The 60,948-nt window shown below is 45.7% G+C and overlaps 1 long non-coding RNA gene across 3 annotated transcripts; it reads left to right on the top strand.

Annotated features, from left to right (window-relative positions):
• Positions 1 to 21,075: 21,075 nt before the first annotated feature.
• On the top strand, positions 21,076 to 51,607 carry LOC129208148 (uncharacterized). Of its 3 annotated transcripts, XR_008577688.1 has the most exons (14): positions 21,076 to 21,985; positions 22,677 to 22,749; positions 26,180 to 26,359; positions 27,198 to 27,249; positions 27,367 to 27,461; positions 29,143 to 29,427; positions 30,292 to 30,543; positions 30,783 to 30,964; positions 31,191 to 31,296; positions 32,943 to 35,034; positions 35,217 to 35,302; positions 37,180 to 37,308; positions 43,642 to 43,822; positions 48,978 to 51,607. It is a non-coding gene; the product is annotated as an uncharacterized LOC129208148 (long non-coding RNA). The 3 variants fall into 3 exon arrangements; XR_008577687.1 differs by lacking the exons at positions 21,076 to 21,985; positions 22,677 to 22,749 and having other exon boundaries at positions 24,809 to 26,359; XR_008577689.1 differs by lacking the exons at positions 21,076 to 21,985; positions 22,677 to 22,749; positions 32,943 to 35,034 and having other exon boundaries at positions 24,819 to 26,359.
• The last annotated feature ends 9,341 nt before the right edge of the window (positions 51,608 to 60,948 follow it).

The following is a 60,948-nucleotide window of genomic DNA, read 5'->3' as shown; positions in this document are numbered from 1 at the left end:
TTTGGTCTTTGAGTTGGGCTCTTGGGACTTAGCTGACTTAAATCCTATGGAGCTGCTTATGTATTTGGTCTCCCAGGCTGGCATGTGCTAAACTTTGGCAGTATGGAAAACACTGGAGATTGACTTCTCTCCTGTTGCATGGAAGAGCACCTGCTTGTGACTAAACACAAAGTAGGATGTGCAGATGAGATAAAGTATAACAGTGTAAAAATACTGGGTGTGTTTTGGGGTGGGGCTTGCTATGAAATCTTTGTGGTTGGAAGTCCTGTACTGTGTTTTTATTACTAGGACATTACAATTACATCCTTCTCAAGACCAGAAGGGTGAGTGGTAGTAACAGAGGGAGGTTTTAGGTACCTTGTGTAGACCCAAAACCTGACTGGGGTGAGATGTAGAGAGAACTACATTGCAATGGTAGACACTGCCTAGAACAACTAGTGGGTGTTCAAGAGAAGACTCTTGGTTTTTCAGTGCTGCGTGGGACAGACGTTAGCTGGAGAGGGTGGTGAGGCACTGGCACAGGTTGCCCAGAGAAGCTGTGGATGCCCCATCCCTGGAAGTGTTCAAGGCCAGGTTGGATGGGGTTTTTCATTCCTTGAGGATATTGTATGTAATGAAGTGTACGCTTAAATTCTGTCAGATCTGAGAACTTCCTGTGTTTTCTAAGCAGAATGGAGGTTATTTTCTAAATTTTAGGCAAAAAGCATCATCTTGCTACATGTCCAAGCAGTCAACGGATGAAAAGCTTAGTTTAGAACATTCAGACCCAAAGGGCATGAATGTTCCCTGATTTGCGTGGCACATCTTAGCTCAGCACTTTGTCTCCCGTGAACCCCTCACAGGTTCATGGCCCTTTAACATTTGGTCAGTAAAGCTGAGGATTAGCAAATTCTTCCATGAGGTCCTGAAGAGCAAATTCTGCTTTCAAGGTTTGGAGTGTCACTGTTAAGTCCTAGCATTGGGGGAAACTCTGTGACCACAGGAAATTATTTAACCTTTTGGACGTACAGTTTTTGGGCTGTTTGACAGGGGTTATGGTTCCTCCCTTCTCTTGCTTTCTCCCACTCCTCTTTTTTTTTTAACAGTGTGTCCTGGGAATGGGCCATCTTATAATATGTGTGTACAGCACCTGGTGTCTAGCAAAACGTAGTTGACTCCTGGGCTGCTTAGGTTCCATTTAACACTTTGTCAAAAGTGAAGAAGCACATGAGTGTGGAATTGGGAATGGGAAGAATTGTCTGATATGCCAAAAATTTTTTTGATCTTTTCCCCTGCTGCTCAGTGACTCATCCAAACCATGTGCTGCATATCCAGTTGTTACTTGATTTTGCAATAGTTGATTTCCATGGGACAGCCTTAAATGCCAGTCATCTGAGGAAGGGTATCTAGACTCATTCTTTCATGCTTTTTGGCTGCCTGTCCAGGTCTCAGCTGGCTTAAGGATTTAACAGAGCACAGCTGAGCTGTTAATTGATTGGGGTGAGACTTCTTTGGATGCTGGAGGTGAGCACACCTCTGGGAATAGAAAAGAGAAGAGTTTTACTTTTTAATGTACAGATGCTAGCTTGGAGATTGCAGTAGGAATGGCCTGAGAGCTGGGTAGATGATGCATAATTTTGAAACTAGATTGTCAGCTAGTCAATGGTCTGAAGTTGCCTGAAGTAGGATTAAGTGAGGAGGTGATTGTGCTCTTTCAGAACTTTGAGGGGAAACTTGTTTCTCATTCAACAAGAATGGGATTTGCCTTACTGCCTTTAGGCATGTGCCAGAAAAGCTGCTAAGGCCACCAGCAGTACTAGAAGTGAAAAGTTTTGCTAGAGTTTCTAGGTTCACTAGAGTGAAAGTTTTAGGACTCTGATTTGGAGAATAAATCTTGGAGGGTTATTAACATGGATACTCTGTTTTTGATCTCTATTTCAGTTCACATACATCCTTGCTACCTGGAGAGGGAGAGATGTATTTGTCTTACGTGGTTACTGGATGGCTTAGTTTTCGCCAAAGTTTAGTCAGTGATGTTTGTCTACCTTACTACGGTGATGATACATGTGCCTTATCTCCTAACTAGCACCTTGGTGCCTGCTTGGAGTTTAAAAGACACTGAAATCAGCCAACCAGCAGGGAAGAGGAGGATGACAGTAAAGATAGCTTGTTACTATGAGCAGTTGAGCAGTTTGTAGGAAGTCTCACCTGGGAAGGGGAATGTGCTTTACAGATCTCTGGAAGGTGAGAAGCCTAGGCTGAAATTTGATTCGGTTGAAGGCAGCACCTGTAGTTTTTCCACAGCTTTGGTTATGAAGTGCAGAAAGATGATCTATGACTTCACTTTTTCTGTTAGCAGTATTGGTTCTCAGCCACAAAGGAAGAGAGGAGAGCTGTAGTTTATTGGCCAGTCAGATACCTTTGTACCAGAGAGTAATGTTTTTGCACTATACTTATTTCAGTATGGAGTGCTTTTGTACTAAATGCTAAGTAAACTTTCATCCTTTGAGAGCTTTTTTGTTACTAGAAATGGTGATTGGAAAAAAGCTTGAAAACCAAACACTGCCAAGTTTTGCTTGATTTGGGGGTTAAAATAATGCAAAACAGGTAGCTCTTAGCATCTTCCTGACCTGCCCAAGTGCCGTAATTCAGCCAAGGTTTTCAAAACTCAGCAAACTTCAGTTTGAATTTGTGAACCTGAAAGACGGGTGATCTTCAGTGCTTGTTGCAAAAAAACTGAAGAAGCTCAAGTTCTTCTTGGCTGAGAAATAAAACCTGATAGGGTTGCACTAAATGATACCTTTCAAATTGCCCTGTGGGTCAGTGTCTGTGACTGCAAAACCTGGGGAAAGGAAAAGAATCAGCATTCTTCTAGTAGCAAGTGAGCCTGTATGGTCTGCAAATAAATCCACTGGCCCCAGTGAAGTGCCAGGTGGTTTTACCAATAGCTTTGTGAGTACTTTCTTGAGGTTTTTACCCTTGCCCATTTTTTTGTTAAATGGTGAGAACATGCTATTTCCTCCTCACACAAGTGCTGGCTGTGGAGTGGTTAACCACCTGCCTTGATGGATCACTCCCAGATGGCCTTGGAGAGTCTGGCTGTGTGCATGAAGCAAATGGACGTTATGTGCCTTAACTGCTCTCTTGTGTCTTTCTGCAGCATGCTACCCCTTGCACAGAGGGAGTCCCCTTCCTTGATTTGTGGGAGGTTGCAGACATATGCCAGCTAAGAGCTATAAGTAACATCAGCTAGTCTGCTGCTCTTTCAAGGGAACTTCAGGCTTTCTCTTGAATCAACATTACCTTTAAGCAGCATTTCCTTGAATTTGCAGAGAACGTATGCAGACATCTCAGGGTGGCCATGGGTTATTTTTAAGCTATGATGAGGCAAGGCGTGTACAGTATGATGTGGCAGAGTGATGCAAACCATGGCTTGCAAAGTTTAGTGCCCCCCGCTTCCTTTTCAAAGGAGTGAGAGCTGAAGGGTGAGGAAAGGAGAGGTGGAATGAAGTTTAGGTTCTTTGTAGTTGTTGAACTGCAGATGCTCGTGATGGGACAGGAGGTCCTTCCCTCCTGAGTGTTAGAGATGCCGTTGTATGTTCTCAGTGGGAGGTGACAGAGTAAAGGATGAGGAACTTGGGCAACAGCACTATTTCTGTTGGAGGGCATCTGGTAATGTGAAGATGTGAGGTATCTGCAACCTCACTAAGTTTGGTCTAGTTAGTTGACTCAGAGTAAGTTGGCTTTTAAAACAAAAACCAAAGCTGTGAGTTTTGAGTATTTACCTGAGGATGAGATCAGTGAATGTGTCTGCTGGTGCAGAAAACGATATATGCCAGGGGGAGATAGGCTTTTGGCTCTGATTTGTTGGGATCTTGAGCTGTTTATACCTCCTCAGGATACAGCATAACTCTTTTTCTTACCTTTGAGATCTGAGTGAGCGTAGGTACTTGCATAATCAGAAACCACAGATGACTGACAAGTGCCATGGTATCACCTCTGTAAATGAGTATTGCTCCAATATCAAAAAAAGTATCTTTGGGTGATAATGTGGTCACACCACTGTATCACTAAAGCTGTTGTTCAGGTCATGCTCTAAATTTGGTTTCCTCAGGTACTGGTTTATACTGGATGTTTCTGAGTGTAGTCTTAGCAGATGTTTATCCATGTGCTTGTGGAAGTGAGAATGTACACTCACTACTCATTTTCCCCTTCCTGCAAAGTTGGGTTTTTTGATGGCTGCAGTCAGTAGTTTTATAGTTAAGGCTCCATTTTTTGCCACCAAGCCTAGTACCCATTCCTGCTTAATGTATGAGCAGGACATGGGAGAAGGTTCTGTGGTGGCTCTTTGTCACGCAAGCAGTGATTTTTTTTTTTTTTTTTTGTGGACTGGGAGGACTGCTATCAGCAGCCAAAATATATCTTCTCTAAGTATCTGTGAAGACAAGCTGTCAGGGAGTATTGTTCTCCCCTTTTGGACTCTTTCTTTCATTACAGAACATGCTGGGTGATCATGAGTGTATAAGCACTACAGCAGACCTTTTTCTAATCCTGGTAGTTCCTGGATCTGCAGACATGGATGGAAAGGATGTGCAGAAAAAGGTATGGGTGGGAGTTGCAAGCTGACAAGACTTTTTCTGGAGCTAAGTGTAAGAGCCAAGATAGCAAGATTAGAATAATAAAAAGGAATTTCATGGTGGTAGGGAGTTCATTGTTTCCATCTGGATACTGCTGAAGGAGAAAAGTCATGGTACAGCTGGTGAACCTGAAAAGGAAAAACATAAGACAGTCTATATACTTGTGGACAGGGAGAGAGTGAATTGAATCTATTGTCTTGTTCAAAATTCCGCTTGTTCCCTCAAGCAGCCCTTTTCAGAGTAGTTCTGTTCAGCTTTGTGGAGAACAGGTACCCAGATATTTGCCTAGGCAAGGAGTCAGGTCTGAACCCTTGGTTGGATGGTGGCGAGTTTACCGCAAGGACCTGACTTATCCTTTCCCCGTGAGAAATCTTAGTGGCAACCAGATCTGAGTCCTCATCCATCCTGCAGCCTGTGCATTCACGCTGCAAGAAGCGATGTTGATACACAAGAAAACCATGCCCAGCTTGAGGAAACAGAGGGAGATCTGGTCTTGAATGCGAAGCATTGAGTAGCAAAAGGCAGAACAGGAAATCAGTGGATTCTAGCATGGTTCTGGGAATGCAGTTAATTTATAGAAACAAGACCTAGCTTGGCTATGTTCAGAGCAACTAGTTCTAGGTAGGGATTTTTCTGCTATGTTAGCATAAGGAAATGTCACTTGCTGAGATTCTCCCTATTCCTCTGCAGATAAGAGGGCAGAGTCCTGTAAGAATTTATTAGCTGCTTTGAGAGTCAGATCAGTAGAGTTAATAGGCAATCCTTCCAGACTTCTTTGGTGAGCAGCTTCACATGCTTGCCTTGTTGAGAGTCAGTATGTTGGATGCTTGTTTTTCTTGAGATTTGTATTCAGATCTGCATGCTCATCTGGCTTTTACTTCCATTTTGAGATCCCTTAATATTTACTTGGAGGTTTTGTTGTCACCGTGTTGATGAAAACCCTCCAATTTTTGTTCTTGCAAGCTTAGAAGTCTTTCAGTTTTTCTGAAGTGAAGATAATTCCCCACAATGTAGTGCAAGTGCAGAGTGGCTGTTTGAGAGATTTGAAAGCCTTTTTGTGAATAACTGATTTGCATAGAGCATTAGGGATTTCATTCCCAGACATGCTGCAAAATACAAATTTTCATTTCTGTATTATTAGCTGAAGCTGAAAATACTCTGCAGTGATATCAAAAATGTCAACTGAGCTAATGTCTGGGGGAGGAATGGAAGTCTTTTCCTTTGCTGTCTTAGATCCATGTTTGTTTTAAATCTTTTGGCCTCAGCAAAAGGCTGAAAGAGAACAATGTGTTTCTGTAGTTTCCTAGGACTGTCTCGCCTTGGGGGCAAGAGGTCTCTTTAAAAACCATTTCCTGTTCAGTTTATCTCGTAGAGTTTCATCCAGTTCCCACTGTAGTCAGTTACAAGTTTTCTGACTTCAGTGCAAGTTGATTTGGATGAAGATAACGCGATTTTGGAAGAGTTTAGTAGAACTGACTAATTAACACTTCAAAACAAGGGCCATGCAGGCTTTGCTACTACAAGTAAAACATTTTTTTTTCTTCCAGCTGCTGCAAAGATGAGCAGTAATGTTGACTCTGAAACTTCAAGTTTCACTGTTGGCATTTCATTGTCATTAAAGTGACAGATGATCAGATTCTCAATACTTGGTTTAGTCCACTGGGAAACTAAAACTTCCCTGGGTTTTTTTCCCCATAGAAGGGTATAAATTCTTACCACAATGCTGTATTTTTTAATAAGCAACTTCACTGCTTTACTTTCTTTAGGAAAAAACATTTGAGGCTGAGTTGAACGATCCCACTGAGGCACTGCTCCAGAGCTGACGAGCTAGGAAGGATGTGGGACTCTAGTCAAGCTGAGAGAAGTATTTTCCCTTTTAGAAAATTCTTACTGTAACTTGTACTTATCCAATTTTTGGGTCTTTGGTATATGAAGAGCTTTTAATGAAGCCCTCACTGATTCTTCACTAGAATATGACTCTTTGCAGGATTTGCAGAAAATGTTCTTATAATCTCAAGAAAAAGCCATTTAGAAAGAATTTCCAGTTTATTTTATATTTATCTACCTTCCATAGTTAGTACTCAGAATACCAGACTGGAGGAAGTTCACTGCAGTAGCTGAGCTATCTGAAGAAGGTGGGAAAGCCTCAGGAAGTGTTGTAGGCTGTCTGGTGAGCAGAGAGGGTCTTGTAAGATGAGCTAAAATCTACGTATCTGAATGTCCCTGCTGCTTTGTATCCATCAGCACTGAAAAAAAAATCCTTTCTCATTTCCACCATTCTCCTATAAGCTTTAACTCGTATGCCACTAAGTGGTAAAGTATGCAAACCAGACAACTTATATTGCAGAGTGGCTGTGGATTCAGTAGGAGGTAGCTGGAGGGTATGTAGATCTCAAGCCAGTGTGCTCTGGGTAGATGGCTCCTGCATCTGGCTCTGTCCTGCTCTTCAGGTGTTCGACAGGTTGCTGTGCCTGTGTCTTGAGGCCAGAAAGACACAATTATGGTGGGAGTGCATTGCATCTAGCAAGGGGTTATGTTTAAAAGAGTTCAAAGAGGAAGGTCTGCTTGTAAGCTGTGACTCCCAGCGTGCCCTAGTGCCTGTCCTGGAAGGCACTGAGGTACCTTGGTTGCAATGCCTGTAGCAGATGGGTGGGCATCCCCATCTCCCTGTGACCCAAGGCTGCTTTGATTCCACAGTACCACCCTGGTAAAGACAAGGAGTGACAGTGGCACCAGTCCTAGCTGTGCAGCCTGTCCACAAGCAGAAGAGCGTGCTTATGTGCATGCTGAGGTCCTCAGAAAGTGAGGCAGAGCAGATGGGCATCTACAAAAGAGGGGGGGAAGTGCATTGAAGGGACTAGTCTGTTACCCAGTTTCTTCCAACATCTTTGCAAATATCGACAATGAGTCATTCTGAAGCCTTGTCATTTTTCCTGTGGTTAAGAGTTCCCAGACTTTTGTAAGATGTGTCCTGTTAGAAACATGGATCTTCTCCAGACTATTTTACAGTGATCTAGGCTACTATAAACAAAAGTCAAGAAACTTCAGCTCAAAGGTTTTTTAAAAAAAAGAAACAAAAGGCATCAACACAGTCAAGGTAAGTGTAAGGGGCAGTGTCCTGACTGATGTATGGATATAAACTAAATCCTATTTGTCCTAGACAGGAATTAAGAAATATGTATTTAACTGTTTGGATACCCAGTATCAATGCTTTAGAAAAACAATCCAATGTTTCCTTATGCTAGGATTGTAATAGATGTGCTTTATTGTGCCCGTCTTTTTGGGAAGAGAATAGGAATTGGGAGTTGTCCTCACCATTTATATTTTGAGACCCAAGCACATAGTAGGAACAATACATCTTCGAGAACATGTGAGACAAAAGATGGAGTCCTGTTAGCACTGAAGCCCATGGGAAATCTCCCACTGACTTCAGAGAGGACAAGGATCCCACCTCAAGTCTGGCACAACATCCAGAGAACACATCTGGCCAGATGACAAGAGGAGAACTGTGGTAAGGAACTTTGCAGGCTGTGCTTGGAAGCCACTGAGAACAAGAATGCCTAAAGCATAGAAAACAGCAGAGGGAAAGGGGGAAGGAAAAATAGATAACGGACATGTTTAACCTTTGATTCAAATATATTTCTCTATTTTTCCCTATCTTCCATGTGAGGGAGAAGACAGTGCTGCTTTCCCCTTTGCCTCTAAATTTTGTGCTGTCTTTAGGCACCTGCTAGAACTTAAGTTCTACTAAATGAGTAAATTTCCCTGATATAGGCACCAAGAATATTAAGTGGGGAAGGCTGAACTCCAGAAATATTGGCATATCCAGAGTCCGATCAGTTTAACAGCACACCACAAGATCACTTTCTTCCCTGCTGTATCATATCCAACACAGTGGCAAATGATGTTTTTCCTAGTAATAGCCTTCTTGGGCAGTAGTCATGCAGTGGGAGGGGTGACTTAAAAGCTCTTGACTACAAGGAAAGTCTTCCTACTCAGAGTTACTGAAGGACTCTCCTTGTATGTCACAGATGTAGTTGGCAAACAAAAACTCTTAGCTTCTTGTCCCTGTGGCATTTGTAATAAAATTTGACATGCTGCTCTGACATCCTTCAACGTGCATGTTTGAAACCTAATGGTTTTTAGCTATTTGTATTCTGTTTGGTGAAGCTGATATCATCCCTTGCCACTGCAACATTTGTGTTGGAATGCATGTGTTGGAGTAGTTAGATCTATAGCAGCAAAATCAGTCAGTAGGAGGAATAACTGGGGAAATTAGTCCTCATGACCTTTAAAGCATTATATGGTATTCTGGCCTGGCAAATCACTTTTTCAGGTAGCCCAAATTAATTAAAATTCATAAAAAGTAGTAGTTGCAGACAAAGGCAAAGAGATTGGGACTTTGAGGATGAGCTGTGACACTTAGTATTACATTCACAACTTAACTATGTCACTGGGGAAGGAAGAGGCAGAAGATGATGTTAAGAAATCCTGTATTTTAGAGCACTTCCCCCACATTCGCCTCCTCCCTGCTTTTTTAATGTGATATAGCATGTTTTTGTGTGCATAACTGCTCTGGACCCTGTGGAAGGAGGCACCTGGAGATGATAGGTGAGATGGATTTAGCCAAAAGATCCTGGGAAAGGAGCTCAGACTTTGAAAGAAGGTAAGACAGTATGGACCCAGAAATCTCTTGGCAAGGTTGTTAACTCAGCAAAGGCTTGCATTAAGTTTGAGGTTTGGATTAGAGCTGGTTCCTTTTTTTAACTAGGTCATGAGGATTGTTGCAGTTTTGCAACCCTCCCAGGTGTACACTGTGGACCAAATAGAAATTCCTCACAGTTTAGTAGCTCAGAGATGCTTTGCTGTGTTTGCAACACATAAAGAAACATGAACGGCAACCTGCTGTTTAAAACTCGATTGTGCTTGTGTTCAGGTAGAGAGAGAGAAGGCTGGCTGTAGCCTGCATGCTGAGTTTGATTACCCGTGGCATCCTTGTGTCTGTGTAGCCCAGTAGCATGTTGGGGAATGAATCAGTGGGGAGAAGAGCTGTAAAAGCTTATGGTGAACAATTTTTACCCAGTGCAGAACAGAATAGGTCTTTCAACTATTTTGGAGCTGTGCTGACTCATGCCAGGAGGAGACCTTTCTCTAGTTTCCCCTGACTGTCTCTTGGGCTCGCTTGTTTTTCTTAGTGGTGGTTTATGTTGCATGGACTGCAAGTAGAGAGCGTCTTCCTCTGACACATCTCTGCGTTGCACCCTTCCTGCTCCCGGAGACCGCTGCTGGCACAAACCCCTCCTTGAAGAGGTTAAAGAAATGGCTGTGTTGGATTCATTGCAGGATGGGGCTGGTAGGAAATTGAGTGGTGTGCAGTGCCAAACCCATGATGTGTGTGCTCTTTCCATTGGGAACACTGAGTCATAAAACGAAATAAAAAGCTGTTACATTTCTGCATGATGAAAAAAACGGGTCCCAGTCTAGCCTCTCTCATGCACTCACACAATCTCTGTCCAGTGAACGCTTTCTCTATTATAGGTTATGAAACCTGGCTCCCCTTGGTAGAAATTCAATTTATTTCAGCTGAAAAGAATTGGGTGTCACCTTGGATGGGCCTTTTCCCTCACCCCCAGTCAGGGCCAAGCACTAGTCTTGTGACTTTCTAAATACAATCCATGTTACTTATTTGCTGTTATTTTAATTCAGCTGAGAAGACCTTGGCAATGTCTCCACTTGGTTGTGTTGTCAGCTGGTTGTGCTGCTGATAAGTTGTCCAAGGTATGCTTGGTAGAAACTAGAGAAGAAGCACTTCTAATAGCCGTGGTTCCCACTTCTAATTCCTGTTTCAGGTGCAGAGCAAGAGTGTAATATATCAACAGGAGAAGTAGTACCAGATAATGAGAGGCAAGGAAGCTTAGGAGAGGACATGAGTATTCTCACTTTGTGTCCAGCATAAGATGCACTAGTTAAGGACCAGGTTTTATTGCGTGACCAGTGACAAAGTGATTGCAATGTGTCTGTGCAGTTTTCTACATAAGTAGGTAAAGCTCAGGAAAAAAAATTGTTTCTAATTATTGCAATTATGAACTGAGATACACAGTTAAATTACAGTTTATGTTGTTGTGACCATAGATGAGCCATGGTCTCAAACTATCTGAGATTTCTGCAAATGCTTCTACATTGTCTCAAATATGAACAACTGCCATTGGTAGAAGCAGCATAGTATGAGTAAAAGGTAAACAGAATCTGACAAGAACAAGTAAGGAATGTTTTGCTTTGTTAGGGCTTAGACAGCTGAAGGAATTGCTGCTGCTCGTGCACACCGTAGCAGCTGATAATTGTGGGTTGTCCTGTGCTGTAGCTGAAACCTGTTACTTGTGGTTTGTGCAGTCTGGGCATGGATGCTCAGCTACTGTGGTTTTGCTGGTGGGCAGGTAAGTTGTTGAGGCAGTGTAACTTGATTGTTTGGACACTGAATAGTAGGATGTCCTGAGTGATGCCATTTTGATGAGATGGAAGCGTGACCTAGTTAATACAGTAGCTAACTAGCTGGAATAGTCTGGCTACTGCCTGTCAGAAGGTTTCGTGTCAGGAATAACTTCATGGATGTAGACTTGCAAAGAAGGCCTTCAAGCTTCAGAGGATGCTAGTTTTGCTTGGGCTGATACTGATGAAGCTTTGAGCAGGAATGCCAGCTTGACAACCCTATCTCCTTGGCCCTTGCAGAAAGTCAGAAGAGCAGCCAGTTTGTAGCTGAGAAGATAGTCTGGAGAGCCTGAGCAGTAGTGCTGTACTCTGGCTACTGGCTCATAGATAGGTATTACCCTTGTGCATTTGCACTCTGCTTGTATTAGCCACGTGATGTGGACAGGCATGGTAAAGTCTGTCCTTGTCTGAATCCAAAGTATTGGTGGCAATCGGGTGCTTGCTTCATTTTGTGCTGTTGGTTCTCATCACCAGGAACAACTGCTTGCCTGCATTTTGGGTATATTATGAGCTAATGGGAATGAAATCTAGGTGGTGTAGAGATGGCATTGCTGTTTTCGCAAGGCTGATTCTTCCAAGCAATGCCTCCTGTGACGTGTATGCTTAGGGGGAGTTCTGCTGTTCTGCCCTCCAGTGGGATGTACGAGCAAGATTACAGTTACTTGGTGACTATTGGGTTCCTCTCCAAAGTCCTGCTTGGGCCACTAAATTCAATTCTAGCTAAAGCTGTGCTAGTGAAAAAATTCTGGTTGTTTTGATTGGACTTGACTCACTTTAACCAGTGTGTTTTTCATGTACTTTGGGAACGCATCCTTGCTTTTCAGTTCAGCGTTCTGGATAAAACACTGAAGTTATCAGTGCGTGTGAATTTCTGGAGGCAGGGTGGTTTCCTGCTCGCAATGGGAACAGAATTAAGAGCCAGGAACTCTGTTTAAATCCCTTTGTTATTAGCAGAGTGCACTGTGGACTTTGGCATTCCCTAATTCTGCTTCTCTATCTGCAAACCGAAGGTAATTATGGTACCTACTGTTTGTGGGAATGTGGAGGATTACTTGAGATGTACGCAGCCCCTTTAAAAATGTAAAGTGATACATCTGTTGAGTATTAATGGTTTGTTAAATTTATTGAGCGCTTTGGGATTGTTCAATGGAAGACCTTATATAAATGGCACTTAATTATTGTTATTACTAGAAAAGTACTAGCACAAAAGCAGCAGTTATCTGGGAATCCATGAAACAAAGGTCTGGAGCATGCTGCCAACATCTGCTATCACTTAGAACTTCAGCCACTTAAAACATGAGCCACTCTAACTTGGAGACACACACAGAGGAGTTGTTTTGTGATGGCTGAGTTGTGGCAACCTTTCGTCAAGCTGTTCACATGCTGAATATATTCTGTACACCTTGCCCCATGGGAAGTACTCTGCCCTGGTATGATTGTCACAGGGATTGCAGGATACTCTTATCCCAGGTCTTCTTTAAACATTGCTGTTTCCTTCCTCACAGAATATAACAAAAATGTGCACTGATGTTTTTCATTCGTGACCTCAAATGTCCTCACAAACATGGGCAGGACTGTACTGTAGAGCACAGAGCAAGGTTTTCCAAGGCAGGTAATACAGCTTTCTATTTCTAGAGGCCCTAACAGCTCCTCCGACTCTTGGGTTTCAGCATGTGGAAAGATCCATTAGTGTGTGGTGTTTGGCTCTGGGTGCTCGTGGAGCAGTGGGAAGCTCTACCCCTATAACCTTGCAACACCAGTGTACTGTGAGCCATCTACCCAGTGGCTTCAGAAGAGAGAGGGGATGAAATCTACCCCTAATGTTGATTGCCAATGACTGTGGCGGTCTTATTAGGCCCATTTCCTAGCAATTTCCCTGATATTACAATGAATTCACTGACAAGCTTGCTTTCTTCTAGCCCTCTCTGTGGGTTAAGAACAGGAGAGGAAACAGGGCAGGGCAAAGGGATTTTTTTAATGGTCCTATTTATGTTCATATTGGAGACCAATAAACCATCAACTGGCTTGTGACTGTGTGCAAAGCCATTGGTCGTGAGGAGCAGGTAGTGTAAATGACTGGAAAAGTTTTGTATGGTGACTGAACTAAAATAAATTTTTCCCATAGCAGCTAAAATGGATCACTTAGCCATTTTGAGAGCGTATTCAGCTAAAAACAAAGCCCATAATTCATGAAAGAAGGTGCCACTGCTCTTTTCAACCTCCTAGCTGAATATAAGCCTGGGGTATGGGAGTTTCCAAATCTTTATTTATGGATTTTTATATTGTGTAGGACCAGGAGCTGTAGAAGAGAGGCCCAGGCCAGAATATCAGATGTGTGAACAGCCCTTCTAGGACACATAAGGTTCCACCTGAAGTTTAGCTTTTTATCAGGTTGAGGAAGAGTTTGCATCTGAGGTCTCCCATGTCATGTGGACTTCCTAATCACAAGAGGAGGGGAAGGGAGGGCTGCACCTCCATCCCCTGTCTGGTCTCCCAACCAGCCTCAAATTCCCTAGGATGCTTCATTTAGATCCATCTGCTCTATTTTTTCCCCGTGATGGTCATAATGGCATTTAACTCTATTTTATACATAAATACTTTATTATTCAGCAAAATCTTGCATTAGTGGTTGGGAGGAAAGAGAAGGACAGATGCCAAAATCTATAGATTCTTTTCCTATGAGATCTTTCTTCTGGCTTTAGCAGCCTAACTATAAATGGAGGCCAAAAAAAAAGGCAGCAATGAATAATCTAAGTACTCTTTCTCCTGTTTGATCTTCCCTGCTCTTATTGACATTTTTGTTGCTTTTTCCACCCTGCATAGATGTAGACGAATGTTTCCTCCAGCATCTGCCCACCCATGAATCAATCCCAACAAAGGCTTGTGGTTGCTCAGCATGCTTGCATTAGTAATATTTTGGCGAAGAGTAGTGCCAGTCACAGGAGTGCCCTGTGCTCAGGACACATCTGTGATTGCTCTTGCACTTGCTTTGGCAGAATCCTAGGAAGGAAGATTGCCTCAGTGGCTCATAGCTTCATGGCTCAGGGAAGAGCGGTACTGTTCCCTCTTCTTAGACCTGTCTTTTGTGCAGCACAAGCTGCGCAGGCTCCCTTTGCTGTGTACAACAGAGATCCTTGCAGGAGTAAAGTATGCCAAAGATGAATTGGTTCCCAGATAATGGTGACAGGAGCTGCAATTTCTACAGATAAATCTTTGGGTTCTGGTTTTGACTGAATGCGTGGCTTTCCTGCTTATGTGCTAGACTGTAAGAGTGCACAGTAGGGGAAATGTGTAATTTGGGTATGGAAGGTTAGTGCTTTTGCCAGTGGCTCAGGAGAATGGAACTTAATATTTGTGCATGGATGTGAACTCTTGTTTTGCAGAAATCTTGTTTCTTTAGAGAGCAGTGGATATGTATTTCCTTCCAAAGGCAAGCAGGAGAACATTGCATTTACGACTTGTCAGTTCTCAAAGTCTAGTCAAATACAGACTACACTTCAACTAGTGCGAAGTAGTGCATATCATGTATCATTCCCAATTCAGACTGCTTGGTTTCACTGCTTCATGATCTACACAGTTACTGATGTTTAATGGGATAATTCCCTCAGTTAATAAGGAGCTATTTTTTTCTTCCTAGCCTTGAAGTTTCCCTTTAGGAACAATTAAAGCTGATTCCTGATACTTTAACTTTGACATTGCCTTTGATACTTTTGTAATCAGACAAGGTCTTGAGTATTGTTGGTCCCTAGTGGATTAGAAACCATAAGTCAGAACTTCAAGGACTGAAAAATTAAAACAAAATTCCTTTTTTCTACATCTTCTGTTTCTAAATCATTTAGGGCTTGTTAGTTCCCATTCCCAAGGCCTTCCTGAACTGTAACAGTTAGCTAACTGGGTTTTTTTTCTCACAAAGTAAGATGACTGCCAGAGCAGCATCTTGAGTAAAATATTAGGTATTGCAAAAGTTGACTATGTTGATTGTGCGGGATGCTGTTGGTTTATTGCTCCCTGTGCCAATTTCAGTGATGTTGAATGTTGCTCAGAGTCTGATTAAAATGTTGATGTGCTCATCCTCAAGTTGTCTGCACAAGAAGTAAGTACCTGGGCTGAAGTTCAGGCGGGTGGGATGGCTCTGTTATGAGCTCTCCACCATTTCAAATCTAGGCTCTGCATGGAGCACATTGAGCATCCCCCTTAGATATGCATTCCCTAGCAGGGATACTGTGGTCAGGATAAGCACCGGTGTGCTTGGGAGAGATTATTTCCAGTCTTATGCTGAGGGCATGTACGGCTATGATGGCCCACAATGTCCAGGAGAAATAAATCCTGTGCTGCTGCAGCTCAATTTGCACTGTAGTTTTCTAATGGTTTCAGGCCCAGCTGCTGCTGAATTTGTTCCTCAGGACCATTCAGCACTTCTATACTGGGAATTTTATTTGGAACTGAAAAGAAAGCATGATCCTCCTGCATTTTAGGCCCTCTTGGATCAAGGGCTGGATGAATTTTCTATCTTCCTCTGCAGTAGTTTCAGGAAATGTTGTTTTGTTCCTGGTGATGCTCCATCAGAGTTGCTGTGAGGAGACGCTCTGGCTGACACGCAGCTCAAGCCTTGGCGCTTGCTCCAGAAACGCTTCTGCCAAATGCCTCGCCACTGAGTTACTGCTCCCGAGTGCCAACTGTTTGCTTTTTGCAAGGTGGGGAACTGCTGGGGAAGGGAAGCATTTTGTGAATCACAACTCCCACGCCCTTGCATACCCGCTAATTCCCAGCCAAAATACTTTCACCCTTACTCAGACACCAGATACCACCTTTACTCCAGAATCTTTTCCATCCATGCTATAGGCTGTCATGCATAAAGGAGATGAGAGACTCTGGGGCTTCGCTGAAAAGACAGATGGTTGACCTGAAGCAATAAATACGTGTGTGCCCGCATCAGACATTTCAGTTACCTTAGTGACTTCTGTTCTCTTCTGTTTCTGCTGTCAGCTGCCATCGCCAACACAGAGGTGACAGCAGAAAGAGGATTGAGTTACCCATCAATTTGGCTGTAGAAATATCTTGCAGCTTGACAAGAAGCAGTATCAATTTAAGTGGGTGCTTTGAGAAGCTTTTTCAGCTCTGCTAGCTTTCAGTGGGACTGTGCTAGTCCTTCATTGGATGTATATTTGATAGTAAGCCGGAAAGATAAAGACCCAGGAGGAAGTATTCTCTGTAGTAACAGGGATTTGTTGCAGTATGGCTTATTTTAAGCACCTTAAAGCATGTGCTGACTGGCACTCTAAAATGGCTTAATTTTAAGATTCATGCATGTTGATGCCAGACAGGACCCATTCAATCATTTGTCTGAACTCTTAGATGGTACAAAAATTGTACTCAGTGTAACAGATCATATTGTGTTCGTGCTGCTGATGTGAGTGGTTAAAATCCAGGTTTCTTAAACATAGGACAAGTCTGAGAGGAAAGTGCTTCCTGGATCTGCACAGAGCTGACTGTTGGAGGTGAAACTGTATAGCGTGCAGCAAGCAAGTCAGATAATTTCTTCTGCATCCCCTTGGGAAGTGAAGGGGGTGAGGTGGGTGCTGTTTGTACCACTGAGATTTGAGGCAGCAGTACAAGATCCAGGGTAGAAGCAACACGTGTGGAGACCCACAATCTAGAAACACCAAGTCTGAAGCTACAAAGGTGGACTTGAACCCTTCTGCTGGGCTAGACATGAAGTATGTTCTGGCACAGGGTCAATGTCAGAACATGGCACCAGTCTGAATCCACAACATTTCATGGGCTGGAAGCTCAGCCTCAGAGAAAAGGGAGCATCAAGTCAGATATTCTCTTCTCTCCATAACTATTTATGGGCTCACTGTGTAGAGAAAAGTCAGGTAATGGTGTTATTACTGGCACAGAGCATTTGAAGAACCTGGGTGTAAGTGTCAGCCAACACCTGAAGCTCTCGTGATCTTATGACATTAGCAGAGCCTGGAAAGGAAAAGATTGCGTTTTTCTTGCTGGTGTGAAGTGGTGGAAACAAACAACGCTGTTGTTGCAATGTTAATCATGAAGGTATAGATATTGATAACCATTTCTCCCATATGTTGGGGTGGTAAGAGTGGTGTTGCCACTGCCTTTTTCTTTTCCATCTCTGTCACTTAAGGATGGTCTGCTTGTGTGTTAATCTTCCTAGATGTAATGGAAGGATATTTGTCCTGTACTTTGAGTTGGTGTTTGGATACACAGTGAAACGAATGGATGTTAACTGGCCAAATCCCACTAGGCACATCTTGTCCTCGGAGATTCCCAGGGCTGAATCTGCTAGCTAAAGTAAGTATTGCTCAAATATGAATAGGGCCACTTCAGTTGGTGGTTGATGTTGAAGGCTGGTAAGAGTGACTGCAGCTGCCTCATGCTTTGAGGAGGCAATGCCAGGCAGGAGTTTGTCACTAAATAAGTGACTGATACTATTACCTCCACCCTGTTCCCCTCCCTCAAGCTAAAGCTTTCCATGGAAATTTTAGCTGCGTGGGCTCTGGCTGAGGCTTCAGGCATAGAAACATCCTTGTGCTTCTGCTCGCATTCAGGTCTTTAATAAAACACAGCAGTGAGCCAACCACTGTGAGCTTGCTGGTTAGCGTGGCCTTCCAGTGACTGATGGATAAGAAGTTGGCCTTCGCCCCCAAGATGGTGGTTGTTATTTTCTTTATGGTCATGCCTAATAGTCTCCAGGGTGTTCAGGTTACAGAAAGGGGGTGACTCAGCTATATCAACATCTGAACTGCCTTACGATGTTGTCTGTCTCTTCATTAACCATGTAAAGAGCTTGAGTAAACTGGGAGTGGAGCTCAGTGCCTGCGGTTAGCTGGGTTGAATCTTGGCCATGGTGAGGCAGCTTCTCCTTAACTCGATGATAAACCATTGACAAGTTTGGCTGGCACTAAGCATTAGGAACCTTTGTTTTGGAAAGAAATTTGGCATTAGAAAACAGAGTTAAGATGCTTATTTTGTTCAGGACGGAGATACAGAGAATTTCAGGATGTGGTTCGGCCTCTTTCTCGACCACAGAGTAGCATTTTGTTTTGCTCACAGCTTTATTTAATGTGATGGGCTACTCGGGCTTTAAAGAGTTGGTTCAGCCAGAGTCAGGTCTTCAAGAATCTGCAGAAGTTCACACTGGGAATGTGTGACAGAGCCAGAAATAAACCCCATGTTTCCAGAGACTTGGTTGTCATCACTGTAAGGCAGTTCTCAAGGTGCTTTGTTTTCCTTGTCTTCTATGAAAAGAAGGCTAGACTGGACTGTCTGCCTTGACAGAGTTTTTCTTTTTGCAAGCAACAAGGGGAGATTGACTCCTTCCAGTGGCAATGAGAATTGCCTCTGTGTTCAAGTCCGTAAACTACGAGAGATTAAGCTGAACATTATGTACAAATTAGAAATGTAACTTTGCCCAAGAACTAAAGATGCAGGAAAAAGAGTCGTGGCCTTGGCAGCAGCCTGGAACGTACAGCAAGTACTTATGTTGGGTGTGGGATGTAACGCTATTACTTACTACCATTGCAGGAAAAGCTTTGAGTCTGTCTTGCAACGATTGCTGGAGGCTTCCTGGGAGCAGAGAACTCACCAAGGCCATGGGGGAGTGCTGTAAATGCTCTGAACCAAACCAGCCACTCATTAACCATTGCCTTAAATCTCTGAACCCACTCTGCTCCCTAAGCTGAACATGCTCCAGGCAAAGTCATGCAGCTTAGGCACTTGAGTTAAAGAAGGAGGCACTCGGGTTTTTTTATCTGGGAGACAGAGGTATAAACACACCTAGTACAAACTTTTTTTCTCTTCACTGTGTCTGGGAGGGGAAGAGGTGTTTAATAGGAATGAAGAAAGATGAGCTCTAATTCCTTTTTCCATTTGAAATCTGAGGGGGTAGAAATCACACCTATAACAAAAAAAAGTATGTTACTGGAACTGTTGAGGACATGAAAAATATAGTTCAGTTCAGCTTCAACAGCTGAGCTTGGAAAAAATCTGTAGAAGAAAGAAACATTGTTTGAAATTGAAGCCATTTCAGGCTCTAAACTTGGAACTTTTCCCTTGAAAAATGTTACAGCGAAACTTCTTGAGAAATTTGAAACTTAACACTCATCTGGAATAACTCTTTCCTATGAATGTTTTCATTTTTAATGAGGTCTCTATTTGCTCCAATGTTTTAGTGAAATATTCTTAAATAACTTACACCCCTAAAAAAGTGTCTCTTCCCTGCCTTCAAACCAACTGTGATTCAAAGAATGTTTTCGATGAAAGGAGAAGGTATGTCAAGGTATATTTGCATTAGTGAGCACTTAAAAGTTCAAAGCCCCACTCAGTCATTCTGATCTGCTGGGTGATACCATATACTCAAGACTGAAGAGACCAGGCTCAATGCTTGGTGGTTTTTTCCTTCTGTTTTTAAATTCCTGGCTATATAAACATCACAAGAAATTGCTGCCATGCTTTGAATACTCTTGGGTATCAGAACTTGATCAAACTTTCCCATCGGTCATCCTCGGGTAGCCAAGGTACTTCAGGCCAGTGTGGGGAAAGGTTCCTGGCTAGGGCAGTTTGGAGCATCTAGAGTAGGTTTCTGCTGTGCCTTGCCCTCTGGAGTGGTCTCTTTCTACATCAGATGATTGGGGAGAGATTCTGGCTGGTGGTGTTAGATCCCTAGACAAGCGTGATGTCATCATCTCCCTGTGAAATCCTGGCTTGCTGAAGTGATGAGAATGTCACCATTGATATCCGTGCACCCGGGGTTTCACCGACAGTGGCTAGGCATGACGTTTTTATTCCATCCAGTTCTTTTGGGGGTTCTGTGTGTTAAAAGCCACAAGGAAGACATCTGGCACTGTGCATCCTGGGTGACGTCATGGACTGTAATTCTTAAAAGGTCGCTACGTGCACAGGAAAGAATTTGATCTTGTACAGACAGGACAGCCACACGTGGTTATGGTCAACTTACGTGTTCTGCTTCCCAGTGAGTATATGCTGTTCAGCTGAGATGCATCCCTCTTGGTTTCACTTGCCAGCAGTCTTCAGCTGACGTCACGAAGGCAACACCAAGTAGGAACTGCATTAACCAGTTCCTTCATTCTTTTTCTCTGATCTTCTGATTTTACCCTCTTCCTCTGTTTAGTGTTTTATGTAAAACACTGAATAGGAGCATGCTGGAGTTTTGTTTTGACTTGCCATTAGTTGAAAACAGCATAACACTCTAAGTGTACAAGCAGAGAGGGCAGGACTCTGAAAGGTGGTGCTGGGGATGATAGATTATGATTCTTAAAGTCTTTAAACCAACAAGGCTGATGTCATCTAACTTTTTCTGGGTACCAGTGGTGAGATATCAATGGAAGGCCTGCAGATCACAGCTTGGCCAGGGCTAGATTAAAGTATTAGCTTGCAAAGGCTGTGTGTGAACTCCATTACTCAGACTCAAAAATGGCAAAGCAAAATTAATGTGAACCAATAATATGAGAAAGCAGAAGCTTTTCTACGTTTAAGAGTGTAAGAATGGCTCTACTGGGTCAGATCATAGCTCTGCCTGACTCGGCATCTCATTCCTAGCACGGACCCCAGGTAGAGGCCTGGAAAGAGCATAAAAATAAAGCACGTACGTAACAACGCTTCTCCCGGATACTCTCCAAATCTCCAGCAATTGTGGCTGGGAGGTTCCCTGAGCCAGAGATGATTTCTTTGTCTTCATTAATTCTCACTTTGATTTCAGAAAATATTTATGTTCTTTTCCAGCATAGGGAATTGCAGAGGGTCCTGGGTTGCGGAAGCAGCAGTGTGAACTAGCCTGCCTGAACACAGCACGACCTCCTGCGTGCAGGACAGTTAAGCGGTTGTTCTGCATGCAGGTCGGCTTGGTCTGGTGGTTCTTCCCCGCAAGGCTGTAGTTTGCCTGGCAGCCTGATTGTGAGGACAGCTTGTTATCATGGGGTGCAGGAGGTGCCAGGCTGCCTCCAGGTCCTGCCTGTGGTGCCAGTGCAGGCCTGAAGGGTAGGCGGGGTGGGTGAGGAGGAGATGCTTGAGGAATATCGGGCAGGGAGAGGGCAGCACGCTTGGCTCTTGAACTGGTAAGTAAGGAAACTTGGGCTGCGATATATCTATCACTTCTAATTGAAAAGACTGCTCTCTGCAGAGGCTGAATTAGCTCTTAAGTTAGGATATCCAGTTTACTGCTGTCACAAGCAGCCATGTGTGTGCTGTCTCTTTGTGAAGTTACCTTGGATGCCCTGCCTTTCCATGACCATAAGATGGAACATGACAAGGCTTTGGCTTTCCCCAGGGCAGTGAGATCCCCTGTACTTTTACAGGCACTTCAGTTCAGACCAAGCCTAATTACATTAGGCATCCCAGGCTGAAGTCAAACACATGTAGGGATGATGCCAAGCAATAACCCTTGCCATATCCCTGGACTGCACTAGAAGTCACTCTTGTTCTGTACTGAGGCTGTTCCAGTAACTTACTGGCAGTTAGTAAAGAAATATGTCACCATTAAAGATGCCACTAAGCCTAGCCCATTTGTCTGCTGATGGAGACATTCCTTGTCTGGTTTCCTCGTGAATCACAGGGAGAGTGAAAACTAACTTGCCAAGCCTCCTACTCAAACTTTTTTCCTGAGAATATTAATCTAGGGTCCTGATGCTGTTCTCCAGAAGCCTCCTAGGTAGCCATGCCAAGAGAACAGGAGGGACTTCAGGAGCTGGTCCAAAGTCCTACGGCTTCTAACCTTGTTTGTACCATGAAGTTTCCACTGTGGCTTTGCAAGACCAGAGAGAGAGTCTGAGGACCAAAGCAACGAGTGTTTAAGATGCAGTTCACTAGTTTCAGTGCATCACACTGAGGTCAGCGGGATCCAGGTAGAAAGGCACGCTTTTCTTCACTATCCAAACTGTGATGTGATATGCAAGGAGCTTCAGGTATGGTTCCCACTCTTTTTCCAGTGTAATCACTGTGAAATCAGCTCTAGCTATTGCTCTGTTTATCTGCCTCTAAGAGGTATGGCAGTATTTACTTCCCAGTATGAATTTAGAGCTGTTTTATTGCTTAGGAAGAATGGATAAAGATGCAAATCTGAATGGATAGAAAGGTCTTCGGGTCAGAATTTGAATCCAGTACTCACGTGCGTGATGTACATTTTCCAGGGTGGTTCCAGGAAGATTAGAGTAACTACTTTGCAAAATGGGTGACTCTAATCTTTTGGGATTTTTCTGTGTCTTGGTGAGCTACCATGCTAACAGGAATACTGTTACCTTAGCTTGCTGCCCTTAGTTCCTTTTTGTGCACTGAACTAAATGCTAGAGCCTCAACCACAAGCCTTGCTTTAATTAGGTCTGCTTCAAACAGCAGACGTACACACATGCTATGAAGAATTATGGGCTGTCGCTGCCAAGGATGCCATCAAATGACTGAGTGAAAGGGAACATTTACAAACAAATAAAACCCCTTATTAAGGAGATTATTAATGGAAGGCCTTCGAACAAAATAACCTCATTTTGAGGGGGAGGAGGGTATTTTTTTGAAAGCTCCTCTTTTTTTCTTTCGTTTTAGTAAGCTTCATGGGAAGATAAATATCGTGCAGTTCCTCAGAAGGAAGTGACTGAAGATGGTCGGCATCATATGGGTCAGTTCTTTGAAACCTGAAGGTTTCACAACAGCTCATGTCATGTGTCTGTCCAACCTTGCCATTTTGCACAGATGTAATGAACTTCACAGCCTGTTCTAATTAGCACCTCAGGCCTGATGAGGAGCTGTGGGGTGGAAATTCAGGAGTGAGGGGTGGGGGGAACAAAATAACTTGTACCTTTATTATTTGGTTTTGGTTAGCTAGGTTCGCAGGGCTGGAAAATATGACTTGGCACTTCAGGTTTCATTTAGCAAATGGGGGTGAATAGCTGGGAGATGGGGGAACTGGTCTGTGTTCCTGGTTTTTGGATCACGTAGGCAAGAGTGTGTCTTTGCTTTGTTTTGCTGTAGGGAGGTCACTGCTTCCTGCAGAGCAGCAGTGGTGTGCGTCCTTCCCCAGCAGCTCCAGTTCCTTATCCAAAGTAATTGCTGCTATTTCCTAGTGAATGTAACATCAGCAGGTTGGGGATGCCTGGTCTGTGTGCCGGAGAGCTGGCTGGATATAGCAGTGCCTGAGGAGCCTGAGGTTCTCTCTTTTGTGCCCTCTTTGCTATGGAAAGAGCTGGGAGGACAGCGCTCTGAAGATCTTGCCTCCTGTGAGAACCAGGTCCTGGCTCAAAGATGGCTAAACAGATGAGAAATGCCAACAAAAGAGAGAAGGAAAGAGAAGCCCTGAGAAAGGCGCTGATTTCTCTGTAAGCCCTTTCATCGGGCAAGTGGCAATGTGGAGAAGAGAGCCTATGTCTCCTGAGGGTCTGTCTACCTTTACATTTGCTTGGCCAGTTGCTCATAGCCTGAGTTACAAGGTGACTCTAGGTCCCTTGTCCCTGTTACAGTACCCTATTCCTGGTGTGTATCATCTATTTTGAAACCAAGCAGGGCTGATGAACCAAGTTCGAAGACACTTTTGCCCGTGGTAGCACTCGGTTTATCTACAATAGCATATGTTGTTGCTGAGGAAAAGGACAGGTCTTGCTGTGCAGTTCTGACCATCTGAGGGTGAGGTGATGCTCCCCCATGCTGGTGTGCTGTAGGCAGGGCAAGGGAAGCATATTTCCGAGCTGGAGGCCCACTGGGGCTTTGCTGGGAAACTCAGAGCAGTTTGGCTGATGTGTGGGGGCTGGAAGAGGTACCCAAAAGAGAAAGGCAGGAGTTTTGATCAGTGTGGAGAAGGAGGGCAAGGCCAAAGTACCTGGGAGGCAGCCTGTATTCCATCAAGGGACCTGGCTGGCTTGTGCTGCAAAGGGAGTCAAGGTCCTGCAGTTCTCCAGTATTGCTTCTGGTCTGACTCTGGTCATGAGCTCAAACAGCTGATAGAAAATGGATGATGCAGAAGAAACATCTTAGGAGTTGGAAGCAGCAAAAGGCTTGGCTTATTCCACAGCAAATGTTTCCGGGAATCAAGATGGCAAAAAATTCAGCTGGATTAGAAGTATGCAGCTGGGAGCAGGGACCCTGCCAGTTCCTCCCTCCTTGCTGTCACTGCAGAGGAAAGCAAGGGAATTCATTTGAAGGGATTTCACTTGATGCAATCGCATCTTTCTTGAGGTTTGGTAGACAGATGCCTTGCTGATATCTGTCTTGCATCCGATGCAGATGGCCCCTGAGGTCCACATGCGGCTTGCTGTCTGCCTACGTAATCCGGCCACGCTTTGCTCCAGATAAAAGCCCCTGGCCTAAGGAAACCAAGGAGCTGACCTGTGGCAGCACCTATCTGGTCTGGCACTGGGCAGCTCAGTGGGAACCTGTGAAAGGGGAGAAATAGGATTTGCTCTCTGTTAGTGCTCCCCACTCTCTCTGCTGTCTCTGTAACCTGGTAGTAGCCCTGATGCCTAACTGAATGTGTAATCCCCTCAGCACTTATGAGTACAGATGTCCTGTGTCACCTAAGCTGTGCAACTCCTACGAATGCCTGGAAAACACACCTCCTAAGTGTGGCTGAGCTGCCATTCATAGGAGCACTGGGTTTACCAGCAAGCAGCTTGCAATGTTTGGAGCACAGTCTTCAGTGACTGAATACAAAACTGAGATCCTTGTCAAGTCTTCCTGTTCAGCAGCTGCCTCATGTCAGAAGCATGGGCTGATTGCAATACTTTCTATGTTGTACCATTATAACTCTTCCATCTGCTGTGGCATGTGCCCAGCATGGCGGCTGCTAGGAAAGGAGGCCAGTGTTTAAGGATTTGGATGCAGCTGTGGCAGAAGAGGTCCCAAACCTCCACAACCTAGCTCCATCCCTCACTGGATCCAATAAGGCAAGCCCAGAGCACAGGATTTACCTTATGGCTGAGGTCCTCCAACAAATCTACCTTAGAGAAGGCAGCATCCTCCCATTATTGGGTGGTTAGCTTATTCAGAGATGGAGGCAGGCCTTTTGCCTTTGCTGCTCAAACCCTTCTGTCACTGGGAGTGTGCCCAGACAGACTGCAGAGCAGCTTTAGCTCTTCCAGCCCAACATTTGCTGTGTGCAGGAGGCAGGGAGAGCTCAGCCCTGCACCTTGAATGCCTGCCTGGTCGGAAGGGAGGGCTCCTGCTCCAGCAAAGGGACTTCATAAGAAGTCTGTACATTTGAATGAGAAGCATGAAGAGCAGCCTTCCTGCCCCCTTCGTAGCCTGTTGCCTGTACTTACTGCATGCTCCTACCATGTGTGTTTAAACCCCATCCAGGGAAAAACAGGATCCTGAGGAAAGTGTCAGAGCAAGGAGTATGTAAGCATCTTCACCTGGTAGGGCTTTTGACTGGCACAGGGAGCTGGGGGTGGGTGTCTCAGTGGTCTGACATGGTGGAAGATGTGGACAGAGAGGTCTGAGTAGCTAACTTGTTGTTTGGAAATGGTTTCCTGGTTGCTTGCTCTTGAGATGACTCTTGGCTTTACTACAGGGGTCACTGCCTTCTGTGCTGGGCAGGAGGGGAGGATCCTCAGCACAGCCTGCATCCTCTGGGTGACAAGGAGGAGCCATACTTCAACAGATGTCTTTTCCTTCCCTTTTAATAGTGTAAGAGGATCAGGGCAGCTGTGCTTTATAGTTTCTGGTCTAAGCCCATGCCACATTTATTTTGAAAGCTTTCCTGTGTTGAATGCTTGTGGTCCTGCCTGTAAAGCTGTGCTTCCTGAGATCCTTGCTCATAATAGTCCTCTGCACTTTCTTTGGTGTTTGATATTCTCCAGTTATGCTTCTAGGTTTGCTTTAACATATCCTCGTTGGTAGCCTTACGTTTGTGTGAACCTCTCACAGCTGTTAGGATGACTGATCCCTGAGCAGCACGCAGTTTCATGTGTGACTTTAGCACGCAGTCAGCTGAGGGCCATATGCTTGCAGCGGGCTGGAAAAGAAAGCAAGCCTTTAATGTAAGGCCACAGAGAAAACGTTGCATTCAGATTTGATTTTTTTTTTCTCAGGTTTAACTTGTCCACTGTTTCTTCCAGTCTGCAGGCGAAGAAAAGCACTCCGTGTCAGTGGGCGCATACAGTGACTCTCTCAAACTGATTTAAGTTAGTACGCAGGAGGTCCGTGGGTTCTCCATACGTCTGTCGTGGTTCTGCCACCTCAGGTGACACCACGGTGGATGCAAAGCTAAGCAGCATCCGTGGATTTATTTTGTGTTGGTAAGGACAGCAGAAGGATGGAGGCCTAGTAGGTGGTAACTTTGATAAATGTTGAGTGATAAATGTATCAGTAGGGATATGCAGCTTCGTATTGTAATCAGATGAGTGAAGAGGGGAAAGTACTGATGGAGAATGTAAGATTTGGGTATTTCTTTTCCCCCACATCTTTTTTTTAAGAACTGTTATTTGAAAACCTTTAGATTTAACAAATAAAAACAAAAAAGGAAATAGATTTTTTTAATTGCATCCAATTGATAATCTGACTGCTTTGGAGGAAAGTAGTCTTAATGTGAAAATATCTATGTTGATCAGAATAAACATTTTCCTCTGGAGTAAAGACAGATTGAATGTTTTGACCCATTCCTGCAGCAGTGTCTCACTCCTGACTGCATGTAGTTAGTTTGGAAGAATAAGCTTATTTTAAGGGTTCAGACTATTAAAAACATCTGCTTTCCCATGTATCCTAAAACACTGCAGTATTTGCAAATGGAGAACATGTATCATGCTCATCCTAGCCACCATAAAACACTGGCTCCACAGTTTAAATTGTGGGATTTTAATTATGGTGTGGATATATTATTCAGTCCTATGTAATGCACTTTTGGTTATGGTGCTGTGATCTCTTTTCCTTGGTTGGAACTGGGCCAGCTGACCATATTTGCAGTGTGTGGCCAAACATCAAATGCATCCAAATAAGCAAAATAATTGCTTCCAGACTAAACACATTTCAAATTTGTTTAAAACATTGAAGAAGCTTCATTGCTGGGACATGTCTTCTGTGACATCAAGCTCCTATGAAGTGTCACTGCTGATGCCAATCTCTTTTTCTCATCTTCAGGTCTAAAAGCACTGAGTCCCCTGAACTCCGCTGAAATCTTCCTTTGACTGTGGTAACTCTTGGCCAAGGGCCAATCTGTCTTATGTCTGAGCATCTCCAAATATTATTAGCTATGTCTTCAGTGGCCCCCGTGGAGCAAAAAGTTGTAACAGTTATCCTTCTCTTTCAGATGGGAAAACTGGATTGTGAACAGACAATAATCCTCATCTGTTTAGCTTGGAATGACTTGGGGGAAGCTGGTGACAGCGCTAGAGGAAAGCAGAGGTTTGGCATTAGTTGAGTTTGCTACAAGACCCTTACTTTTTTAGCAAAAGTGTTTGCTGGTGGTCAGGGAGAAAGGGAAGCAAAGATGCTTTAGATCCAGATGTGCTGGAATAGCAAGTAGAGCCCGTGTTCATGTGTGACTTCTCTCCCTTCCTACTGATACATAGTTTCATGGTTATGATTTTTTGAGGTGTTTTGATGTTTAGTCCTGACGCTATGCTGACAGCGTGCTCTTCACTTCGTGCTTTCTTTGCCTTTTTATTTAATTCTCCAAAGCACTGAGATAGGAGTCTCTAGATTTATGTTGTGTTTTGGTGACAGAGCAGTGAGCAGCAAGAGCTTCAGCTGAACGGCATATATTCTACATCCATTCCGATGCTGATCTGATTGTGTCTCATACCAGTACATCTGGCACCGAAGGCAGTGAGGGTGCCCGGTGCCTGCAGGGTCCCTTGTAAGTGGTCCTACAGAGAGAGGGCAGCAGTGCCGCTGAAGATGCTGGCCGAGAGATCTGCTACTTGGCTAAAACTCTGCTCATGTTACAGAATAAGGGTACAATAGTACGGCCCTCCCGCCTACGTATATGCTTTATTGCTAATTTGGCTGTCGTCTTGCTGGCTACGTTTCTGTGGTTGTGGAAAGAGTTTATAATGCATCTGTGGTCCTTAAAGATTCTCTGGCTCCCTGTTTTTCTGGAGTGAAGGGGGCTATTAAATATAGCCTCCCACCAAATTCCAGTGACTAATCACACCCGGACCATAGTCCCAAACCAGCTGTGACTCAGACAGCAATGACCCTCTGAGTAATGCTGCAGGAAGAGCTAACTCTCTTCTTCCCTAGCCTTGCACAGGTAATGGGAATGCTGAATAAGAGCAGACCAAATAACAAGGCTGGATCCTGAGCCAAAAAGAAAAGAAAGGCACCTGCAGTCATTAGGTATTGTCTAATGTTAATGCTGAGTGTTCGCATGGCCGCAGCTGAAGCACAGTGAAGGAGCTGAACATGGGATGCTGTAAAGGTCCAGGGCAGAGTCAACTGGCTGGCAGGGTGATAGAAGAAGTTCCCATCGTGAAGCTTTCCTTTGAGTTTAACAAGACATTTAAGCACATACCTCAAGGCAGCCATCTTGGTCTTGGGCCCAATGACACTGTGTTTAAGGTTAGGCATAAGTTTGAGCAGCCTACTGTTGTAACACTGTGGATGAGAGTTAAAGGAGGATGAGTTCCTGATCAAGCTTTCCCATGCAGAGATAGTTTTCATCTTAGACTGAAGTTCTTTACAGCTGAACCCTGCCCTCCCCTTTTGAAATGATATATGTTGACTACTAATGTAGTCAATCATTTCAACCTGCTTCTGTAACGTTTGTGCTTGCTGCGGTTATTTTTATACACTCAAAAGTGTCATTTTTTTCTGTGATTGCACCTAAATAGTAAAGGATACGTTGAAATGGACAGCATGCAGGTTTTTTCAAAATTATTTGAGTACAAGGACAGGGATGGAGAGTTTGTGTCAAGTTGCTGCGTTTATGAACAAATGGGCTCAAAGAAATTAACTTCCCAAAGCAACTGCAGCCATTAAAAAGTCCTTCTAAATGTTTCTGGCTTTTCTGAATGTGTTCTCATCAGTATGTTTAGCTAGAAAAATACTTTACCTACTGAGATATGTATGTTCTGATTTTCAGAACCTGAAGTTTTGAAAGTTAAAGCAAAAAAAAGTCTCCATTTATATTGCAAGAGCAATCAAGATTTTCTTTAAGAAGATGCCTTCCTCAAAGTTTTTATTTTAAGAACAGAGTGTTCAGAGATGAGGCTCCATGCATAGTTTTGCCATGTTTATAAAGTCGTGGAAGCATCTGGATGCAGTATGGAAACCTTCAACAAAAAACTTTTTGAAGTCTGTTTTTAACATAATCATCTGGGCTTTCTCCACTAAACTACGTTTTTATTGGATTTGGATGGAAGATGAGGTAAGAATTAAACTGACGTTGTTGAATTTAAGTATAGCGTTAAGATTGCATCGCTTTAGGGATGTTAAATTGTGTGCACTTTTCAGTCCCTAATTGCTCCTTCTACAATTGATTCACAACCATCACACGGGTGTCAAATCAACTAGAGAGCAACGTCTGTTCAATGTGCACTTAAACCAGCATTGTGGCATGCCCTTTTCCTTAAGTATCAGGGGGCAAAGAAGCAGAGTAAACTGTGTGCCTGGCCCTGAGTTTGCAATGCATCACTCATGCTTGACTTCGTTGGCATCAGTTCCTTAATTAGTGTTTGTAAAGTGAAATAGAAAGTTTTTGTTTCTGTCAAATTTTTTTCAGAAATTTAAAAAAAAATATTTCTAGTGCTCTCCAATAGCCTCATCTTTTTAACACCCTCCTTTATCTCATTATAGTCTTCAACTCTGGAAAAATCATAGCCCCTTGAGACTTAAATTAAGGAAAAACTCCTCCTCTGCTTTCAGACATTGGAATCTTTGGAAAGACACATCTGTACAGACCCGATTCATTTGCCACTAACTTTTCAGTGTTTTAAATCACTTCTAAATAACAAAAGGAAAAGTCAAATAATAATAATAAAATCTGAGGCACCATTTAGTATGCATTGTCCCAGGATGAAGAGTTTCACCCTAGTTCTGTTGCTGTGTATCTCTATTGCTGCTAAACACCAGTGTACGGAATAATGCAATGTAGCAGGGTCACAGCTGCTTAGTCTGTAAGGGGAATTACACCTCTAAGGATTTCTATAGAAGCCCTTGAAGTAAACTACTTGAAATGATACAATGAAAAAGAATGTAATAGCTATAACATTTATTTCTTCCTGTTTGCAAGGCCAAAAGAAGCTGGGGGAAAAAAAAAAGGAACACGAACAGAAGTGTACAGGAGTGTGACCATTGTTCTTCCTGTTGGGAAGTCTTCTGCTTATCGGCCCACTTCAGGATAGCTGGTGATGCCTCCTGTTCCCCGCATACACCAGCCCTTCACTGGATTCAACACAATGAGTGAGACCCTCGGCAATCAGTAGCGAAAGACTGATAACAAAGAAATCATGCCAGTTTACACCAACTCATCTTTGGTTCTACGGTTAGTCTCTGCTTTTGTTTCTTTTGAGCCAGTGCTGAAATTACTAATCAGTGAAGGCGCTAATTAGTAGGACAAAACACTTGCACGGAGCAATTCCTTGTCCGCCTTTCTGCTAGTGTTGCAGAAGGCCATGTTTTCTGTCTTACACAAGTAACACACAGGTTTGAGGTTTGAAGCGTTTTGGTTTCGTGCAATCCAGATATACTATGATGTAAGTAACTTTCAGTTGTGCTCTGCAGGGAGAAGAGATGGTCAAAGAGAAGAAACACATTCCTTGCTACAAGATGGGAAGTAACCTGGGATGCTTTCCAATGATGTTTGCCTGAAACTGAAACCAGCCAACAACTGGAGGAGAGTTCCCAGTCTCTTGAAATTCCCCCTCTTTAGTCTAGACTTAGAGAAGGTTGCTGGACTGTAACAGGTAAGGGAGACCAGAGTAAAGGTAACTGCTACCTGCAAAGCTGCTGTGGGAGAATGGCTTGCATCTCAGCTGCAAACAGGTCAGAAACTGGCGGATCAGTGCCAAGCAGCAGTCATGGGGATGGCCTGGAGGAAGCAGCTGAAAGCAAACAAACACTGGGTTTGTATTGTTTCCAAGAACTGGCTAGGACACCTCCTTATCTGTGATTTATGTATCTTGTGAATAGGCTGCTCAACTATCTGGATGAGAGGACTCACCGCCTTGGAATTAAAGCTTTTGGAAAAACAGAAGATGTGCTGGATGAGGGTAGTGTTGTCCCTCTGGCCTGGCAGGTTCGAATAGGTTGTTTTTTTTCCATTAAGAGGTGAAATTGATTATAATATTTGGAGAGAGGTGTTTGTGGAAAAATCATGATTTACTTACCATGTATGTGATGTCCTGTTGCTATGATCTCAAAAGAAGCAAACAGTTTCCTTGTCAGAAATCTCAACTCTCTTCAGCAGGCTCTGTGCCCCAAAAGCTCTGTCTGTCTTCCTCCTTATACAGGCATACCTCCTGCTTCTTCCTTTAGGCTTTCTCCTTTGCTTAGGTGCTTGAAAGATGCCTTGTCTTTATTTAGGTATGTGGTTGTCTGTGGATCTCAGTCGGGCATTACCAGCTTCCTAAGTGATTGTGTGTTTATAATATTCTGGAAGGATGGAGATTTTGCTCCGGAGTAAAACAAGATGTTTCCACTGACTTTTCTTTTGCATTTGAGTCTTTGGACTGTGTATAGTTTGGGTTTTTTTACTTTTCACCAAATGGTACATTCTTAACCCCCCGTGGACTTTAGAATAAGATTGAAAGATAGGCGCGATGAAGGATAATTGGGTTGAAACCAGTGTTTGGTTGAGGTAATGTAATGCTTCCTTCTGGCCTTGGTCTCTGAATTTATAACTGAAGGCCACGCAGTGCCTAGTGAAAAGTAGCTAAGTGTGGAGGACAAGGAAGAATGTAGCACTGAATTGCAGGAGAGAGACTATACCAGGGTGGGATAATCTGGTCCAGGTGGGAGTGCATGTGGTATCCACAGTGTCTCAGAGCACCATTATTGCGTGAGCGATGTTACATTACACTGTTGCACAAGCGGACTATGCTCGTTCATTTTAGCTCTGTTCTTAGGGCTGACAATAGCGAGAAATTTTGTGCCAACCACACCTCCCTGGGGATTTCTTGGCTGCACCAGATGATCTCCAGCAATGTGGGGGCCTCCCCTTCCTGGGGCAGCTTCTGCTTGCTCTGGCATTTCCTAGCACATTCAGGCAGCAACGAGTCTCCTTCTTTTGTGGAAGGCTCAGATGTACTGTAGATGCATGAATTAATTGTATGGCATATGTACAGCCCTCCGAGAGCTGGATTTCACTGAACCGCCATTCACCATTGTGCAGGCTTGTCAGATACTTTCTGAAATCCTTGACTAATGGAGAAAATCTTAAATGTCTTTCAGACTCAGTCTGTAGGCAGGAAGAAAAGCACATATGTAAAGAAATGACCATACCTCTTTAAATCCTGCAGTCTATAGTTTGTGACTGATTAATCTTCTGTGGTGCCACCTGGCCCTGCCTGCTGCAAGAGAAGGAAATTTGCCTTGCAATCAGAGTTGTTACGTCTATATTTCTGTCAAACCAAGTGGGACAACCTTTGAGTCTCATTGAACAGGCTGAGAGATGACTCAGTCACCAAATGCAGACTCCCAGCTGAGTTGGTCACCTTGCCCCAGTACATACAGTATTTAACACAAAGATTGATTTCTGCTGGCTCACTGGGGATTGCTTTGTTGTGTGTTGTAAAATCATGTCCTGTTAATTCCCTGACAGCTTCTATTCTCTGCTGTGCCCCATGGTGCGAGGTAGACCTTTGTTGCTTTCTAATATGTGATGAGGAATGGGCAGTTTCTAACCTAATTGCATGATCTCGGTCTCTTGCTTATCATTCCCAGGTTCCATGGGACACTTTTCCAAACATCTCATCTCTCACGTATGGCCTGCAGTGGGGGACAAGATTTTTCATAAACCCTTAGCAGCTGTGATATGTAAGACGGGATTTTTCCAAAGCACTTGCCCTATGAACTCCACTTCTCTTGAAATTAGCTGTGAATGATCTTGATTTTCTGTGGGTCAAGGTAAAAACAATAGGAGTTTTGTAAACTCCCGCAGATGCAGCCAAGATTTAGGCATTCACCATCTTGAAGTCTCTTTAGAGACAAGAGACAAAATCCCAACAAGAGACCCTAAATAAACATGAAGCTTTCCCCATTCATTTCAGCATAAAACATAGGAGTGGAGAGCTCTTATGAAGTTGCCTGAATGTTCCTGCCTCTGTTCATCCTACAAAACAGATGTAAAAAATAATCTGAACATAAGTTGATGGACTTTTCAGATAGATGAATGTGTAGTCTTGAGTTAAATGAAACTTGGCCTTGAAGGGCTTTTTGTGAATGGCCTCTGCCCTAAAGTAGAGATTGTGATGGTAGTCATAGGGGAAACAGGTTTCTGCTAAAATTATCCCCGGTAGCCACCCTGGCCCTGAAATCTGTCATTGGGCTGTAGAGTTAGATACAGAGTACAGGTCAGTATTGGTATAGGTTCAGTGGATTATTCACCAGTTCAGTGGCTCTGGTACACACAACCTGTGGTCTAGACTCCCACCAGAATTCACCCCAGGCTGACTCAGCTAGCCCAGAGGGCCATTAGGCATGTCTGACTGGACCTAGTTCTTGGAGAAAGACTGAACTTCAGTTTCACTGCTCCTGGGGCCTGCTCCTTGAGTCCCAACTAGAAAATGTTGTGTCCCCTCAAAGATGTAATACAGCTTTTTCCTGTAGCTGATAAAAATAATTCAGTATCCTCAATATCACCTGGCTTGGCAAAACACTGAAGTTTGAGTGAAAACTCCATTAAAACCAACTTTTCTTTAAGTTCTTCATCTCCTAGAGGTACCACTGTAATGACTCCAGCTGTCTAAGCATGCAGAGTAGAGCTGCCGCTCCCTGTGTGTGTGCAATGTGTGTTCCTGGCTCCGCACGTCTGGGTGGTAAAAATAGCAATATTTTAAATCTATTGGAAATATTAACGGCTTAATTATCATCTGCTTTGGAGCTTTTTTCAGCCGAGACTAAGGAGATACGAAGAATTTGGCTGCTGTTCTCTGCGCCTGCACCACCCAGCCATAATGAGAGCTAAAACAACTCGGTGGCTACTGTATTTTTAGTGGCCCCTCTGGCAGGAAGAGATTAGAGGGAATGGAGCTACTTCAATAGCCCCTTGTTCCAGGCATCTGTCTGTCCCCAGCAGACCCCTTGGCTGTGCATAGCTGTTGTAAGAGCTAGCTTTATATGTCAGAGGGAAAGTAAAATTTATTTATAGGCAGTCTGAGCGGCACATTATTCAGGGCTAGGTTGTTGACTCATGCCCATCTGATATCGTTTAAAGGGTTAGATATTGCCAGTGAACAAAAAATAAGTGCTGTTACTCCCTTCTGGTCAATAGAATTAACTGTTCTTAAGCTGACATTGGTTTTTACGGCAGAAGAAGCATTGTGTCTCAAGGGTCCTGTTATAAATATATACACTTCTGAAAAGGTGCTAATCTGGATTTCCTTGGGATTATGGTGATGGAGTCGGAAATATGAGGGCAGCAAAACCGGCAGAGCGCCTTCAGCTCTGTCGCATACGTTCATCTCTATTAAAAGGACCTGCAGAAATCAAGGAGGATGGAGACAAAAGGCAGCTCTACTAACACCAAGGCTTCCTCCTTTTCCATGGCAGAGTCTTGTAAAGGCCCTTCCCTCCTCCTCTTCATCCCAGCCTGTCTCAGGAGTGTTCTCTTTGTTAAATAGAAACTGCTCTGTTTCCTGTCTGTCTTGAGCCGTTGGCTTTTGGTGTCTGTTTTCAAGCCCTGAATCACTCTCTGGGGATGCAAGCTGGAAAGCTGATGGGAACTGATTGCCTATCAGCAGCTGAGATGCAATTCTTGGCTTCACTCTTCTTGGGAATCACAGTGTGCAGACCTGGACAGCATCACGCGCATAGCGTAAGAGACCAAGCACCTCTCGTGGGCTGAGTGCATGAAATCCTGAGGCAAATGCTTATTGCAACCTTCAGGGCACGAGGGAGGTGGGAGGGAAAAACATCAGCTCATAAAGCTTTGCTTGCTGGCTCAGGAGCAGGGAAAGAAGTAAAAAAAAAAAAAAAGTAGTTCCTTTTCTTTTTTAGGTCACAGCTGAAATTTACCCTGAGATATTTAACACTGAAGTGGAGGAAAAAGCTGAAAAACTAGGAGAGTAACTGCTTGAAAACTGGTGAGCCAAATGTCTTTTTCCAAAGAGAAGGATGCAGGATTTGCTTGGTGTAAGGTCACACTTATCAACAAGATCCTTGTCTTTCCTTCCCACAGCTGGGATAAACCGAGGTCAAAGCTGCAGACATCCTGCTTGAAATGTAACATAAAGGGGAGATGCAATAGGCAGGTGGGAAAAACGGGCTGTGGAACATGCTTCCAAAATACACCTTATGCTGCTTCCACTGTGAAACCAGAGAAGCAGCCTCAGTAGATGAGAGAATGAGGAGACAGAGCTGAACTCCTCACAGCTGTGTTAATTCCTTTTGCTGCCCCACAAGTCCCAGCATGATGGCCATCTTCTCCCTTTGAAGGGATGCTAATAGCCGCTCTGCAGAGTGGGTGTACCCTTTGGCTCTGAGTGGTGGCAATGCTACCTTGATTGTACTGTTACAATCAATGCTAATTGACACCAAAAGATGCTTTGCCTGTGGAACAGTTTTTCTATATCATGATAATAATAGCCATCTCAGAAATATTCCTGGAAAGGTTTGTTTTTCTCCCAAATGAGAATGGAGGCAGAGAATAGCACTCAATACCCTAGTCAATCCTAACCCTTCATGGGATCTGGAAAACCTCCTTTAAAGTGCTACTGTGTCTCACTAGATGCATAAAGCAAAATTTAATCTGCTGCTCCTCAGGTTAGCACTGAATATACTGGGCTGTGCTCCTTCTAACTAGGAAGCTTATCCTGGGCCTGAAGAAAACCCGTTCCCTGATATAGATAAATTCCTTTCTGATAAAAACACATTTCCTTTTTCTGACAAAACAAGATTTTTCATGAGCTGAGTGGGAGAAAACTCATCCAGAAACACACAGCAAGAAAGCACATCACAAGAATATAGGTGAAATAGTCATCAACAGTTAGAATAGTCTCTTGGAGAGGGGCCTGCAACAGCAAAAAAAGCTGCTGTATTTGTGATATGTTGATTAATGATGTGCTAATATCTGAAACATGTCTGTAATAACTAATTGGTTTAAAAAAAAAACCTAAGCAGAGCCAGGATCACCTTTGGGCTGAAAGGGCACGTAGAGTTTGCCAGCAAGGCAGACATTAGGATCGTACCCAGCAGATCTGGGAAATCACAGCCATGGTTCAGCAAAGCCCAGAAAGCACATGTCTAACCCTACCCTTCCTCCAAAAAACTTGTGATATATATAGACAAGACAGAGCAAAAGAAATATTGCTGCCATTGGAGAAAGGGGGAAAGATTAAGTGAGTTGGCCACGTCAGGCAGGAGGCCCGTGTCGGAGCCAGGAGCTGAAATCACCTCTCCTGAGGACAGGCTTTAATGTTGTTGCCAAAGGCAGGCTCCCCTCTAATCAAGAGCTGACCTCCCTGCGGCTCCCTGTGCGAGATGCCCCTGCTCTGCAGGACCTGCCACTTGGATCCAGTTTCTCTTATCTTTTTTGCTTGTCTGCCCTCGGTCAGCTTTCTGAGTAGACCATGCTAGAATAAGCAGTGAAAGGCTGTGAGAGGGCTTTTCTTTTTTGGGGGGAAAAAAAAAACCTGAACAACCAAACCAAACAAAAACCCAAAAGGCAAAACACCACCAAGAATCTTCTGAGGTTGTTTTTAACCCAAACCCCCAGAAAAGTTTAATGCCTTGGTGGAGGACTAGGTTGTGCAGTGGGGACCAAAAGGTGGGGAGGAGAAGGGAGAACAGGGATTAACTCTGTGGCATGTTGTAAGCAGAGCCCAGTGTAGAGCAGGGACTGCCAGGATCACTCTGCAAAGCCAGGGGGAAGTGGATGAAAGCTCAGCGCTGACTGCAGGCGGGAGGGACGGAGTTAACCCAAACCAGAATTTCACCTCTTTGCTCTTCTGCTCCCTCTTAGGAAGTTCTTGGACTCGTAGAAAGGAGCTGGTTTTACAGAAACAGAGGTGACCCCGGGAGTTGGAGGGGCTGCTGGGACAGACTGCCTGCTGAAAGCCCTACCCAGAGGCTGCTCCCTGGAGTAGAGGAGGTGAGTGAGCAGGTTGAGCCAACGCTGCTCTTTGAGGAGCATGTCAGCAGCAGACGTGTGAAGCATGCTGAGCAGCAGCAGAGACCACAGGGCGGCCATGCCTGAGCAAGCTCGGCTGTGTTCAGTAGGAGGGCTGGGCTCAGGCCCCTGGCAGTGAAACGGGTGCAGATCTGCACCCTGTACAAGCAAGCAGGTTTCGATACGTCGGTAACAGACCCCATTCACAGACCGATTGGCAAGAGCAAGAGGCAGAAGGAGCAGCGTGAAGGGAACTAATTTAAAAGTGAACATTTTCAGAGAACCTAGTCCAGTCCACCCTGCCCAAGACATTCACCTTTCAGACAGATGCTTTTCAGTGGGGGTGCAGTCCCTGCCTAGTTGCATTTGCCCAATCTCTGACCTTTTAGGCCAGTGGGAAGAGTCCCAGGCAGTCAGCAGGCTTGGGAAAAAGCCCTAAATGACAGAGAAGATTAGACTTTGGGATCTTTGAACTGTTATTGCTGTTTGACTCATGGCTGTGGGTATTTTCCTCTGTGTGCAGCTGTTGGGAGAACTGGGGGTGGCTACTAGGAGATGATTGAATACATGTGACATCCCTGAGGTAAAAGAGTTCTGTGGTGAGGCCTTAAAATGTTATGGCAATCCTAACAACCAGCAGCTCTGACAGGCATTGCTGTCTCGCAGGACTGTATCTGGGGGAGCAGACATTGGCTCTGTTGTGAAATTCCTTGAGTTATTTGTGCAGTAATAGCACCCACCGCGCCCAGTGTTATGTGAGCAAGGTCAAAGGGATGGTCTGTTGCCCCCAAGAAACTTACTGCTTGCAAAAGAATAAGAAATAGAACTAAAGGGGCTGGTGCAAGTTTGAAATCCTGAAAGAAACAGGAGGTTTGGTCGAATGTGGGTGCTGAAAGCCAGGCTCCTCTAGCTGCTTTTAGGTGTCTTGTCAGATGGAGCTGGCTTTCCAGGAAGGGTTTTAATGAGTTGAAAAGGAGCTTATCTAGCTCCAGAAGTTAGGACTGAGGGTGACTGCATCCTTGTCAGCAGAGTCCTCTATCTATCAGAGAAAGAGGCGCTTAGCCTCTGACTGCTGCCGGGCTGCAGCTAAGGAAGCTGCATGGCCGTGCTGCTCGCAGCTGCTGGCTCCTCTCTCTTGCCAACTCTGCTTCTAAGAGGGGTCAGAGTCAGGGCAACAGTCAAAGTGCCAGGGAAAACTTTCAGCGATGATAGCTGTAGCTTCTCCTCCATCTGCAAAGCTGAAGATGGAGAGAGACCAAAAAAAAGTCTGAAACCCCACAATGATGATGATAATCCCCAATTCCCTTGTAGTCGCTCATCTCACCCCACCCTTTATTTTCATGTCCAGCAGCAAAATGTTTCCCCAGCATTGCTGGCACCCTTAGTGGGAGAGATCCGGTGCAGGAGTTGTGCTGGGGGTCAGGCAGAGAGATAGTGTGAAGGGCTGGGATGCTGGGTTTCTTTCAGGACAGTGAGTTGAGATCATTGCTCTGCCAGAGGCTTTTCCACGTGACCCTAAGCCTGCCTTTTAAACCCCTCTCTGCCTCAATTCTCCAGCAATTAAATGGGATAGTACTTTTCTCTTTAGCTGCTTGGATTGTAAACTCTTTATGGCAGAGGCTGTTCCTTCTTATGCTTGTGTACATCTAGCATGCCTGGTCCGGGCTGTAGCTGCCCCTTTTTAATGAGGGGGAATGAGCACATCTCCTCGTCTCTCTCTGCTCGGGATCAGCCAGTTCTTCCCCTTTGGGTTTTCTATCAGAGCAGTTGCACCGGGGTCAAGAAGACAAGATTTGACTCTAATAAATTGTGCATGCTGTTAAGTGTGAAAGCACAGTGTGTGTTGTAGCAGTGTGAAGCAACCCTGAACTTCACACAAATCCATTGCCTGTGCTGGAGGGGACCACAGTAGTTTCTCCAACGTATGTCTAAACAGCGTTGCTGCACATCACAAATTAGCCAGGCACATTTGCAAAATAAAACAATGAATGGGGCAGTGTCTGCTCAGAGGGGGAGGTCCCTGAAGGTTGTGTCTCAGCCCACAGCATGCCTTGGTCCAGGCTGTGTGTATGCTGAGCAGCTGGGTCCCTCTGGACCGCTGGGCTCTCACTAGCAGAGCTGGCCATAGGACTCTGAACAGGTGTTGCAAATTTTACTCCTTTTTTTTTAAAAACAAACAGGGCAAGACCATCTGTTATGCTCTGAGGTCATTAATGATTTCCAGGATTGCCAGGAAACAGAAAATACTTTTGCAGCATACAATGCGTAGAATAAACAAGTAATATACATACATATGTGAGAAAACAGACCAGGGTGTAGTATTTTATGAAATATTACAGTGGAGTGGCTTCCAGTGGTTTTGCATTAGGAAGCCGCACAGCTGTTTCAAGCTGTTGAGCGCTTGGGGAGATGATGTGTCTTTGCATGACAAAGGCAAATCAAATGTAGTTGACTACCTCTTTCTTTGTGTGCCACGCAGGGGTGCCTTCCAGCTCCTTGCTCAGACAGGGGATAGGACTGCCTCTGCCTGCAGCAGAGGATCTCGGAGGCGTTGCTGTGTCACTCAAACCTACCTCTTATCTGGAGGTCTTGGTGTTTTGGGCTGTAGCCCAAAAATCCAAATGAGAGCCCTCTGAAGCCAGTGGGAATTCATCCAAGAAATGCTCAAGGGTTTGCCTTGGATTTCATTTGCTTTCTGTAAATCTGACCCAAAGCCAGTGGAATGACTCTGCTTTGGGATACTCATGCTGTCCCTTTGAGGAGTGTTTCAGAGGTTAGGAAGAACTTGCTTCCAGACAGGAAGCAGGGGCCTACCAGGAGCACATGGGGTTCCACGGACTTAATCACCCCTGAAGCCTTAACAAAACACTGGTATGGAGCAAGACTGCTTAGCGCTGCCGTTAGGTGCTCACGTACAAATCATCCACTGCCCGTGCGTGGTCGGGGGCAGGCTGTGATGTGCTCTGCTCGCGCGGTTTTGCAACTGGCCATCAACATCTGTTCTCAAGGAAGCTGTTGACATCTCTGGGACAGGCAGGATCAGGCTGTGTTCCTTAATCAGTTACCAGGAGTCTGACTCAAGTGGGAGGCAAAAAGGCTTGTGATAAAAATGACTGGATGCTTCATTTGCAGCCAAGAAAGGGAACTTAGTTTTCCTAGGCTGGCGTGGGTTTCCTATGCTTTGACAGTAGAGCTTTTTGTCTTGACACTATCAAAACATTTCATTTTTATGTGCTACTTTGCCTTTTTGATAGAGATCCTTTTATTAGAATATGACTTCAGTATGCTATATACCGTGTTGGTTTTATAGTATATTAATAGTCTGTTCTATATTTTTTTACTGTTATTGCAACAAAGTATTTCTACATCATTGAAAAGGGGAGGTTTTGTGTTATCAGGGAAAAAAATCAGCAGTGCTAAAGTGAACTATACTGGTATTTCTGGGATTTTTAATAATTCAATGCGATTTTTATTTAATTTGCCTTATTCCTTCTAGGAACTTATGCGAAAATATTGGGGCTTTCCAGAGAAAAAGACTTACACTTGCCAGCCCTCCCAAGTGTGATTCTTTTTGCAGAGATAAGGATGCATTCATTTCACTAGTGCGAGAGTCCCTTTATAAACCTATTTCATGATCCATGTGATCTGGCAATAAAACCTGCAGTAATTTGACATTACTGCTTTCATATTGGTTATTAAATGTACCTGAATTACAACAGCACCCAGGGGCTTTAACTCCCTGCCTAGGGTGATTGCATAAAATAGCCAAGAAATATATTGTTAATCCTCCTATTTTACATCTGGGGAATTTGGGAATGGAGAGATGAATTATTTTCCGATGGTTGTGCAGGGAATCAGAGGGAGATGAAACCATGAACTCCCAGGACTCCCACGTAGCAAGAAAACCCCCAGCAGGTACTACCTGTGTTTCCCATTCTGTCTTGCTGATGGTTTCTCCAGATCCCAACCTTCTGTAGTGAGAGACCTTGTAAAGCTCTTCCGTGAGCCACCACTCTGTCCTGTTGTTTAAAACTTTGCTGTGTCCTTGAGGAAACAGTTTTCTTCCCTCTCTTGAAACTTGTGGTATCTTCAGCTGTAGCATCACAGGAAATCAATCAATATGATCCTGCATAAAATTTTCTCAACAGCTTCATCCCATCCAAAATTCATATTATTCTGAAGGTTATCCCAAGAGCAATGTTTAATACATGCATGTTTTTGAATTTGCTCAGACTTAGTGGCTTACTGGCGTTGTTCCAAACTTCAAAGCTAAACTTGGAAGTAATAAAGTGCTTAAACAGATTATTGCTGTTTGACGGTCCTACTCAGGTAGGTAAGTGCATCTTTGCGCTGTATGTATGGCCTTTAATCCAGTTCATCCAAAAGATAGCCTGATTTCACTGCCAGCAAACTTTTTTGCTCTATCTGGGTGAAACTGGATGAAATGGTGAGGACCGGCCAGTCAGATTGCAACACAAGGGCTGGGGTTGCAATATTTGCGTCATGCTGAAGTAGGAATCCGGTGCAACGGAGTCTGGCTTGAAGCGGAGACTGCAACTCCTGCCTGCTCTGGAGACTTGCCTACAGTCCTGTGTAAGGAATTAGAGGCCGTTACTCAGTAGATGCACAACACTCCTAAGTGCTTTAGGACAGCTTTACACACAGGGTGATTGGAGACAGACTACCCTGCAGCGTGATTTGTTGGGGTTTATGGATTTCAAAGTGTTCTAATCGCATTTTAAACAGCTATTCCTTTCTTCAAGGAAACCTGCCTCAGGCTTTCCTAGTTTAAATTCCAGATTCCCATGGAAATCCAGGAGTCTGGGGACACTTTGGGCTGAATTATGCTTTGCGATGTCTTGCCTTTGTTCAGAAACGTTAGATGGTACATGTAAACCAAATGCTGAAGTAAAAGATCTTAGGAAAGGGTTTGCCTTTAGTTTTGTTTACAAGATGAGAAATATAGTCCAGCCTCCAGCCTTTCATGGTGTTGCAGTTACCCAGGCTTAGAATAAACAATCTGTTAAGATAACATGATAGCATGCAGCTTGCCAGGGGTCTGCTTCATTCAAGTCTCACCTACCAAATGCTTGGGCCAGGCCAGCTCCATTCTTTATGTATTTTTTTTTAGCATTCTGTGAGCTTTCTAGGAAAAAAGTTTCCTGTTACAAGGTCCTGTAACCAAATATAGTTCTGACTCCTACACTAACAACACTTTTGATGTGCTGTTCAAAGCAAATCCATCAAAGCAGGATACTGTTAATAAAACTCAGGAGAAACGAGAGGTCAAGTGACGTGAGTAAATAGACCTTTCAGTCTCTTTGGAGCTCCTATTCAAAGCCAAGAGGAATTTATCCTGACAGAAACACTAGTTTTAGCTTGGAGATTGCTCTTTGAACCAGAAAGAACTACTTCATGCTGGTGAATTGCACAAAGACATTTATCCTCATCTTTCCAGTGCTCCCAAATGTATCCAGGGACAACTTCTATTTTTTTATATACTTTCCATCAAAAGAAATAAACCCCAAACCAGTATATTTAAACCTTTGGTGTCCTCTAGACTTGTGGCAGCATTTTAGTCTGTCAGTAGCAGAATCATTTGTAACATGAGGTGAATTGGCACTGTTTATCACATAATAAAAACTTACATGGGACAGTTCTTGAGGTAATACAAGCTCTCTCATCTGGGCAGTAGGGAAATCCAGTGAATTTAAAAGAACTTCAGCTGGTGAAAACTGGTTCTTCCTGAAGTCTGCCTACTTTCACCTGGCAGCCTTCTGAGAGAGTGTGGAGATATATTTTGTGGCACCTGCGGCTTCCTACAGAGGTGAATGTCAGTCAGTACATCAGTCCTAGACCTTTTCTGTTGTTTCTTAGGTTCATACATCATGTCTGAATGGAGTCCAAGGTATTTAATCTGAGGAAGAGGTGTTTACACGGGATGGCAGCTGGCCAGGGCGATCTTTACCGAAGGAACCTCTGTTTCCAGAAACCCAGCAGGTTTTATTGGGGTTTTTTTCCCCAGAGAGAATTCCATGATAGCGCTTTCTTTTTGCACAGTACTTCTAGCTGACTTTCCACCCTCCCCTTCACATAACTGAGATAATGCCAGCGTGCAAAATACCCCATGTCTTGCAGAAAACTTATGCCCCGGACATTTTATATGGGAGTCACACGTGTGAGGTTCTTCTCTGGAGGAGCTGCTGCCTGCCTTTGGGATGTCTGCCCTGTGTATTTGGTAGCGGCTAGGACTTGACCCACTGGGCTGGCTTCTTCTCTTCTGCGAGGTTTTGACTGGCTGTATCTCTGTCGTAGTTTCAGATGGGTGGCACCAAGATGGACATCTGCCTTAAGTGATGAGGAGAGCCGCACGCAGCAGAACCCATCTGAACCCAACAGCAAGGACCTGCCACACTCCTGCTTAATCCAGGACATTGTGGGAAGCCGTTTGCGGATGCTGTTACACGCTTATTTTCACCCCGATGGGAAACCAGAGGTAAGGAAGATGACTGTGGCTGAAAACTTTGTTTCACGTGGCCCACCCGGCCCTGTGGTTTGTCTCTCCACCTCTTGTCATTCAATAGCCCTGTCAGTGTGGAGACCACCAGTGGTGATGGAGACGTGGTTAATTCTTGGCAAAGATATTTTTCATGTAGCCACAACCCCAGAGCACCCCTGTACTGCTCACTGCTCCCTGCCGCTTCCTGCCTGCTCCCAGTGTCCAGAAGTGACCTCGCAGGGACCATTTGCAGGTTTTTCAGGCCTTCAGCAAGGTTATCCAGAAATGGGAGAACTTTAGTGAAAAAAAAACCCAAAAAGCCCGTCTCTGCAAATTTGGCTTTGTCTCAAAGTCTTGTATCTAACTGAAATACCTTGGCACGGGCACTGTGTGGGCTGTCAGCCCTGCAAAATACATATTGTGTGCAAGCTTCTGTGTGCCCTGAAACCTCAAATCCTGCTATTTCCATGTGACCTGAACTTATAATTTCTGCCAAGGGAGATTGAATTGAGAGAAGCCTGCAGCGTTCTTCAGGGATAAAAAAGAGCATATTGGGAAACCTGAGCTGGCCCCAAGCCTGTTGGATGTCCAGTTGAATACTTGCTGATGGGAAGATAGTATGTGGGATATACTCTGTGGGGACTTTCTCCTTTCTTTCCTCTCCTTTGGCTCTGTGCCTTTTGCTAGGAATTTATATCACTGTCATCCTGGTGATATTCTTGCCTCATTCCTCCCTTGACTAACAGATGTGATGATCAGACTCTCACAGAGCAAGAAGTCTTGCCCTGGTTTGGCTCAGGACCTAACCAGTCACTGTTCCCAGCCCCTGCGTGGATTTCTGTGCCTGCAGATGCCTACAGCTCTTGCAGACGTATGAGCAGCCCTGTGAACCAGTTACTTCCCCAGGTCCAAGGGGCTTCCCTTTCCTCCAACTGACTCATGGCCTACGTGGGTAGAGGCCCTTTCTTCCAGAACGCTCCCAAAGACATTGGACATGTTTCAAGAAAGGGCAAAAGTCATTTGGAAATTACTGTATTGTTGAGATAAAATGTAAAAAATTGCAAAGTGGGGTTTGCCTTCCCATGGGAACAGCAGGCTGGCTTAAATATACATCCCTCCCACCTATCTTTGGACAGACTAACTCACCCTGCATGGCTGCTTATCTCTGCCTGAGTCCTGCATGCTTAAGTGGGCATTTAACTTCTAGGAACTTTGTAGGATGCTATATTATCTTAATTTCTCTTTTCAAAGGAGCTTGGTGCACTTAGCAAATTAACGTTCAGAAAGACTGGACCATAGCCTCAGCTTAGCACGATGCACAGAGAAGTAAAGAGCATTAGAAGCTTTCTCAGGCTCTTTTTCGGCTCCTGATCTCAGCGAGTGAGGTTGGAAAGAAAACACCCGCTGCTGAGGTGAATGCATGGGTGATGAGTGGCCAGGGAAACTCGACATCCCTAGTCCTGCTCTGGGGGGAGCCTCTACCTGTGCTTCCCCTGGTTTGTGAAACTCCAAACTTAAAGTCTTCAGTTACACTGCAAAAAGTCCCAGTTATGTCTGTGAGAAGTCCCAGAAGTGCCAATGTATTTACCTCTTAGGGGTCTTCCCACTGTCAAGGCAGGATAAAGTGACCCTACTTCCCTGGTATGTCTGTGGGTTGGTAGTAGCTTGCCTAGCTGCTGAGCAGCTGGTTTGTGCTTTAATGCTGTACAAGAATAGAGTAAAACATGTAAAACTTATGGCTTTAAGCCAGGCAAAATTATCTGGGCGCGTATGAATGAGGCTTGCAAATTTTGGTTAACGTTGTGTGTACCTGAAGGCAGGGTTTGGGTTTAAAGATCAGTTTTCCACAATGCTGAGTGAGGGGAGGCTAATTTTAACAAAGATATTTTTCCCATAATTTTTCATATTTCTGTGACTGTACATCCCTGTTTACTTAAAGTACAGCCCTCACCACAGTTATTACATCACGAACTTAATATCTCTCCCTGGGAAAAGAAACACTTTTGAGGAAAAAAGAAAAGGGAAGAAAAAAAGAAAAAGAAGGAAGTGTTCGAAGCGGTTCAGAAAGCCTCAGATTCCTCCAGGGTCCCCAGCTGTGCTGTATGTTGTCCCAGCTGAACACCAGATATTTCCGCTCTGCACATTAATGCATTCAAAGAGAAATCAAAGCGGCTCTCTTGAGTGTGCTTTGGGCCAAGTCTGTATGTCCTACCTCAAAACAGCCCTGATCTTTATGGTTACAGCCCTTTATTATTCCCCCCTCATAGGCCTGGGGCTGAACACAAGCTCTCTGGAGCTCGTTACGGCTACCTGCCCATCGGCGTGTGAAGTGATAGGCAAGTCTTCAGCTACTTCATGGTCCCGGTGGCCTGGAAGCCACATCCTCTGCTAGACCATTTCTGGTGCTGCAGCAATCTCTCCTTCCCTGTTGAGGGGAAGAACAGCAGCGTTTCTCTGACGCTCTCATTGCCGTCGCATGTCCGCTTGCTATTGCTCTCCACAGAGGTGCCTCCTCTGGAGGCCCGTGTTGGTGGTGGCCCAGACGTACCCCTGCCATTGTGTTATTTATTGTCCCTCAGCCTTCGGTGGGATGGGTGGGAGTTTTGTGTCCCTGTTGAAGGACTGTTTCTCTGTATGCTGAGCCCTGTGATTGCTTGCTTAGGTGATACGTTACGCAGCTCAGAACAAAGCCATGCTGCTTACCAGCTAGTAAATGATTCAAAACAGTATTTCACATCTTCACAATAATTGTTTGCTCCGACTATGAAAAAGATTGTTCCAAAATCAGTCCTCGCATCTGCCTTTCTGTTTGTAACTGCTCTAAGCATCCATCACTGAGTGCAAAGGAGATGGGGAGAGATCTGCTGAAAATCTGCTGTGGACAGTGGAGTGCGTTGTGTAAGGGCTCTGTCCCTCATCTGTGTCAAATTGCATAAATCAGTGTTGGCCAGAAGTGGTGAAATAACAGCTCACTTCCTAAAATGGAAATATCCCCATATGTTGTTCCTGGCAGAGGACTGCTCTCGGGGGCAAGATCAGCAAGCGGGGATGGTAGTGACTGCAGCATGCCCCTTGCTGCTGCCGGCCCCCATGGTGCTCGAGGGAAGAACAGCACTATTTGCTGTAGATCTGATAAGTAGCAGGGGACTTCGCACCCTATAAAATCCCCTTAATTTAACTGTACCTGCCAATAAATCAAGTTTAACCTAAATAGTGCATCTTTCTTGAAAAGAAGATAGTATTGTCTAGGATCCAACCTCTGCCGGTTAATCTGTCATTGCTCACATTGCTCTGAATCTCCCTAGGGCTTAACAAATGTTTTGGACGTGTTATTAGTACAACAAATTAAAATGGGAATTTGGAAAATCCTATACTGGGAATTTATTTGCACAGTTTAGCCTCAAAAGACTGTTTTTTAATGGTGGAGAGCAGTCAAGGGTCCATGACTGGTAGGTGACAGTGGAAAAAACCCAAATATACCATAGAACTCCTCACCCTGGGAACAATCCATTGAGGCCAGAGGAGCAGCTAGCCTCTCTGCTTGGGATCCCAAGGCTGCAGATCTGTTTTGATTTTAGTTTTAACTATTCTCGCCATTTTTTGCCCTGCCTCCCAAGGCTTTGGGCAACCTGCCCTACCTGAGGCCCAAAGTGCCAGTCATGTTCTGCTGTCACAGTTTTTGTCTCTTATTTTTTCCTTAGATGGCTGCAGCAGGATCATATCATGAAGGTATTTACAGATAACATATTTAGCCAGATAGCATATTTGTTTAGCAGTGGCTCTGGACACTAGTTCCTTCCAGATGTCCATGAAGCTGGCAGAATGTCTTGCCCACAGCTGTCTATCAATTGTGCAGTCTCTGCCTTGCCAGAGCTTGTGGACTGCATTTGTCTTGATGTTGCTTCCAATGTATCTGACCATTTTTATCCATTTAAGGACTGGGGACTTGAATTGCTTGTCCTTCCTTGTGAAGTTCCCCATAATTTAACCATCTGACCACTACAAGCTCTTATTTTGTAGTTAACATCTCTCTACATTCATCCCCCCGTTATGATTTTGCCCAGACTCTCATCTCTCCAGAATTTTCTCTCCCCTATGAATTTTCTTCCCAAAAACTCCTTTTAGGTATCTGTGGACCTGTTCTCTCCGCTTCCTGGAGCCCTTTGGCAAAACTCATCTCTCTTGTGATGCATCGGGCGGAGTTTCACTGGTTGCCTCTGCAACTAGCCCAGCTTGGCATTTCACGTGTTTGTCAGCCCTGCTCTGGCCTGCTTTGTATCGCCCACCTCTTGCATCCCCATGGCTCAGTGGAGATCTTCAAGACCTTCAAAGAAGGTCTGCAAAAATCAGTTTTTCTACAGAATTGATGAAAATTGCATCCAGTCTACAGCTTCTGTCCATAACTTAGTTTCAAAACCAAATCTGGCACCAGCGCAGCCAAAGCTGTCATGCTTCCACGCAGATGTTCCCGCTGGGGTGTTGGGCATGACTGTGCAACTAAACCAGAGCTAGTTAGCAAGTCACCGAGCTTCATCGTTCTGTTGCATGGTCCTCATTTGCTCCTGTCCTGAATGTGTGAGCAAAATACAAACAGATCAGAAGAGATGCAGATCTAATCCAGGTCTGGCTGCTGCTAGCAGGGCGCATGCAGGCAGCAGCAGCAGGGATGTCAGGATCAGTAAAGAGCGCATGCCTGCTTTCACGTTATTGTTCCACTTATTTTAAAATCGGGGACAGGTATTTGGTCCAGCAAAAAAACCCCCATGGTGGAGTTATTCATGTACATCCGACCATGATTACTGAAATTATGAGTTAACACGTTACGTGTCTCTAGATGTAGATACATACGCACACATTATATGAAGTCAGCGTGGTTCTTCAGCAGACAAAAGGGGCAAAGTCTTGCCCTGATTCATGCAACGAACATTTGCAGCCGTGTCTTCCAGCACAACCACCCAGCCAAGCTGGGCATGGAGCTGGAGGGTGGAGGAGTGAGGTTTAGTTTTGGGAGACCTGAACGTCGGCTGCCCTTGCTCCACGGCAGACTTCCATCCACTGGTTCAGATGGTGTCAGCAGTCGAACTAGGAATTTCTGCTTTAAAAACAAGGGAAGCACTTAATGGGTTTTTCTTTGCTTGTTTTTTTCTTTCAGAAATAGGAAAAATGAGAGTGAAAGCCATAGCAGTCACTAGGATTGTGGAGCTGCCCACTTTTAATACACGGCTCGCAGGTCTGGGGTCTGCCCTGAAGTCCCAGCTCGTGGGGAGTCTGCAGTCCCCCTGGGGAAGGATTCACAGGCAAGCTTCAGTATGAAAACCCTAACACCCGTGGGAATGAGTGAAATAAAGATGACACAAATTTTTCTTTAGAAATCCCAACTTCTAAAGTAACATCAGGATTTTCCTGAGGTTTGACTCATGGTTTGTTCTTTTTTTTTTTTTTTTTTTGGAAAGGCTACAGCTTCCCGAGGGGTGATGGCAAGGCTGGGGTATGAGAGCAGGGGGAGACAAGGTCTCCAGCATTGGCTGCTCTGGGGAGGGAGTATCGTTTCTGTGAGACAGAGCTCAGCTCTTGCATGTTTGGGAAATACTTGATAACACAAACTTCTTTTCAGAGTCTTTACCTTGTGGGTTTTCCTGTTCACTCATTGGCCTGACAGCTTAAGTTTTATGGAATGGGAGGGTCCTTTTATTTAACTGAGAAGGTGACAGAGTTGCTAATGCTGCCTTGCCTAGGGTAAATTCCAGGGTAAATGCCTCTAGCTCTTTAGCTCTGGGCTGGGATTCAGTCCATCGACTAGCTTCGAACGTGGTTGTTCTCATTTCTGCCCTCCTTGGCACAGGAGGGACATAGGCCATGACTAAACTTTTCTGGCTTCGGTGCCAGCACAATCGTGTGAGAGGTTCAGGGGCTGAAGAAAATGCTGAAGAATCACATCTGAAATTGAGTTTTTTGCATGTCAGGCTGCAGAAGAAAATGAGCAACCTCAGGCAAAATTCAGGCAAAAGCTGTTACTCTTTGGCAGGCTGAAAACCATCCAGTGCTTTCCAGAATTGTTCAGAAGCAGCAGCAAGAGCAAATGCATAGGGGATTTGCAGCCTTTCTTCTGGGCTGGCCCAGAAACCTCTGCCCTGATCTGTTGGCCCCGGCTGGCCCGTTGCTGGAGGGTGACAGCCCCGGGAGATGCAGATGGGCGGTTGTTTAAGGACTGGCACAGTGTGCCCAGGTCAGCTGTGTGTTCTCAGAGCTGCTTGGTCAACAAACTCTGTATATACGCATGTGTGTGTATATATATATATTAAAAATACAGCACTTATACACATTCTTTTCAGAAACAATGCTGCAGGCTAGAGGCACTGACAGTGGTCACTCTCCCTTACAGCAATTAGCAAAGGCATGTCTCAGTGCTGTCAGTGAAGCTGATTTTTTTTTCTTCTGCTTCTATTAATAAGGCTGGCTTTGGCCTAGAGTATAATTTCACTCACCGTATGTGGTTTTCTTTTCTGTCCTGGGATGGAAGTGGGGAGTTGCTGTTTGGACAGTACTGGAGCACCCCAAACCCAGTGCAGAAACCCACCTGGATGACAGAGACAGTCCTGCTGCAACAACCTGCAGTCTAAGTCTGGGCTCGGACCCTTGTTATGGACTTAGCCCAGCTGCAACATTGAAAAGAAAAATAAAAAAGTGCCCTGCTGTCTTTTCTCCCTGGTAATGCACACATGTGGGATAGGGTACCCTGAGAGAAGCCAAGCTGCTGATCTCCTTTCTGTACCCAGAGAGGGATGCTGGGGAATGCTGAGGCACTGAGACAAGTGTGTCCTCACTTGCAGGCAGCACCCCGATGGCTTTCCTAGGACTGACTTCCCCTGAGCTCTTCCAAAGACCTTTTGGAGATGCCTGGAGGCACGTGTGGTGCACACCAGCAGTCCTTGGCCCTGGCCCAGGACCTCTCTGCCTTTTCTTCCTGTTTTCCTACAAACCGATGGAAGGCTTGTAAAAAATGCAGTCCCGGGGCTTTCGTGTTAAACCATGTCACACCTCTGCTGCTTCCAGTGGCTTGGCTCTAGCTGAGCTCAGCTCAGGCCGCAGCAAATGCTGCAGAAAGCTTCCCTGGCTTTGCTGAAAGAGAAGGCAAAGCGGGCCGGTGAGAGGCTGAGCGTCACCTCATGTCTTAGTCCAACATTAATCTCAAAAGAAGTGAAAAAAGCAAAGGAGCCATAAGGTGCTATAACAGCAGTTAGTACATAAGGTACTGGTGGCTTAAACCAAGGACTTGACATTGCTGCACTGCAGTGGGATGGTGGAGGGTGGCAAAGCCTGAGGCAGGGGTTTATACACCTCTCCAAAAGCCTCAGGACAGAGGAGGAGAGAAGAGCATCCTCTCCTGCCAAGAGTGCAGAGGCTGCCTGTGTGGGTCTAAGCGGAGGTACAGAGCCATGTGGAGGAGACACCACGTGCTTAGATCGATCTAGACTTGGGCATCTCGCTTTTTGCTCTTTTCCTTCTCTTTTTGTCCTGTCTCTAAGCACGAGAGCCTGATCCTCCACCACCGGTGTGAGCAAGGGTTGTGGTGTCCTGCATCAGCAAGAAGGCCAAGGGAAACCCCGAAACCCCAACACCTGAGCACTGTTGTTATTGCCTGCACTTGCTGAGACAAACTGTTAAAAGCTGTAAGTGAAAGGCGTCTCTGGGGAGAGGCTTTCAGCTAGCATATAAATCAAAAGTTCACCTAACTTTTTCCTCTCCCATTTGTGCCAGTGTTCTAATTCTGTTTGATTTGGCAGCCTGTATTCATTTTCAGAGTATTAAAGAACTGAATTAAATAATTGAATCTTTTCCATTGCAGATTTTGTTCCCTGGCTCATTGCTGGGTTCGGACGGGGATGGGGACTAGCTACTTCTCTCAACAATAAAAATACACAGCAAACGGTGGGCTGGCTTCTCGGTGATCAGCCTGGCTGACTGATACTCATTTTCCCATTCCTTGTGTGCCCGAGAGTGACGTACCCCAGGTTTGGGGGTTCTAAACCCCAGCAGAGGGATGTTGGACCACTGAGGAAACTCTGGCTCCAGCCAACCACCTCGATGACCAACACCCCCCACCTCTCTGGGGTCTTTATTTTTTATCCTGGTGATTTTGCCCTTGCCAAAATAACATCAGGCTCTTGCCCATGGAAATAAATTTCTTTTTATTGTTGCTGCTGTGTGATGGTAGTGTAAGTGAAGATGAAGTGGCAGCTGCTGGCGTATAGGGAGGTGGGATGATAAAAAGAAGAGTCGGGGGAGAGACTTGGGCTCTCACGCAGGATTTTGGGTCAAAGCCTGACGTATTCCAGTGACGCTGGTCAGCCCTGGCTTGGTAGGCACCCAGCAAACATGGAACTGAGCAGCACCTGCATGGCTCTGAGGGGGAGGAGGATTTTAATGAATCTTAAAGAACTTTGCAGGACTGTTATGCTCTGTTACACACTTGATAACATTAAAACTGGGCTCAGCAAGCTTAAGTCTATCCCAAAACCCAGAGACTGCAAACTCAGTTTTGCAGTGGTATGAAACAGGCTGGGAAGGGAGGCGTGCATTTAGGATGATATTTAGACCGACGGTCACGGTTTCCAGCCGTGCCTTCTGAAGTGCCCCCGCCATCCTCTTTCCCGAAGAAGCCGCATCTCGCTGCAGGTGCGAGCTGTAGGAAACCCGGCTGCTCCCGGGGGTGCGGATCTCTCCCCTTCCCAGCTGCGTTTGCTGTATTGCCTTTTGCCCACGCACCAGCTCTCTGCTTTTTCTCCCTCCTTGGGAGATACCAGAGTCAGCCTGTGATCAAGTTTCCATGTTGTAGGGATGAATAAATCCATTTCTCCCCTTGCAAAAAGGCTTTCGGCAGGGGTACAGTTTGGCTGAGCCCAGCAAATTGTAGCGAAGAGATGAATCCTCCAAAAAAGGGTGGTTTTGTGCAAACCTGAATTTTTTTAAAAATTAAGCAAGAATCTCTTTGGTTCCTTCACCCTTGGGTGCTGGAGTTTACCTGCTTGTTATCTGTGTCTGTGGTAGGGAGGGAGCTCGGCATCGCACCCCTCTCCTCGGGGTTTGGGCTTTTTCCTACCCCTGTGAGAAATGAGTGGGATATTTAAGATTTCACCAATTTTTTTTTTTTTGCTTTTAATCTGTTTCATAGAAAAACTTGCTTTCTCTTGTCCAGAGGGTTAAGGGAGGGAGGATTAAGGTTTTCAGCTTTGAATCAGTTCAGAAGTGGGACAGGGACGTTTTTTCCAGCCCAGCCCAGCGGCGTGCGGTTACCTGCCAGCTTCACGCCCCGAGTGGCTGCCAGGAAAGTCAGGCTCTCACGCCTGGCTTTTATTTGCTGCGAAATATCGCCTGGATGTTTCTTCTGAAGAAAAAAAAAAAAAAAAAAAAAAGACAGGGGAAACCAGCCAAATAACGAAGCTTTTGAGGACACGTTTTCAGCCCAGCAGTCAACCCCATGCTGCTGGGAGGTGGAAGAAGGATTTTGGATGAGCAAAGGGCTCTGCTGTGTCTCCCTCTGTACGGCAAAGTCCCCAGGAAATCAGAGGGGGGCAAAGTTAAAGTAAAGCTTGAAGCTTTTTTCCCCTATTACTAGAAAGCGCTGTTTCTTTAAGCCCAGCTTGGGCAGTCAGTCGCTATTGCAAGAAGCTGTTTGGCCGTCCCTGTAAAACATGAGAAACCACACGCTGTGCTAAAGCTTTCTGCAGAAAGTAGTGTAACTCAAGTCAAGGAAAAAGATACTAATTGGAGAAAATTACTAGAAATTCTGCCTTGGATCAGCTGGTAACAACCCCTGAGTTTCTGGAAAACGGCAAAGCCAAGGGCTGGATGAGTTATTGGCTTATTTTTTACCGTTTCCTGAGGATTAGCCACGTTGGTAGGGCTGCAACGGGCATCCAGTGTGTGTGACTGTATCAAAGCTCGTTTAGCGGTTCGGTTGACGACCTGGGATGGTCTGAGTGCACCGTGAGTTAAAAGAAAAGACTGTACATTGGTTTTGCAGTTAGCTTCCTGAAAGCAGCGTGTGGCTGGATGAAATAAGTGATGGCCATCTGAGTGGCTCGGAGTCCAACCTAGTATAGTTTTGTCTTGTCAGAGAGAAGCACCTTTGGGCTGCTCTGGAAAAGGTGCATCTCCTGGGTGTCCTTGGGGTGCTGGACAAGGAGGGTCTTGCCGCTCGTGATTTATGGGGGTCCGAGGAGGTTTCCTCCCTCCCAAGTAAGTGCTCATCCCTTTCCCAGCATTTGGATGCCCAAAAGCTCCCACAGCTGCCAAGAGCCCCTGCAAGGACCAGACCGTGACTGGGGTCCAAACAGGCTGGGGCTTTGCTGCTGCCCTCACCCTCCAAAAACTCAAGCTGTAAAAGCCGTAAGGCCGCAGGAAGGGTTGGTGCAGTGAGCCTCCAGGAGAAAGTGGCCTTACAAGAAGGCGCCAGAAAATATTTTCCATTTTAAACGGAGTTCCTTCTCTTGCTCCCACCCCACCAAGGCTTTACTCTCCCCGCTCTGTGGGGAGATGCTGATGGGGTTTCAGCGCTGCCTCATGAGCCCTCGAGCCTCTCCAGAGAGTCGCTCAGCCTCTCTGTATCGTAAAAAACCATACAAAGCCACCAGCTACAAGTAAAAGGGTCTGAAATCAGAGCAGCCGATGTTGTCCTCTCCTGTCAGGAGGGTGAGGACCACCATCACCGGCAGTGTTTCCCTAAGGCAAGTGCTGGCTGGACACAGTGGACGGCTCTGCCTTGGAGACACGCAAGGTGACCTCAGCAGAGGAGGGATTAATGTATAGGCGACGCTATATAGTCTGTAGTGTCAGCAGGTGGCACTCCGACTGCTCGATCGCTGCACGTGTATGGCTGCATGGGAGCCGAGACCTGCAGGATTTCTGGCCCCAGAGCAGGGCAGGTGTCTGGGCATGGGAAGATCTCGGTCCCCAAACCTGCTGCACTCACTGGAACTTGAACTGTTGAGCTGCTCCTGCCTTCTGATTCCTAGCAAGGTTGTTAAAATTAGACAAAAAAAAAAAAAAGACACAATTTACCCTGGATCTACGATTGTGTCGGTAAGAGTTGGGTGAGTTTTACTCTCTGACTTTTCAACCCCAATTTGTTATCCTAAACAGTGGAATAATTATTTTTCAAAGCTCTCACAACCCCAGGACATCTGACCACAAAAATAAACAGGCGGCAGAGGGGAGCTGAGAACGGGCAGCCAGGCCCATCAGCGAAGAGGTGCAGCTGGCATGGTGACTTGCAGTGCTAACATCCTGCCACCGGCCCCATAGCCTGCTAATTACGGCTAATTGCATTGCACGGCATCTGGTTTGTCAGGGAAAGGGCTTTTCACCAAGGAAAGGGGATTCCCTGTCCGCTGCAGCCCCATGGGCTGTGCAAGAGGTTGCACTTCTCCCATTGCTCGCTGTCGAATAGAGAAACAAATTATTTTAGGCTCACAGGCTGGTTTCGTTCTGGTGAACCTTGGAGCTTGATGCGTAAAACCACGACCGGCTCACGCACCCTTCGCTGCGGCCGGAGCCTGAGGGATGTTCCTGCCCTCAGACTTCATCCCGCTCCCCGCTCCCCGCTCCGCAAGGTTTAGGAGATGCTAGTGCAGCCCTCAGCATCTCCCCAACGCGTGGTTTGCCTCACTCTTACTTCCAGCAAGCTGGTAAGAGGCCTGGTCCCGGTCTGTGAACACACCTCAGCAGACAGATGAGTCCTGGGTTTCTCTTATATATCTATACGTGCCACACGTGGTTCCCGGGAGGGAAGCACCGCGTCCGTAGAGCCCGACGCTGTAATGTGGGACCACGCGCACTGCAGCAAAGCTGCTGCCTCTGCTCGAGCCTAACCTAAAACTCCCCCGCTGCAATTTAATTGCAATCTAATTCATCTCCGCTCCTGTGCAGAGAGTAATTTACTGGTTTTACACGCGGACTAGAAACACGCCGGAGGAAAGGGATTTCCCTGCTCTTTGTTGGAATTTGTCCTTGATTTTGAGGCAGGAGAAGTGGTTTTTTTAAAACTCCTGCAAGCACGGGGTGAGTGCAGGAGTGACCGTGATGTTTCCCTGGGTTGTGGTACCCGGTACTCATCATTAGGAGGATAGGTTTGCGGTTTTACGCCTTTTCCTGCGTCAGCCTTTCCCTGCAGCCCTTTCCCAGCCGATTCCCAATTCGCTGTGCGCGTCCCCGTTGGCCGCGCTGCTCCCGGCTCTGGGCTGATTGCAAACAGGCCGATGCACCGGGTCATGCGTCTCCCTTCCTCGGTAGCTGGCCGATGCTCTCACGTCGTGCTTCTCATTCCTCCTCTCTGCTCTTCCAAGACATCTCTGCTCCACTCCCTTCTCCAGTGTCCTGCCCTGACCCTTCGCCGCACGCGGGGTTCGACTCTTGCCGGCCCCGGCAGTGATGACAAGCTGCCTGTGGATCCGATATTTCACCTCCGGCCCCGGGTGACGAGCTGCGAGGTCGGGGTGTCCCCGCCGGACCCCCGGGCGTGGGGAGGACACTGCGATGGGAAGGGTCACTACTGCGCAAGGATGGAAAGCCCCGTCCCGGTGGGACTGGGTGCGCCGGTCACCCTGTTTTGGGGCAGGGTAGCATCTCCTTAGGGGATACACGGAGAAGCAGCCCCCCCCGCTCCACCCTGAGCTCCCTGCAGCGTGCCTCTCTGGTTCCCACGCTAATGAGAAACAGCTTCCATCATGCTTGAACCTCGCTCGCTTTTCACACTTTTTTCAAGAGATTAGCGGGGCTGGGTTCGCCATCGGGAGGAAAGGTTCCTCTTCTGCCTTGTCTCGCTCAGAAAAATCCCTTCCAGAAAATCCCAGCTCAGGTGGGATGGCCGTAATGTTGGCATCGTTAATTTTGTTTGCGTGGTTTGCTGGGTCTGGGCGTACAACCCACCTCCATCGCTGCGCTCTGCCCGGAGCTGGGGATGAACCAGCCTGGGGATGTCCTCCACGCTGGCTCCCACAGGGATATTACAAATAAAATCCTGTCTTGTAGATGCTTCTACAATTCCCAGAGGATGGTTAAGAGGCTTTATCAGTGCTTTAACGCAAAGCACGGTGAGGAATACTGGGATATCCAAGGTGCAGGTGAGGTACCAAAATAAATGATGCTTCCTCCATCAGGAAGCTGACCTGGGGAAGCAGGTCATGAAGGATGGCACAACACACGGCCATGGTACCAGACGGTGGGAGGAGTAGCTGTCGTGCACAAACAGAGCCATGAGGAGTACTCAGGGTCTGGGTGATAGAGCTCATCTGTGGCTGAAGCACATTTCTGTAGAATTTGTGTGGGGGTTTTTTCTGCAAAAACGTAATGGTATTTCTCACCGGATGGACCAGCTGTGAGGGGCAGAGGTAGGGGACGAGCCGCCCCACAGGCTCCCCCGCGGGACCCCGTCTCCACGTCATGGTCCTGGTCGTGCAGGAGCCACAGCAGATGATGGCGATCGCGCAAATATTAAAGTTGTTGGGGCTGTTGACCGAATTCTCCTGTTTTTCCACCAGTCTGGCCCTTAGAGCAAGAGACGGCAGCCGTAACGTCAACAAGGGACCTCTTCCAAATCTCACGCGGGGATTCGTGGCCACAAATCATCCTCCTGTCTTAACGAGCTCGGAGACGAGACCGGCCAAGCAGGGTCTTTAAAAACACTTGTTTCCCCAGCCAGCGGGTTATGTGCTTGCACCCCTCGTCGCATGAGCGTGTGCTGCCGTTCCCCCCCGTGCCCCCCTCCTGCTGCTCGTACATGTATTCAATACACGCGGGGCTCAAAGTGCTCCACGGGGGCTGAAAAGGCTTTGGGGCTGATAGGAGTTTCCCCCATTTCTGGGTTTGACGGGGAGGCTGTTTTCGGCAGAGAAGGGGCTCCCTTGGCTCAGTGGCCTGTCCCGGTCCCCGTCCCACCCCTTGTCACCTCCCAGACTTGCTGGACTTGGCCTCAGGCTTTTTCTTTTTTCTTTTTTTTCTTCTTTTCTTCTTTTTTCTTTTTTCTTCTTTTCTTTTTTCTTTTTCTTTTTTCTTTTTTCTTTTTCCTTTTTTCTTTCTTCTTTCTTCTTTCATCTTTCTCCTTTCTCCTTTCTTCTTTCATCTTTCTCCTTTCTCCTTATCCTTCTTTCTTTTTCCTTTCCTTTTCTTCTTTTCTTCTTTCCTTCTGTTCTTCTGGTTTTTTCTTTTTTTTTTTCTTTTTTCTTTTTTCTTTTTTCTTTTTTCTTTTTTCTTTTTTCTTTTTTCTTTTTTCTTTCTTCTTTCTTCTTTCTCCTTTCTCCTTTCTCCTTTTCCTTCTTTCTTTTTCCTTTCCTTTTCTTCTTTTCTTCTTTCCTTCTGTTCTTCTGGTTTTTCTTTTTCTTTTTTCTTTTTCTTTTTTCTTTTTTTTATTTTTTATTTTTTGCTTTTTCTTTTTTATTTTTGCTTTTATTTATTTTTTATAGACATATATATTTTTATTTTGCCTTTTCCCTTTTCCCCTTTTTTTTTTTTTCTCCCCTTCCTTTTTTTCTTTTCAGTCCTTTTTCTTGTGCTGTCTTTTCCCTCTTTCCCTTCCCTCCTCAGCCAGGCTGGCAGCACCCCAGCCATGAGCTAATGCGGCTCACCGCTGGGTCCCGGATCTGCGTGGGAGGCAGCGAGACGATGCTCGGCCGTGGCTCAGCCCGGTGCCGGCCGCGGTCGGGGTCCAGCCCCAGCCCGGCGAGCGTGGGGCTGCCGTGTGCCATCAGAGCCGGGGCAGATCCAGACAGCCAAGCACTCGTTTGGCTGGAAGCGTGAGGGAAAAGCGTCGCTGCACCCCACAAAGGGGAGCGGGGCTGGCTGCCCCGAGGCCAAGGTGATGGTCTCTGGGGTCTGGCTCAAGCCCACCCCGTTGCAAGGAGGTAAAGCCTGTGGGAGGGCGTTGAGTGAGATGTAACCCCCCCACCCCAAATTTCTGCCAGGCTGGCGGTAACGGGATGGCACGAAATGGCCAGCCCAGGGAAGTGACGGGAGCTGCCGGAGAAAGGGGAGGGTGGGCTGACAGCAGGGGGGAGCGGGGGGGACCCTGGGGAAGAGAACAGCTCCGGTGCGCCCCGCTGCCCCGGCTGTTTGCAAACCGGCTCTCTCCTCTGTAAGCTGCCTTTTAACCGTGCAAGCAAGCATCCCTTCACAAATACTTAAAAAAAAAAAAAAAAAATCGAAAAAAATCAAACCAGGGAGGAGTTGGGCAGCTCCTCACCTTCAAGAGGACCTCCTGGCCACCAAGATCTGAGGTGGCCATGCCACCATGACTGCCAGGGACAGCAACGGGCAATGAGGGGTCCCAGCGGTTTGCGGGGGGGCGCAGAGCGTCTCACAGGCGCCGGGCAGCAGCGTAATGCCTCGCGGCGGGGACACGTACACCTAAAAGCTGGACGCCCTTTGAGGCCCAGGCTTACTGCTTTCTTGGCTGATGGTGTTCTCCTCCATTTCCATCCTATCACTCATGTCCATGGCGTATCCATCATCCTCCAGCTGCTCAGCAGGCTGGACAAAGCTCTCTTGTATATTTTAATGTTAAATTTCTTTTTTCCTGTTGCCAACTCCCAAAATAAGGCACTTTTGGGTGTTACTGCTAGGGGATGCGATCAGTGATGAATCTGGGATTGCACTCTCTCCCTCAGGATAACCATCGCAACTAATTTCCAAGTGACTTTCCAACATACCCATAAATTTTGAGCAATGTTTCTTGGAATATAGCGTGTGCTTGTTGTAGAAAATGCCAATTGCAGTCCTTTGAGCGAGAGGGCAATCGTCTCAGGCGCAGACGTAGCGATGCACGGCAACGCGTACATAAACTAGGGCAAAGAAAACCCCTTCTGAGCCCCTTTTCCACCTGACCGTCCTTCTCCTGCACCTCTTGCTCCACGTCTGCATGACCTGCTGCCCTTGTCTCTCTGCAATACAAAACCGCTCTGGGTTTATTTCAAAATACTCTAAGAAACGTGACACACACACCCCCCGCCCGTGGTCTCCAAGTCTTGGGAGCTCTTTGAAGCAAAGAAATGACCCGAAGGAAGCCTGGAAGATGCCCTCTCCTTCTTCATCCAGCCCGACACATGTTCAGCTTCCAGGTGTTGGACCTTCAGAGCAAATTATTGACCGATGGAGAATTATTTGCGTTACGTGCTTACAATACTGCGCTGCAGGAGTCTTACGGTGGGGCTCCATGGGAAGCTTGCTGCAAGATGCTGCTGGAGCACCGCAGCAGCATCTTTCCAGCTCTTCCAAAATCCAGCGCGGGCCACTAGCGACGTTCCCAGGGCTTTACAGCTGGGAAATAGCAGCGACCTCCTGAGAGAGCCTGATGTCACAAGATTTTTCAGCTTGATTTCCAGAGCAGTGGTCTGGATGTGCTTCAAACTTCTGACTGCTTTTTCCGAGCAGAGTCGTTGCTCGGGATTTTTGTCTTCCCCCCCCCACCCCCCTTTTTCCTTTCTTCTTCTGTACTCTCCCTTCCCCAGCGCTCAGACCTTCTTGTGCAATCGGCGTCCCTTCGTAGACACATCTGTGAAAAATGCCGAGATTTCCTGAGAGCAGTGCAGTGGAAATTCCTGAGATTTCTGGTGCAGCCAGCCACGTACGGAGCTGGGGCTGGGGAGGAGGAGGCAGCAGTTTAGGAGATGCCTTTTCTGCAGGGGGGGGGGGAAAAAAAAAGCCTTTCCACTCACCCTCTCCGGTCTACACCTGCAAAAACGTTATTCAACCCATGGTAAACCAGAACAGAGGGTAGCCTCAAGCATTTGCCGCTGTGCCGTGTTTTCGTAGCTACTTTTGTGCCTCTGGCAGGCTGGAGGTTTCCAGACGGGGCTTGGACCTGTCCCTGCCGTGCGCAGTGCAGTGGGCTCGAGCCAGCCCTGGCCGTGCGCGATGCTCCCTGCCGCGCAGGAGATGCCGTTCCCCCATCCAAACACGCAGGTGGTCGCCACGCGTGACCGAGACATGCCAAGGGAGCGCAGGCACGACGAAAGGAGGCAGCGGATTTTTGGCGGTGCGTGGCTGCCACCCCTCGTGCTGCCATGACGTGGCCGCTAGAGGCCGGGAAACTTATCACACGCAGCTGGGTGGGTTGCACGGCTGCGGGGCAC

The sequence above is a fragment of the Grus americana genome, chromosome 6, assembly GCF_028858705.1.
Source record: "Grus americana isolate bGruAme1 chromosome 6, bGruAme1.mat, whole genome shotgun sequence".
NCBI classification, from domain to species: domain Eukaryota; kingdom Metazoa; phylum Chordata; class Aves; order Gruiformes; family Gruidae; genus Grus; species Grus americana.
Note: the sequence above shows the minus strand (reverse complement) of the source record. Positions and strands in the feature narration are given on the sequence as shown.